Source organism: Bufo gargarizans, chromosome 3 (assembly GCF_014858855.1).
Source record: "Bufo gargarizans isolate SCDJY-AF-19 chromosome 3, ASM1485885v1, whole genome shotgun sequence".
In the NCBI taxonomy this organism is placed as follows: domain Eukaryota; kingdom Metazoa; phylum Chordata; class Amphibia; order Anura; family Bufonidae; genus Bufo; species Bufo gargarizans.
The window spans coordinates 36,951,756-37,018,224 of record NC_058082.1 but is presented as its reverse complement, the minus strand read 5'-3'; the positions used below and the strand labels follow the sequence as shown (position 1 = coordinate 37,018,224).

At 42.0% G+C, this 66,469-nt stretch overlaps 2 protein-coding genes across 9 annotated transcripts in view; one reads left to right on the top strand and one right to left on the bottom strand.

The window, feature by feature from the left end:
• Positions 1-5,746: 5,746 nt before the first annotated feature.
• SYTL2 (synaptotagmin like 2) lies at positions 5,747-54,509 on the bottom strand. Of its 8 annotated transcripts, XM_044288487.1 has the most exons (18): positions 54,438-54,509; positions 51,189-51,303; positions 48,355-49,110; positions 41,329-41,394; positions 37,685-38,942; positions 36,465-37,636; positions 30,113-30,154; positions 24,836-24,931; positions 21,043-21,081; positions 17,515-17,597; positions 15,021-15,140; positions 12,414-12,583; positions 11,958-12,060; positions 11,527-11,688; positions 9,760-9,838; positions 9,571-9,676; positions 7,955-8,160; positions 5,747-6,486 (listed from the first exon to the last, which is right to left on the bottom strand). In XM_044288487.1, the coding sequence occupies exons 2-18, from the start codon at positions 51,241-51,243 to the stop codon at positions 6,341-6,343; spliced, it is 4,659 nt and encodes a 1,552-aa protein (XP_044144422.1). In that variant the 5' UTR covers positions 51,244-51,303; positions 54,438-54,509; the 3' UTR covers positions 5,747-6,340. The 8 variants fall into 8 exon arrangements, with proteins under 8 accessions (XP_044144422.1, XP_044144420.1, XP_044144421.1 ...); XM_044288485.1 differs by having other exon boundaries at positions 36,465-38,942; XM_044288486.1 differs by having other exon boundaries at positions 9,571-9,673; positions 36,465-38,942.
• Positions 54,510-62,313: 7,804 nt separating this feature from the next.
• LOC122933283 (NXPE family member 3-like) overlaps positions 62,314-66,469 on the top strand; it is a 5,632-nt gene continuing 1,476 nt past the window's right edge. The window contains exon 1 of the mRNA XM_044288164.1: positions 62,314-62,337. The gene's annotated coding sequence lies outside the window, so the exon portion shown is untranslated. The remainder of the gene's footprint in view (positions 62,338-66,469) is intronic.

Genomic DNA, 66,469 nt, shown 5'->3' with positions numbered 1-66,469 from the left:
AGAATAGACAGAATACTCCCCCCGGAGTTAGAAGTATTTTCTGAACACCAGGAAACATATCTATTCCAGATTTTGCGGTAAATTTTATTAGTGACTTCTTTTTTGCTGGCTAGCATGGTATTAATTACTCTGTCCGATAAACCCTTAGATTTTAAGACTGCCCTTTCAGGATCCAAGCAGAGAGGTGCAGACTTTGCGTCTTTGGGTGGAAAACTGGCCCTTGACAGAGGAGGTCTTCCGACCAGGGTAGAATCCATGGATCCTCCCTGGACATCTTTGCCAGGAGAGGAAACCAGGATCTCCTCGGCCAGTTGGGAACAATTAGGATTACCTCGGCCCTCTCTCTTTTATTTTCCTGAGAACCCTTGTAATCAGAGGCAGAGGTGGGAAACAGTATGCCAGTTGGAAATTCCAAGGAAGAGCTAGCGCATCTGTTCCTGCACTTCTCGGATCCCATGGATCCAGGGAAAAATAAGTTGGTAATTTTGCATTTATTTTGTTTGCAAAAAGGTCTATTTGGGGAAGACCCCACCTTTGTGTTAAGGTCTGGAAAATTTCCTCTTTTAAACTCCACTCCCCCGGATCTAATTTCCTGCGGCTGAGGAAATCCGCTTGGATGTTTTGCGTCCCTTTTAGAAAGACCGCTGATAGGGAGAGGAGATTCTCCTCCGCCCACAAGAAAATCTTGTTTGCTAGGGCTTGTAGTTGTTTGCTTTTTGTTCCTCCCTGGTGGTTTATATATGCTACCACAGTCTTGTTGTCGGATCTTATTTGTACGTTGGACCTCTTTAACTCCTCTGAGAAGTAACTCAGAGCCTCCCACACCCCCAGAAGTTCCCGGTGATTTGATGAGTACCTCTTCTGGGATTGTGACCACTCCCCTTGGGCTGACACTGTTTGGAGATGTGCTCCCCAGCCCCATAGGCTGGCATCCGTGGTGAGGATCACCTGATCTCTCACTATCCATGGAACTCCCCTCTGTAAATTTAAATTTAATTCCCACCATTTTAGTGAGGACCGAATGTGATCCGGAATTGTTATAGGACTGTCCAGGGAATCTTGTTTCCGGTTCCATATTTTTAACATAAACGTCTGAAGAGGACGGGAATGTATTTGCGCCCACTTCACTGCCGGGATACAAGCTGTAAAGGATCCTATCAGGGCCATCGTTTGTCTTATGGTGTGGGATCTTTGTTGCCTGAACTGTTTTACTTGGGATTGGATTTTCGTGATCTTTTCTGCTGGTAAAAAGCATTTTTGGCTCACCGAGTCTATGAGAATTCCCAGAAAAACTATTTTTTGCGTGGGAACTAAGTGGGACTTCTCCCGATTTAAAATCCAACCCAGTTCCTCCAGTCTGTCTATCGTTTTGGATAGATTGGTCTCTAGGTCTTTCTGGGAGTCCCCCACTATCAAAAGGTCGTCCAGGTATGGAACTATCATTATTTTTCCTTTCTCAGAGGGGTTATTGCCTCTAGCATAATTTTTGTAAAAAGCCTGGGGGCAGTCGTTATCCCAAAGGGTAGAGCTTGAAACTGGAAATGTTTTAGCTGCCCTTGGACCCATACCGCTATTCTCAAGAACGGTTGAGACCCTGGATGAATGGGTACGTGAAAATACGCATCTTTTAAATCTATGGATGCTAGAAACGCCCCTTCTTGTAGAACTTTGACCGTGGTTCTTATAGATTCCATCCTGAATTTTTCGTACTTTATGGACCATGTTCAGGGCTTTCATATTTATAATGAGACGCATTTTCCCGTTTGTTTTTTTTACCAAGAACACCCTGGAATAACAGCCCAGACCGACTTGGTCCGTAGGTAACGGAACTAAGACGTTCATCTGAACTAGAAGTTCGATTTCTTGCTCCATGCAAAGCTGGAGATGTTCCGAGCTCTGAACTGGAGTCTGAATAAATAGAGGGGGGGGGGGGACTCCTGACAAAGGGAATACTGTACCCCTTGTGGAGGGTATTTAGTAACCAGTGGCTGCATGAGTATTTTTCCCAGCAATCCACAAATTTTCCTAGTCTTCCCCCCACTGGGGCTCTGGCGTCATTTTTTGGAAGATTCTTCGGAACGGGGAGAGAACATAAAACCCTTCCCTTTCTGTCTTCCTGATCTCCAGTTTTCCGTTTTACTCCTTTTATTTTGAAAACTACCCTTTTTTTGGGGACGAAAAAAGGGAGCTTTCCTCTTCTTTTTATCCTCTGGGAAGCTCTTTTTGGAATCAGAAGCTTTCTCTAGAATTTTATCTAAGTCCTGACCAAAGAGAAGATTACCATAAAACGGAATGTTACATAGTTTTGCTTTGGAACCTGTGTCTCCGGACCAAGCTTTTAGCCAAAGTGCCCTTCTAAAGTTATTGGCTAGAGCCGTAGCTCTTGCGGCCAGCCTGACAGAATCCGCTGTTGTGTCTGACAAAAAATCTACGGCTTTTAATAAGAGAGGGAAGGAGTCTGCAAAGTTTTCGTATGGGGTATTGGATTTCAATAGTATATCTAGTTGTTCCAACCAACTTTTTAGGGATCTAGCAACGGACGTGGCCGCGATATTAGGTTTAAACAAAGCCGCGACCGCATCCCAGGTTCTTTTAAGGTTAGCATCCACTTTTTTGTCCATAGGATCACGCAATGATCCTGTATCTTCGAATGGTAAAGAAGAACCTTTAGCTAGTTTGGAGAGTGAAACATCAATTTTAGGACAACTCAAGAACGGGGACAATTCTTCTTCGTCAAAAGGAAGCCTTTTCCTAATTGTTCGGGGTAGGAAAACCTTCCTGTCAGGATTTTTCCACTCCCTCAAGATAAGAGACTGCAGATTTTTGTGTACCGGAAATACCCTTTTCTTCTTGGTTTCTAATACCGAAAACATTCTATCCTGGGCGGACTTATGTACTTTTTCTTCCTTAATTTCCATGGTATCCCTGACCGCTTTTAATAGATCCTTTATATCGTCAGATGAAAGTAGATAATTTTTTTAATCTCCATCAGAGTCGAAATTATTACTATCCTCATCGCTATCTGAAGAAACATCAGAGGAAGATGAAGAGGTTTTTAAGGGGGATTTTTTCCTGGGCCCCTGTTTGGAAGTTGATGGAACGTTAGCGGCTGCAGAAAAATCTGAGAAAGCGGTTTTTATTTCCTGCTTAATCAGGCACTGCAATTCCTGTTTCAGGGACGGGGCTTCTTCCCTAACAATGCTATCAATGCATTTCCCACAAAGTTTTTTAGCATAATTATCGGGGAGTTTGGCCGAACATACGCGACATCTCGATATTTTAGGCTTTACAGAACTATCTTTGTCACTCTTCCATACAAAAGAAAAAAAGGGAGGAGACGAGAAAGACTTAGTAACAGTGCAAGCAGCATTCCATACTCACAACCTGGATGTCACTCACAGCTACAGGTTGGTCCATAGCTTCCTCCTGATCCATATGTGCGGATGTCTGAGGCTGCAGGAAGCTTGCAAACTCTCTGGTCAGAGGCCGACATCCGACTTGACCAGGGTGCCAGTTTTTAAAACCTACATATGGCCGGAAGTCTCCCCAGGACCTCCGACGTCATCCGGGCCGGCAACTCTCCGGCTACCATAATTAGGCCCCCAGATGACGTCACCCGCCAGAGCCGAGAATCTGGGGCAGCGGGCAGCCTAGAAACCGGAAGTACTCCTTTGAGTGTCCGGTTGCCGCGGCCTGCCACTACGCGCTGGCACGCGCGTGTTTTGAATAGGGAGAGGACCGCGGCAGGCATCCAAGGAACGGACTTACTTGCCCAAGGTAAGACCGTGGCTGGCGCAATGCACCCGCCATAGCTCCCGACCGGAGCACGAACGTATTCCTATCTTCCGCCTGGCAGGGACAGGAAGACACTGAAGATAAGTGAGGAGGCGGGCCCTTTTGAACCTTCCTGTCCCTGCCTGGCTGGAGGAGGAGGATAATCTCCAAGTAAGGTGCCGTCATGGAGGGGAGGGGAAAAGCTAAGCTTGAACAGGGTTTCTCAACTCCGGTCCTCGGGACCCACCTACCAGTCATGTTTTCAGGATTTCCTTAGTATTGAGCAGGTGATATAATTAGTGTCCATGCATCAGGACTTCCCACAGGTATTTATTCTGTGGGATATTCTTAAATCATGGCCGGTAGGTGGGTCCCGAGGATCGGAGTTGAGAAACCCTGAGTTAGAGAAATAGCTTGTTTAATCCATCTAGCTAAAGTCCCCTTGTTCTGACCTGAAAATAGTACAAACAAGGAAGAGGATTTCCTCCAGTCCTTAGTAGCCTCAAGATACGCTAAAACACATCTCCTGACATTTAGACAGTGAAACTCTACTTCTTTCCAATTTTTGGGGGCTGCACAAAAGGAGGCAACGACTATTTCTTGAGCCTTGTGGAAGTCAGATACCACGTTTGGGAGAAAAGCCAGATCAGGTCTAAAACAAATTCCGTCCTCCTGAATTATAGTATCCAGAGTTAGAAAGGATTTTTGAAGCTCTGAGTCCAACATTATTCCCAGAAAACGCTGTACTCCGCTCATATGTAAACTCCCGTCCAGGTTGTTGTACGATCTTCGAGGTGTGTGTAGCGGGGAACTCTGCCCACTCAGTCTTAGGAACATGGAGAAACTACCACCGTAGCATGTCTTCTAGGAAGATACCTGTAGGTTGTCCTACCCAGGACAGGAAAATGAGGGAGAGGCTCCTCCTTTTTTATATCTGTGGGTTTCAAACAACGCATGGGTCAGGATTTGGTTCAGATGCTGTCCGTTCGCAACGTGCATCGCACACAGGCCTAATAGTTTGTTGTTAACATTCAAGTATGAAACAAACCATAAAACCCAGTGGTTAGCAGCCCTGTGGTCCTAGGTTCGAATTTGACCAATGACATCATCTGCATGGAGTTTGTATGTTCTCCCCGTGTTTGCGTAGGTTTCCTCCAACACTCCAAAGACATACTGATAGGGACAGGGGTATAGCTATAGGAGGTGCAGAGTTATCAGTCACTACTGGGCCCAGGAGACTGAGGGGGCACAAAGACCCTTATGCCACATAAGAAGACACTGGTTTTATAGAAAGTGCATGAAGGTCAAGCTACACCTCTGGCTGGAGGGGTTAGGGCAAGAATATGACGTGTGTGTGGGGGGGCTGCTATTTCAGTTTTTGCCTCTGGCAGCATGAAAGCTATGTGCTTCCCTGCCCCTGGCCACAAAGCAAAGGAAAGTGGGGCCAAAGCTAAACTCTTGCACCAAGGCCCATAGTCTTTAGCTATGCCCCTGGATAGGGAACTTAGATTGTGAGGCCCATTGGGTACAGCTTGATGCTAATGTCTGTAAAGCGCTGCAGAATATGTCAGTGCTATATAAAGTGCATAATAAAATGTGCATTTAGCCGATAGGCAGTCAAAAATCATTTTTTTGAAAATAACAAAATTTAAGAAATATTTGGTTTGGAATTCAATCACTTTATTGAGATAATTACATATATACATTTACATTCTAAGTTTATTTTTCCTCTAACGCTCTATTTTGTATAAAACCCATAGACACAAGTACATGTATCTAGCCATAGTTTACCTTTTACATTTATAAAATACAGAAACAACAACAAAAACTTCATACCACGCTGAAAGTCGGAATATTTAAACTCTTCCTACCCAGTCGCACCAGTATAGACACAAGGCAGTAATAATTAAATATTTATAGAGATCTATATTTACCATATTTTACACCATTTGCCCCCATTTTTTGCAAAAAGCTCATAAGTAGTGGAAGAAACTTACAGATCCAAAAAATAATTCAAAAACAAACAAAAAAAAAACAACTCATGACATAAATCTTGCTGACGGTAGTCACATGAAGCCTGAGCCATAATGGTAGCAGCGTAAGTGTAGGGAGAAACAGAACAGAATGTTGACCATTAAAATGGGTCTTCCCCTTTAGCTACATGGGGATATATCATGAAGACATAGGTAGCATATAATGGGGATTCTTCATCTTGGACCCCAAATGATTTCAGATGAAAAACAGCCATGACCCTAGGTAACAGCCCCGGACCCCTTTAGGTATATTTGTGAAACATGGCATCTCTAATGGTTGCCTTTAGACATCTCATGGACTTTGATGGCCAATCCAGGCTCGAATAAATCATTGGAGCTGCCAAGCCACATATATTTTCTGAATTTGTACCCCTGTTTTGGGGGATTCGGCAGAAAGAGAGCCTAAGACCGGATTACATTTTTGGCTTGTGAAACCATCTACTGGAGGTTGAGACAAAGCAAGTGAGGATCATAGTTATGGAAAGTGATCACAGTGCCGCAAAGTTATGGAAGCATATACAATATTTTCTCATTTATTTAGAGAACTTGGCCATCTTTAACATGCGTAGTGGCAGAATCGCATCAATCCAGATGTTGGGCGAGGTGATCATTTTTTCCCAGATGATTGATTCCTCATGACTAGAGTCCATCCAGTCTACAGGTGTTCCATAGCTCTTTCCTGGGGGAAAAGTAACAGTCGGTTGTAAATGACAAGGTTATTATTTTGCTGTATCCCTAAAAGATGGTCCCAGGAGAGGGAGGTTCTCCTACTAACATGAATGTTTATGTTTGCCTGGACAAAGCAGGATTACAGGGTGGGCAAAAGGAGGATCTACTACAAGTCTGTGCTGCCTGGCTGATAGGAAGGGTTTTTGTTTATGAGGTTACCCCTTATAGGACATGTGGAAGTCATAGCAGGGAGTCCTGATTTGGATGAGCACCTCTTGCTCTGGCAGAACCACCCTCTCCTCTTAATTCATGGTCAACCATTTTTCTGATGACCAACATTTAAAAAGGGATTGACTGGGTAGTAAAAATATTATAAAAAACAAAAAAAACAAGGGCTCAGAATGCTTAAAAACTATAAAAAGTATAAACGTTATGCTCACCGATCCCCATCACTTCCATTTTGACTTCCTGGGTACCCACTGGCAGGGCTGTATAGAGATCTTATGGGACCCCATAACCTTTCACAGCTCCTGACATGCCCGTTTTAATAGCCTCATGCATTCCGCAAGTAATCATAATTCTGGAGCATCTATTCTTATGGCTCTATGTTCTGACATTGCTTAGAAGTTATTAATGAATTGCTAGCAGTCTGCAGTAAGGGTACAGAGGGGAGGTGACTAGTTGGGGGTGTGTACCTGCACAGACTCCCTCTATTAAATCAGTGCTGTCATTTTCAGACTGTGCAGGGACCCCCCAACTTGTTACCACCAGTGTTCATGCTTCAGTTATTAGGTCAGTTATTTATAGCTTGTGTTATGACTTTCCTGTAGACCAGTCAGTAATGAAAATTCCAGTAGTCTCACGATGAAAGGGAAAATGAAATATCCGAATCCCACAGCAAGTAATAGGTGAGGTGGCCTATCTTAAAGGCTACGTCCGAAACATGGCCGACATCTTGAAAGCTGCCATATTGGATCAAGGGCAGATTTTTCCAATGGACAGGGGGTCATGTAGCATGTCAAAGAAGACCAGAATTTTCTCAGAAATAGATTGCTGCAATCAGTGGTTCAAAAGTTATCAACACAAAAAGTGTTGTTGCAACTTTCTGTGTGAGGTATTACAAATTTGATTGTCAGAATTTTCTCAAATCAATTGCTACAATCAAATTTGTAATATCTAACACTTTCTGTGTTGATAACTTTTGAACCACTGATTGCAGAAATCGATTTCTGAGAAAATTCTGGTCTTCTTTGACATGCTACATGAGCCATTTCCCATTGGAAAAGATTGCCCTTTATCCAACATGGCGGCCATTTTCTGGACATCACCTGTGACTTTTGACTTACCCATTCTTATTACCTCTTGATCCGGACTACAGAGGGCTGTACAGCACATTGGGAGCAATACTCTCCCCCCCCCCCCCCCAAAGCCTATAATTATGACATCTACGGTAATAACTCTGCTGCTCCTCATCTTACCTGTTCCAAATCCTATTCTTGTGCCTCCCAAGAAGTGATTGGACAGTTTGTTGTGGTCCCACACTGTCAGCTCCACGCAGGCTTCTCTCAGGTCGTCTTCCCTGAACCCATCGTAAATCATCTTGTGGTTAAAAAGAGGGTTTGGCGTTTTGTCCACAGTTCGTGTTTTCTGGCGACTTTTCCTGCTTGTGTCCGGTAATATAGTGCTGTAAACATGGTTAATAAAAGCGTAAATAATTTAGGGTCAGACATGAGAGAGAATACAACGGTCATTACACATTAGATGTATGATGGCCGAACCCACCAATTTCGACAGGACTAGCCAATAATCTAACGTAGGGATCAGCAACCTCCGCCACTCCAGCCGTCCTGAAACTATAGCCAAGCATGCATGTGTATGTGGGGGGTCAGGAGAGATAGACGTTGGCTAAATGAGCGTTCAGCTGACAGCTATTTAAAGGGGTTATCCTGGAAAAGATAATGACAACTTCTCTTCAGGATAGGTCATTATTATCACATTGGCAGGATCCCGGCACCTCTGCCGATCAGCTGTTTCAAGGAGCTGCTGCGCTCACTGGAGCTCTGGTGAGTGATGCAGGCTCCCAGCTTTCCAAGGACAGCGCTGTACATTGTATAGTGGCAGTGCTTGGTATTGCAGCTCAGCACCATTGACTTGAATGGGGCCGAGTTGCATCTAGGCCATGTGACTGATTTACAGGGATGTCACTGGCCCTGGAAAAGGCTGCAGAGCTAAATAACAGGGGTCCCAGGTGTCGTACCTCCGCAGATCTGATAGTGATGACCTATCCTGAGGATACGGTAAGTCATAAATATATTTTCCTGGATAACCACTTTTAAGGGGTTGTCTCATCTCAGACAATGGGGATAGGATATTGTCCTATAGGTGCAGGTACCTCCTCTGGGCCTCGCACCTGTATCGAGAACGGAGCCCCGAAAGTGGTGGAGAGCGCACTGAGCATACCCAGCTGCCCTCCATTAATTTTCTATGGGGCCACCGAAAATAGCCAAGTGCTAGCTTGTCTATTTCCGTCGGGCCCTGAGAAGTGAATGGGAGCGGTGGCCGGTCATACGCGGTGAGCTCCCATTCACTTCTATAGTGAGAGCGCATAGTGGTGGCCGGATCAGAAGTTCTCCAGCCACCACTTTGCGGGGCTCCATTCCCAATATAGGTGCGGGTCCCACCGCTGGGGACATATCCTAGCTAGCGATATGCCCCCATTGTCTGAGATAAGACAACCCGTTTAAGGTGTATGACCAGCCTGACCGTGACTATTCAGAACCTTTAAAAACATTCCTGTAATAGATGAGGAAATTCTAGGAGCATGCTGGGATCTAAAGTTTGGAAACCACTTCTCTAGGAAACTTACCTATTTTAGGCAGTTACCTTAAGGTGCGTGCCGTCTAACAGAAATTCCACACAAATCGTAAGAGATTTTCACAAGATAGGCATCACTTCAGTCAGCTGGATCAACCCTACCAGACAGGCTGTACGGTTGATGCAATAGGGCCAATCCTGCTGACAGGTGCCCTTTAAATTTGCCTAATATAAAATTCCACCTTGGAGCGAACATGGAATAGCGGTGAAGCAGAATTACCATTTTACGAAGGAGTTGATCTTGTTTTCCCGCAGCATCGGCAGCTGGATACACTCCTTGATCCAGATTTGCACTTCTCCAGATGTGCTTGGCTTTTTACCAGCTTCTAGATTCAGGACAAGATTAGAATATCCTGTTATCTGTCAGAGAAGCCTGGATGGATGGGAAATCGTTAATAGCAGTACTTACCAGCGGAGGACACCGGAATATACTGCAGGGCCAGTCTTATCTCTCCTCTGTTCACTAGCCCAATACCAGACGCTGGTGTCTAGAAACAAAATGGGTGTGTTCAAGCAGAGTTTGGTTACTTAATGATAATTAATTAGTTTTTTCCCCAACTTTTTATCTCCACATTTAATTTATAATTTTTTTTAAATATTTTTATTTTATTTTTTATTATTGACCTATGAGGCTTGCTTTTTGCTGGATGAGTTGTACTTTTTAATGGCACCATGTATTTATCTCTTTTGCTTATATAGCTCACCAGTGGAGCTCACAATCTAAATTTCCTTAGCCTTTGGAGCGTAGGAGGAAGCCAAAGCACCCAGAGGAAACCCACACAAATACATGCAAACTTCATGCAGATGATGCCTTCGGTCTGGTTTAAACCCAGGACTCCAGCGCTGCCAGACACCAGTGCTAACCACTGAGCCACCGTGCTGGCCCAAGTATACCATTATGTTTTTTTTAAATTTCGGGGTCATTTATTAAGACTGGCGTTTTAGACTAAGGTCTTAATATCCCCTATAGCTGGCGGTGTATTTGCCGAAGTTATGAAGAGGCGCCGTCCTATGTATCCACCGCCGATTCTAAATGTAAGACAGCTTCCTTGCGGTCTTACGTTTAGACCAGGGATGCCCAACCTGCGTCCCTCCAGCGGTTGTAAAAGTACAACTCCCATCATGCCCTGCTGTAGGCTGTCCAGGCATGCTGGAAGTTGTAGTTTTGCAACAACTGGAGGGCCGCAGGTTGGGCATCCCCGATGTAGACCATTTTCTACGTCTAAACCAGGCATAGAAAATGGTAAATGAGACAGGCCTGTTCCCTTCCCTGCCCACTTTTTTAGACCTGGCGTGAGCGGGAAAGGGTCACAGATTGTGACGCAAAAGGACCTTGTGCGCCAGAACTATGCCTAATATAGGCGTACTTCTGGTTAGTAAATGACCCCCTTTGGTTTTATTTTGTTTACTTTGCGTTATAGATAACTATCAGTTTGCAGCAGTTCCAAAGTTACAGCTTTTTTCAGGTTTGCTTTTGTACAATAAACCACTAGAAATAATGAAATATTGTTTTTTACGTCCCCATATTCCAAGACCCAAAACATCTTTATTTTTCCATTGTGAGGGCTACTTTTATTGGCACCATTTTAGGGTACAGATGACTTTTCAATCAGTTCTAGCATTTATTTATTTTATTTTTTTACAGTGTTTAGGACAGACATGTTCATTTTATTGTACCGGCGGCCATTATGGACGCAGTGATACCAATTATGTATAATTTCATTTTTTAACATGGTACAGGACTTTGTAAGGGATGACTTATAGGCACCCACACATGGCAGACCTGCCACTGAGCCACCGTGCTGGCCCAAGTATGACATTATGTTTTTCTTTTGGACTTTGGGGGTCATTTATTAAGACTGGCGGTCTTAATATCCCCTATAGCTGGCGGTGAATTCGCTGGAGTTATGTAGAGGCGCCATCCTCTACATAACTTCGGCGTATCCACCGCTGATTCTAAATGTAAGACAGCTTCCCTGCTGGGAGGGGGGGGGGTCTCCAAAATATATTCCATACACTACTCGGAGTTTGTTTTTAAAAAGGAGACCGTTTTTTATTCACACTGGATGAAGCTTTCTGGCTAAATTTTGTATTGTAGACGGAAGATTTATGGACAAACTGTTCCACCTCGTTTGGAAAGAGCCAAGATAAAAGACAAGTGCAGGCCGCTACTTACGCGTGCCTCAAGTGGGTACCAGTTCCTCTCTTTATTCTGCCAGTCACACGTTGACAAATTTACATTGACTTCACCCAGGAAACTGTTTCGGCCGAGGACATCATGATGCCACACAGATACGTTCAGCGTCTGAGCCTCAAGAGATTCTTTCGAGATCTTGTACTGAACAAAAAGAGTAAAAAAAGCAAATCAGATCCCAGGACTATGGCACCATCACACGGGGGAACAGCTAGGGGTAGGAGTCCGAGACCCCAACAGACCTCTCTGTTTTGGCCACAGTATCTGGATTGAAGGCACAGAGTAGCAGGAAGGAAAGTCTAGGTATATATTTCCAAGCCAGACATAATGGTGGGTAATGAACATGTTGGATGGACCTTCATAAGTGAACGACCCAAATATGTTATTTTACAGCCGCCATGATTGTTTCTTACCCTCAGTATTTCGTTATACACAGGGTTAAGTGTCTTTTTCTTCACTGCGCTTTTCCTTTTCCCCATCTTTGCTTTCTCTGGAAGTAAATACGTCTTCACGTACCTGCAACAGAGAGCAAACAGGTTGTACGTCCCCTACGTATAGTACGTCACCTGCCTACAGTAAGGACGAGGGTTCATGGGGTCTTGACAACAAATAAAATTGACAGATGGTTCAGTCATAAAGTTGCCTGCCTCAAAAGCTAAAGATTCAGAAAAGATGTGAATCAATTTTTCAATTTTTTTTCTTGAACTTTTTCTCAATGTGTCCCATGGACCCGTCAGCGCTCCTGCATGGTAAGGTGCATACTCCCGCATGGTGGGCCCTCCTGACACATCTGTTGTAGTATTCTTCATAACATATCAATTCTAGAGCATATTGTCTTAGAACAGAGGAGCAAGACCTATTGCACTTACGGGTCAGAACGCTGCTTCTTGACGTCCACCGCCGCCAGATCTTTGCACTGGTAGATAAAGATTTGGAATTCCTTCAGCTCTTGCGCATAGTCAATGGCAAATTCTATGCTGCCTTTAATGTCCACGTTGCCAAAATCACCGCTGTACACGCTCATGACGCTTCCGCTTACCTGGAAATATGAATGAAGGTAGGGAAAGAAACACGTTACTACTTCATAAGCATCTTATACTGTAGAGTAGTGACCACTCCCCATGCATTATTTTTGCTTAAAGAGGATATCCATGGCCTATCCTATAGACATGGGTGAAGAGAACACTAATGGAGGACTTTAAGATGTATCTTTGGTCATAGAGACGTGTCAGAAGCTTTAATCAGTGGTTGGTGAGCCAGGACCCCCCCCAATCAATGAAGTGACAAGACAAGTCAAAGAGCTTAGAACTAAGGCCGGTATGTAGCGCACATACTCAGACTCCCACTACAGAAAACTTCCCTAGGACATGTCAGGGATACAGACTGGAGGTGCCGAATAACTAAATGCGTTTGGAGCCGTTTTCCTGAAACAGAGCTCCAAATCCCCCTCCAATAGTTCAATGATTAGACTATGATTCCCTGCAGCCCCCACTAAGGGTAGCTTCGGAGTTAATTCATAATGCTTATAAATTGAACTTAAGGTACTTTCACACTAGCGTTCTACTTTTCCGGTATTGAAATCCGGTAAAGGGTCTCAATACCAGAAAAAAAATAAAACGCATCATGTTTGTCCTAATGCATTCTGTTTGGAAAGCAATCCGTTCAGTATGCGTCAGGATGTCTTCCGTTCCATTCACGGTATTTGGCCGGACAAAATACTGCAGCATTTTTTCCAGACAAAACACCGGAACAATACCGCACTTGCCGGATCTGGAATTCATTTCCATAGAGATGTATTAATGCCAGGTCCGGTACCAAGTGTTGTGGAAATTGCCGCATCAACGTATCCGATGTTCCGGTCTGCGCATGCGCCGGCCGCCGGGACATAGGAGGTGCCATTTTTTGCTTTTGATCTTAGGAATTTTTTTTAGACCGGATCAGTTATTCCGGATGATACCAGATAAGACGGATCCGGTATATCACCGGATCAGTCTAATAGATCCGCAAAACAAGGGTATCTGTTTGTACACAGTGTGCCAGATCCGGCAGGTAGTTCCTGCAACGGAACTGCCCGCCGGATTCTAACAACGCTAGTGTGAAAGTACTCCAAGGTGTAATAAAGCAGTAACCTCCCTCTAGTGGCTGCAGGTAGACAACAATTTGTAGAAGGAATGGATTGTAAGCCTTGTCTGCAAAGCTTTGGACACTTTACAGCTGCTTCATTTTGGGAGTCATTGGATATTCAGGCTTGGATGGACCCAAATTAAATTAAAATTAAAATGTGGATATCCTCTTTAAATAAGATGGAGCAAATATATATCTGCAGAAAGAAATAATAAATCTTAAAGGAAACCCATCACCAGAGCCTTTAAAGAGTCACAATTTATTTTCATTTAATAGAGAACAGCAAATTACTAAATCACTTCATTTTAAAAATCTGCCTGCATCCGCCTGAAAAAAGTTCTAAAGTCATGTCCACTAGGGGTCTCACTTTACCTAATTTGCAGTTCACTGCCTGCTGTCAGGCAAGATCCATCTCTAGACTCAAAAGACGGCTCACAAGAAATGAGGGAGTGACAGCTAGTCGAGATCCTGAGCCTGATAAAATAACTGCTTCTACAACTTGAGTATTATTGAAGAGTCCTGCATGTGTGTAAGAGTGCATTCACAAAAAAGTGTATGTAAAAATTCGGATAATGCCCATGTTGCATCCGTTTTTTGCAGACCTGTTGTAACGATACCTATTCTTGTCCGCAAAACAGACAAGGATAGGACATGTTCTATATTTTTTGCAGGGCTGCGGAATGCACATATGGATGGGGACAGCAGGCATTTTTTGATGCCCCTTTGAAATGAATGGGTCTGCATCTGATCTGCAAAAATACGGTCATGTGAATGGGGCCTAAGTGTGATCTCCCCCATTCTGAGACCTCCAGAGCTGAAATCAAACATAGTGGTAACTAAGGGAATGAAAATCACATCAGTACAGTTCTGGCAGACTTAAGAGGAGGGATATGCCCCCTGCTTCTGAGTGAAATGCATCTCGCTGTGCAGTGAAAAAGACTTTCGAGAAGCACCAAAAAAAAAAAAAAAAATGTTCCTTCACAGTTATGATAAAAATTATAATTTTTTTTTAAAAGGGCACGCTTTAAATCAGGACATATTAAAAATATTGTACCAAAGCTAAACTAATAGGGAACTTGCATGCACTAAATGAATCCTAGAGTAGCAGAATAACTCTGCCTTTGCTAAGAAACCTGTTCATGGGTCACATCTGGGACCTCAGGCTCACATAGGGTGAGGAGCATAAAAATGATATGTAATATGATGCAGTCTACAATCAGATCCACTTTCAGACTTACCCACACGTCTGTATTATTATCATTACTATTAATTGATTATTACATACAATGAACGATTCATAACAGAAGCAGAGACATTGATTAGTTGAAGCACAAGAGTTACGCTTTACATACAGAAGACATTGACGCCATGCCAGACGAGCCACTAAGATTGGTTAGAGAGCTTGGGCTCTTCTTGTGTCTGCCAATGTGAAAACTGCTTTCTGATGCGGAATCTGTCTCTCTGCCATCAGTCTAGAAGACATCACATGTGAAGGGTCATTGGACATATTTAACAACAAGACAGGTTACAAGGAGACATGGTGGCTTCATGCAGACTGAAGAGCCTAAAGGACCAGTCGCTGAGGCACAGGCAGCAACGTCCTGTTATACACTTACTACTGGACCAGAGGCTTGCAGATTACCTGGGACCCATGTATGGCAGCATTACGTGTCAGGTTATGGTAAAACGGCCAATAAGAAGTGTAATATATATATTCATTATATAGAATGGTGTAGACTAGTGGCTCCAAATTCTGCTAAATAATTCAAGGGGTTTTCCAGTTTTGTCTAATCAAACCTTAAGAGGGTTTTCCTAGATTTTATGTCAATATCTGATCAGTTGGGGTGCAACTCCCAACACTGCCAAGGCCTGGTCACAACTCTGCAAGCACAGCGCCATACCTCATATAGTGGCTGTGCTTGGTATTGCACCGATTAACAGGACATCACTGGCCTAAGAAAAGGCTACTGCACTTCAAACAGCTGATTGGTGGGGGTGCTGGGGCTACAACCCCCACTGATCAGATATTGGTGGTGAACTATCCTGAGGATAGGCCATCAAAACCCAGGACAACCCCTTTAAAAGGGAGTGGTCCTCTTTGTAAATGATCTTTTGTTTCAATGGTTCCCCAGTAATAAGAGCGCCTATTGAAATTAATGATTTAAAAATAGGCTAGTAAAACCCATTTTCATACACCCAATTAGGGAAGTTTATGTTAATGGTGGTGTCCCTGTTCAGGATCCTTGGTCAGGGAGGTGAGCAAACACTGCCAGGTTCTCCACAGGCCATAGCTGATCGCTGGAGGTCCAGGGGGAGGTCACTGTAATCAGCTTATTGACAAGGGACCCTTTTAGCAAGTAGGGACTGTGCAAAGCAGAGAACCCTTTTTGTTAATGCATGTATGTATATGGACCTCCAGAGTGAGTTTTTCAGGATCTCTGCCTGCTGTCAGTGGATGGAAGCATTCAGAATTTACATTTCAGAATCTGAAAACCCACAAGCGAAGGGCTTGATACGGTGTGTATCAGAACGGACTAGTCAGCCTCTGAATTGGAGCATAAGGCTGGCTTCAGGTGGTTGTAATAAGACCATATTTAACCATTCAGATTATGGATTAGACCTGGACATGCACTGTACCCTATGGAGCGGGGTTGATCCAGGTATTGCTGTAGTAATAGGAAGATTACACGTGCGATATATCGGTCTTAGGTTTACATTCAGTGCACTTTGTCCAACTGTGTGTGCGCATCTCAAATGTACTGTATGTGTATTCTGGGCTATATTTTAGGACATGTAATACATGCACAGACATATGTAAAGCAAATACAAACAATGAAGGATTTCTGATCAGGTGTTAGCCCTTCATTCAGTTAGGAGACAACAAAGACTTATATACCAGGAGGAAAGGGGAGGATTATGCAGTTACATAGTCAATCAGATTGTCTACCGTCATTTTATATAAATCAGCAAATCCATCATTAAATCTGACATTTACAAACCGAAGATAATTTTATAAGGCTAAAGCTACACGACGACAAAAAGTCTCGCAAAACATAAGGCACAACTACACTGCAACGTGTCGCGCGACATTGATGTCGCACCAATGTCTCGCGAAAATTTTTATAATGGTAGTCTATGGTGTCGCACTGCGACATGACAGTCGCAGAAAAATTCACCTTGGATGGATTTTTTGCTACTGTCGCAGTGCGACACCATAGGTCATCATTATAATATTGTCGCGCAACACGTAGTCGTGTAGCCCTAGCCTAAAAGACAAACCACCCAAGGCTCGATATAAGGCGTCATGGCATTGCCTGCAAGGCATAGTGATATTGCTCCTTCAAGCTGGACATACATTGGAGATAATGATTGGCTGCACTGCGGCTGATCAGTGGTCCATGAGATCGTTTGGATGAACGATCCCACCAACTGAACTGCCCGACCAGGGAGTCAGACTCCCCGATGCTAGAGCACAATGGCAAGGGATCAGCCGAATTCAGTCAATCATGTCATCGACATGCAGTTTTGGCCATTAAACGGCCAAAACTTTTTCCTTTCATCTCTATGGGACTTTCCAAAAGAGCTGAGCTCAACTATTTTTGAAACTCCCATAGAAGTAAATAGCGAGCATGCGCTGTACACACTTTGGAGTTCCCATTCTAGAGGTAGGTGCGGGTCTCTGAGGTGGTACGCCGCTCCCATCTGACATTTGTGGCATATCCTAGCAATATGCCACCAATTTCTGAGACGAGACAACCCCTTTAAATTTAAAGTAAGGTTCTATTAACCATATATAAAGAGTACAGAAACGGTGTAAAGATACAGGAGTTAAATATAAAGACTTACATCGTCTTGAAGGAAAGCCGGCACAGACTGACTCATCCGCTTAAATTTTTCAGCATTTTCTGGGAATGAGTTTTCCGTAGGACCTAAAAAAAGAATATAATAAGAAAAGGTTATTCTTTGATTTGTCTGACGTATTACACAGTCTTCATCCTAATGATCACTCCTTCTGCAAGAACAGTCGAGCCATTCAGATTTGAATGGAAGTGGAGGCACGTTAAAGACATAGTCCACATCTATTTTCTTTTGTATATGTGCAATTGTGTCTGTGAGCGGAGACTCGCAGCCTTTCTACGTCATTGGCTACAGCTAAAGAATAGGAACCTTTTGATTCAAGCGTCGTTGCTTTCTGTCGCTGTGTTTAACATATGCCGTAAAGTAGCACCGTACTTGGGGAACAGTTTTGATATGTTATCGCAACATACCAAAGGTAAAGACTAGCTAATGGATTCATACGAGTTCTTCATCTGCAAGGGCCTGTCCCCACTGCTGACGAAGCTCTCCTCTGACATCTCGCCCAACCCTGACAACCTCAAGTACCAGCAAAAACACAGAGGCTCTACTTCCAGAGCAGCGACAGTTCATGTGCCGTCGGCATGATATTCTCACAGTCAGAGATATCCGGCTCTGTCAATCAAGTGGAGGGAAAGCTTTATCAGAAGCAGGAACAACCCCTCGCAGGTGAGGAACTCATTAAGAAAACTAATGGATTCATATGAACAACATTTTATCAGTAATCAAATTTTTTGATTGGTGGGGATTTGAGCGCCGAGATCCTTGCCAGGAGAGGGAAGCACTCACATAGCATGCTTTCCATCCTCACTGTAGGAGACTGAAGCAATACGGACTCAATAGAAAGTCTATGGGCCCATCTCATTTTGGTCTTCTGCAGCAAGGAGGGAGAGCGTGCTACGTGAGCACTTCTCTTTCCTCCCGCTAGAGATCAGCGGGGGTCACAGCACTTGAAACCCCACAAATCAAGTCACTGACATATTAAAAGTTTTCCCAAAGTACACATGTCACTTTAACCCCTGATGTATCTGAGCTCTTGCAGCACCTTAAAAGGTAAATTAATCGCGCTCCTTCGGCTGTGATTGGCTTTGCTCAGCACTTCTTGGAGACGACAGGTGTGCAGAATTAGATCATTTCTAGTGATCTGTAGACCACTCTGCTCACCTTTCCAAGGAGAGCTGATCACAGCTGAAGGAGCAGAGCAGTCAGTCGAGCATGACCCCCCCCCCCCTCGCCCTTTGGTGGGGGTTCTAAAGATCCAGGCCCCCCCCCCCCCCCAATGGTTTAATGAGTTCCATTAAATGCTATCCTTTATGGGGTTCTCTGGGCTTTTAATATTGGTGATAGACATAGCAGCAGGAAGAGAGACTGGAGACGGCACATGCACACTGTTCACATAGTCTCTTCCTACAGCTGATTGGCAGGGGTCCCGGGTGGCAGACCCCCACCGATCTGATATTGACAATCTATGCCGAGGATAGGTCATCAATATTAAAAGCCCAGAAGACTTTTCCGGCTCAGACTTCCACAAACATTATAATAAGACATTTCATAATTCTGCAACTTTACTGATATCGTGATTTTTAGTATGCAATGTTTTTTAATGAATGGAAGGGAAGAAAGGATGCAGGGTGTCTGAAGGTTTTCATTCATTCAAGTCTTGATATATCAGTAGTGATAAGTCAGAGCAACTGGATTTACCGTATATTTTTTTCTTGAGGACATTTTGCTAGTCATCCGACTGGCTTTCTCAATTACACTCACCTAAAGAATTATTAGGAACACCATACTAATACGGTGTTGGACCCCCTTTTGCCTTCAGAACTGCCTTAATTCTACGTGGCATTGATTCAACAAGGTGCTGATAGCATTCTTTAGAAATGTTGGCCCATATTGATAGGATAGCATGTTGCAGTTGATGGAGATTTAAGGGATGCACATCCAGGGCACGAAGCTCCTGATCCACCACATCCCAAAGATGCTCTATTGGGTTGAGATCTGGTGACTGTGGGGGCCATTTTAGGACAGTGAACTCATTGTCATGTTCAAAAAAACAATTTGAAATGATTCGAGCTTTGTGACATGGTGCATTATCCTGCTGGAAGTAGCCATCAGAGGATGGGTACATGGTGGTCATGAAGGGATGGACATGGTCAGAAACAATGCTCAGGTAGCCCGTGGCATTTAAACGATGGCCAATTGGCACTAAGGGGCCTAAAGTGTGCCCAGAAAACATCCCCCGCACCATTACACCACCAGCCTGCACAGTGGTAACAAGGCATGATGGATACATGTTCTCATTCTGTTTAAACCAAATTCGGACTCTACCATTTGAATGTCTCAACAGAAATGGAGACTCATCAGACCAGGCAACATTTTTCCAGTCTTCAACAGTCCAATTTTGGTGAGCTCGTGCAAATTGTAACCTCTTTTTCCTATTTGTAGTGGAGATGAGTGGTACCTGGTGGGGTCTTCTGCTGTTGTAGCCCATCCGCCTCAAGCTTGTGCGTGTTGTGGCTTCACAAATGCTTTGCTGCAGACCTCGGTTGTAACGAGTGGTTATTTCAGTCAACGTTGCTCTTCTATCAGCTTGAATCAGTCGCCCATTCTCCTCTGACCTCTAGCATCAACAAGGCATTTTCGCTCACAGGACTGCCGCATACTGGATGTTTTTCCCTTTTCACACCATTCTTTGTAAACCCTAGAAATGGTTGTGCGTGAAAATCCCAGTAACTGAGCAGATTGTGAAATACTCAGACCGGCCCGTCTGGCACCAACAACCATGCCACGCTCAAAATTGCTTAAATCACCTTTCTTTCCCATTCTGACATTCAGTTTGGAGTTCAGGAGATTGTCTTGACCAGGACCACAACCCTACATGCATTGAAGCAACTGCCATGTGATTGGTTGACTAGATAATCGCATTAATGATAAATAGAACAGGTGTTCCTAATAATTCTTTAGGTGAGTGTAGAATGGTTTGTACGAGAAATGTCTGGCATTTAATACTGGCAACTTGAGCTTCAGTCACCTAGGTAAGATGTTCATTGCATTTGCATGACTGAAACTGTTATGCGTGATTAAACTGCCTTGGGAGAGGTGTTAGAACAGCATTGTAAGTGGAAAAGGACACATTTGCAGAGAAACGTTTGCATTTTAGACACAGTGGAGGACTGGAGGCGTGAAAGAAGATGGTTATGTTAAATTGGAGAAACCAAGCTTGAATAGAGGTGTAGGATTGCAACACCTACTGTATGCCACTTACAATGCTGTTCTAATACCTATCCCGAGGCAGTTTAATCACACCTAAATCGCTTAAGTCATGAAAATACAATCAAGTCACCAGTATTTAATGCTGGACATTTCTCGCACAAGCCATCCTAACTGAGAAAGCTAGTTGGATAACTTGCGAAACGTCTTCAAGAAAAGTCCAGTTGCTCTGACTTTTTACTACTTGCATTTAATAGATGCAGGGGTCAAGCTGCAGATTTCTAATCTTCACAGAGTATGTCTTCTTACCTAGTGTGTCTGCTTTTTGGTTGTTCAGGTTGTTTTGATCTGTCCAGGAAAGAGCAAAAGAATGAGAAAAATGTACAAGCAACTATAGTGACATGCGAGCCATTACCGGAAGGGACAATGTTAGAATTAGTTTATCGTACACAGCAAACGCACAAACCTCGTTGTTAGTGTAACTTTTAGGCCAATGACAGATGTGTTAACCATAACCATCAAGACCAAGATGTCTACTGTAGTCCAGATTTACTGGACCACAGTAGTAATGAGCGAGAACTTACCTTGCCCGGCCAGAATAGAAATAAGTGATTTAGACTGGGTGGGAGAAGTCATTAGTGCTTATCCTTCATTAACTCCAGAATGGAGAATGTGATGTGGAACATGATGCGGGTGAAGTGCAGTGCAATGACAACCCAGTATGGTCTCACAGACCATTATGCAAAGCCTCCCTGTGCTGTATACCCAGTTGGTCTTGCTGCGGTGCTGCCAACCTGACCATTATGCCCAACCACTAGAACCCAAGGAATATATGAGATCTGCACACCCTAGATTGTGGGTGCTCGTAGAGGACAAACGTCAGTAGATTCACTTGAAAAATCCACGGCACTCCAAATGCGTTTTATCAATTAATGATTTTTAATTCATAGTAGTTTTCACATCAATTAAACGTTCCATCCAGAGCAATTATGCAAGCAGTATTTTTTAAAAAAAGTTAAGCAGTACAACCCCAACGTTTCGGTCGGTGTCGACCTTTATCAAGGGATCTGTGGCTTGTTTGTGCAGTGTCTGCTCTGGAGGTGTTTAACGTTTAATTGATGTGAAAACTACTATGAATTAAAAATCATTAATTGATAAAACGCATTTGGAGTGCCGTGGATTTTTCAAGTGAATCAACCACTAGAACCATCAATCCTCTAAAACCATGAAGCCTGATGGTTTTCTCTGCCCAGTATACCCAGTCTGTCAAACTCATACTGTTGCCCGGCAAATACTCTACTCCTTGTCCTATATACTCACCGTCATGTTTGCTGTCTTCACAAAGTTTCCCTTTCTAGCCCACCTACTACCCTGTGCTGTCTGTTAAGTAAACTAACCCAGCCATTTGTTTTCTTTGAAATAATATACCCCAGTTGCTACTCCTGCCCTGCATACCAACTGTACCACCTGCCTAGTCATTTCCCTTAAAGGGGTTGTGCCATGATTAATGCAAAAAATGTAAGTCAGACATCATATAATGAATGACCATTTCTTTCTAACAAAGTTAGAACCAGCCCTGTACCTCACATGGATCCTGAGATCTCCCCATTAATTGCACCAGCAGTTCTGCTAGATTTATTTCAGGCTGGCAGCACAGGGGGCGTGTCCTAATTTCTATGGCTCTTTCCCTAAAACCGACAGTTGACGATTTAAACTGAGCATGTGCGACCACCTCAGTGAGATGGACAAGAAATAAGGAAAAGAACAAACAGCAGGTGGCGCTATACAGATACATTTTATCGAATAGCTCAGTGGCTATACTAAAATTTGAATTACATGGGAATGTTTACAGCAGCAGGAAAAGAGTGTGCTGATCATGTTTGAGACAGTGACCTACGTCCTCTTAGCAGAATTTTTGTGGGGAGAGGGCTGTATGAGAGGAAGAGTGTCATAGGAGTGACCAGTGTTAGAATAAGCTATATGAGATGATAGCAGGAGGGGAAGAGTGTGTTGACCCTATCTTGTGAAGTAATGCAAGTATGCAAAGAGGATGGCTGTGTCAGAATAACCGGGGAGGAATGCATCAAGGTGCATCAAAATCCACTAGTAACACATGTGGATTTTGGTGCAGAAACCCTGAGAAATGTGCAATAAACGCCAGATGGAAAATTCTGTTTGTAAACCTGGTACCCTAATGGGGTCAAATTGATGGCAAGTCTGAAGCTAATTCGGCATGTTCACTACAGATTTGCAGAAATATCCACAGTGGAAAAATCTGCTGCGTGAGGACCTACCCTCAGATGAACACAAATTTAAAGGGGTTGGCCACTTTCTGGTTACTGTTGTCCAATGTGTTTGTGAGATGATTATATTCGCACTTACTAAATATAGTCCTTGTTAAAATTCTGCACCATTGTTTCAGAAGGTATGCCCCTTGCTTACAGGGTCTTATGTGCTGTCCACACAGAGTTCCTGTCCATAAAATGGCTGCTGATGGAGGCTCATGTGACTAGGCAAATCACCTCCACGTGATGCCACCTCCATTCCAACACACTGCACCTGCCATCTTTACTTATACAATTGGGAGTTTAGTGCAGGTGCATGGTGTTTGAATGGAGGAGACATTCCATGGAGGCGATTTGCCCGGTCACATGACCCTTCATCAGCAGCCATTATATGGACAGGACCTCTGTGTGGACAGCACAAAAGACTTTGTAAAAAAAAAGGGAGCATACCTTATAAAATCTAGAAAATGGTGCAGGTTTTCAACAAAGGCTATATTAAGAAGTGCCATATAGTTATCTCACATACACATTGGTCAACAGTAACCAGAAGGTGGACAACCCCTATAAGAAATTACAGAGCACCTTAAAAGACATCCTGACACTATTACAGACCTCTTTAAATGAGAGCATTAGTTTGACCACCTAATAGACTGATACAATTACACTCGAATAGCATCTATTAACGATCCCCCAATGTGATAAACGGGGGAGAGGTGAGGCTGAAAGAAAGCATTTCCTGGTTTTGTGGATTGACATGATCCTTTCAGGTCACAGGGTGCATCACATGATCCTTTTCAGAGCAGCTGACTGGCCAAGATAGATCATGTGACCTTACAGAACCAAGAAGAACTTTCTTATTAGCCCCTATTTGGCCATTTAATGGGTGTAATTGTACCCAGTAGTATAATACTATTAGGGTATTATGCCAATGTCCTGATTTTGATAGATCTGTTAAAATGACATGTTCCCTTTAAATGCAACTCTTAGCTGTATGAAACATATGTTGTTAAAATATATTCCTGTTAATAATTCCTACAAGGTAAGAAAATAAATGAAAGGGGAACAAAAGGTTACTTTTTAAAAGTATTAGCCATGCGGTCCAAAAATAAGTCATTAGACATTTTCTCAATAAATACCGATCCTGGAAAACTTTTTGGTTAATAAATTAACTGTAAACTCAATAAATAAAAGACTCAGATTGAAATTTAATATTCTAGGGTCAATTCATGCGTAGGATGACCATGGCTGTGGCTTAGCATGCCAGCACGATCAATATGGAAAGGAAAATATGATTAATTACAAAATTTGCTCATAAAAAGTAGGTTGTTTAAAGGATGAGATGTGCAAAATTGCAAGAAGGGACATGTGGTGGTGTGAACGAGCCCTCATTTTGACTTTATCTAGAGGACTTGCTCGATGTCCCTATTTTTAAGGCACTCTTACCATATTGGAAGCTTTCAAAACCTTAAATGTTCTATTATCCACTTTGGCCACTCATTGAGAAAATGCTAAATGTTTGTAAGTAAAATTTTGACTTTTGACATGCAAAGTTAGAAAGTTTTCTTTTTTTTAATAGATGTGACCAGAGGCATCGGCCCTAAGGCTTTAACAGAAAATGCATTCTTTTACGATATACTTGTCCTATAAACTTTCATTGCCAACGTCTCTGGTGACATCACAAAGTGTAGAGTCAGGAGACTCAGAAGAACACTTCATGAGAAACCTGGACTTCTACAGAGCGGTTAGTGTAACGGATATAGAGCATGTTAGCTGGTTTAGTATGGCCTTAAGAGACAGCAGACATGCTACATCCTCACTTGTACTTGTGGGGGAAACTTCCAGTACAGCTTTGTTAAGCGTTTTAGCTGTGCTCCTTTTCAGCGCGCTCAAAACGGGGTTTGAGTTATCCATACCTGTTGTAAAACAAAGTGTGTGAGCACTGTACAAAAAGGAAAAAAAAAATATTTGATATACTCAAACATGAGAGAATTGTAAAAAAAAATTATAAATGAAAAAAGCCATTAACTATAAGAACCTTTTTCATTTTTTTGTTCACACTCTCTAGCAACTTTAACCAGATACAGTACATTATATTTATAGTTTCTATTCATTCACCATGTATATTTTTCATGCCCCTTGTTACAGCACAGTTCATATGAGACCAGCCATAGATCTGTGGTTTCCCTGAACGGAAAACCTATAAATCAGTGTAGTTTAACGTGCCATATAGGGAGTTGTTTCTCCCCCCCCCCAAAAGAGTTTAGATCAAATTGTCTTGGCAACATACACTGATCGCAAAAATGGACTCTGTATCGATATTCTTAAGAAAAAGTTACTAGACAGAATGTACAAACCAAAATACAAACAATTAGTCCTGCAAAAGAACTGTAAAAGTTACCGCCAGACAAGCAAAACACAACCTAATTCTACTATAAGGAGGAAGACATAAAACCTACATTTGTTGGCATCTGAAGGAACATATTCAAAAGTGCTGAAATCTATACTTTTTGATATTTCTCTTCGATATGGTGCTTCCAGATAGAGTTCCAATGTACTCCTTCGTAAAGATCCGTTTTTTTCTTTTACAGGTGTACTCTGTCTATCAGACATGAAGGTTACACTTGTTTCTGGAGTTCCTTCTTCATGTTTTTCATATCTGGCAGGTTCGGTTCCCTCTAACGTAGGGTCTTCTTTTTCTCCAGGAATAGTTTCAGAAATGCAGTTTTCTCTCAATACTTGATCATTTAGCTTGGAGATGGACTCATTAAGGGTCATGTGACCAGAAGAGACATTTCCTACCAATTCCCCAGCTTCCTCATTCTTGGCCTCTTTTTGAAGTTCTTCTAAGCTTTTAGCATTCGTTATTCTTTTTGGTGCTACAGTTTTCTCAATTGTTTCATTTACTTCCTGCAGCAAAATATCCGGAGCTTGAGAACCAGAAGGAGCACTTTCATCAGTCAGTGTCTCCCGATCAGCTGATATGCTCTGAGAAGACTCCAAATTTACTGTAGACGACTTAAGGAATGTTTTTTTTGGTTCACTAGAATACAAATAAACATTGGCTTCACTCTTTACCCCAGCATGCTCATTATTCTCAGCCACACTGTCTGCAGTCTCCTCAAGATTAGGCTGAGAATTTTGTGACTCTTCATACAGTTGTTTAAGTTTATCATCAAAATAACTAGAACGAGTTTTGGGTAGGACAACCGGCATCTCAATTCTTTCTATAATTTCTTTTTTGCATAGCTTTTCTGGTGGGGGAGCATTATACTTAGCGTTTGGTTCAGATATCTCATTTACTTCAGGTTCCCTGGATAAAGAACCTTTTAGTTCAGATGCAAGTTCTTCAGAATTTATATTTGTGATGTCACTGGAAGGTAGAGCAACTGTTTGACCAAGTGCAGTGGGGATATCAGAATGTACATGCCTAATTAAACTTGTTTCAGTGAGATTGTCCTGCTGAGGCTGGGTTGTATCCTTATTCCCAATCTCTGTCTTTTTGGATGAAATATTGATTATTATAGGCTGATTGTCCTTATATGGTCCTGATGAAACTGCCAGGACTTTACTAAAAGTTTGGACAGGTTCGTCTATGCCCATATACTCATGTGCGGTCAGATTTCCATTTTTAAAGTCTACTGTATTCAGAGATTCATTGTACAGATTTTGTAATTTTCTATCAAAGTCACTAGGGTCATTTTTGAGCGGAATGACAGTTTTTTCAATATTTTCATTAACCACCTCCCTCAAATCAGATGCTTCATCTTTTCCTGTAGAATACTCATTTTCTGAAAGTTCTTTCTTGTTTTCCTGTAGAGGCTCAGCTACATTAGAAAGTACAGGTGAAACAACATCAAATCCATTTTGTTTTACAAGAAGCATTTTTCGACCCTTCTCATTAATTTCCCCATTTTCTTCATCTCGATACACACTTTGAACATCGGGACAATTTTCAAAAGTTGTGGACTGGGGCTTTTCTTCTGGTGAATTAATATTTTTACCCAATAACTCATCCTGTAATGTTTTCAACCCTAGGCTAGTTTCACTTTCTGCAATCTTTTTTGGATCAACTGAATTTTCCAAGACTTTTGTAAGTGCCCTTTGCTTTTCATCGGATATGCCAGAACCTTCTTCGGCTTCACGCTTATCAGCAACTGTACTGGAAGATTTCTGATAGTTGGAGGGTATCAAACTTTTCTGAAGCACTACATCAACTGATCTTATTGGCTTCTCAGGTTTATTATTTCCACCACTAGTGTGACTAGGATTTATCTCAGTTTTGTTTACTGGCTTCTGTTGGTCTTCCTTTTTACCATTTCCTCTGCTAAATTTCCTAGAAGTAGGTTCTGCATTATATGCCTGAAATTGAGAAACAGCTGATGGGTCCTGTCTAATATCATGCAAACTCGTTGCTGCTAGTCTACTTTTAGCTTTTAATATGAATGGTTCTTTGATTCTTATGTCAGGATTGGAACCAAACTGCTTAGTGGAGTTTTCTGGGAGGGTTTGATTATTCCACTTATTGTCTGATTTATTTGATGTATTCCAGAAATGTTTTAAACTTTGGAAGGATGTGGATTTTATGCGATCTTTTAGACTTTCATTTGCACCTTCACCAAGTGAAACACGTCTTCCAGGAAAAAATTTCTCTGGGTCAGTAGATTTATCAGTTTCAATAAAAGTTTGTATTGTGTGCCTCGTTTTGAATTTTGACTTTGGATCTGCCATAGGTGCCAGTTTGTGCTCAGTCCAGTTTTCATTCTCCATGGACTGTCCATCTGGTTTACCTTTTGTTGTATCTTTGTTCCTATCACTTTCCCAAAATGATTTTAGTTGATTGATAGGGGATATGGGGTCATCTTCATCCTCCACTATCACTTTTTTAAAAGTCACAAGGCTTGCACCATTCTGGTAATCGCCGTCAAAAGAATCGCTTTTTGGGGTAATTGATTCAACTGGACTAAAAGGATGTTTGATATCACTTAAGACTGGCTTTTTGGTTGCATCTTGAGATGGCTTATCCCCTTCCCACAATAGTTTAATATCACTTACTCTCCTTTGTGGAATTATGGATATATCCTCTTCTGTTTTTTGGGAACTTTGGTCTTCTTTTTGTTCTAAAGTAGGAGTCAAAACCTTAGTTTTGTCTTTTACCTTATCCACTGGTGTTTCTCTTGCATCATCCTCATCCAAAGAAGCCACCTTTTCCTTCAATACACTACTCTCTACCTTTTCAGCTTCCAAACGTTTATTGTCATTTTCAAATACAGAAAGTTGTGGATATTTTTTAGGGGAATCATTTATTGACCTACTCTGAAGTTTTCCACCTCCACTTCCACTCTTTCCAAATCCCAATAATTCTGTTAAACTTTCTTTTTCTGTTTCAGATACTTCTCCCACAGCAAGTTGTGGATCTTTTTGAAGGGAATCACTGTCAAAAGAACTGATTTTTGGAGCAGTAGATAATTCAAATGGACTAAAAGGATGCTTGACATTATTTATGGTTACATCTTGAGATGGGCTGTCCCCTTCCCTCAGTGGTTCAACATCACTAGCTCTTGTTTGTGGAATGATTGCTACATCCTCACCTGTGTTTTTTAAACTTGTGTTTTCATTTTGTTCTAAAGTGGGAATCAAAAACTTAGTTTGGTCTTTTACCTTACCCACTGGTGTTTCTCCAGTGTCATCCTCATCCAATAAAGTCACCCTATGCTTCAGTTCACTACCCTCTTCCTTTTCAGCTTCCAAACTTGTTTTGTCTCCCTCAAATACACCCCCCATGGGAAATTGTGGATATTTTTTAAGTGAATCCTCATTAGCTGATGAGCTACTCTGAATTTTTCCACACCCACTTCCACTCTTTCCTAACTCCAATAATTCTGTTAACCTTTCTTTGTCTGTTTCAAATACTCCTCCCACAGGAAGTTGTGTATACTCTTGAGGGGAATCACTGTCAATAGAACCACTTTTTGGAGTAATGGATAATTTGACTGGACTTAAAGGATTCTCAGTATTACTTAAGACTGGCTGTTTGGTTGCATCTTGAGATGATCTATCCCCTTCCCACAATAGTTTAATATCACTAACTCTCCTTTGTGGAATAATTGACATATCCTTCTCTATGTTTTTGGAAGTTTGGTCTTTTTGTTCTAAAGTAGGACTCAAAACCTCCTCGAGTTCTATTAGCTTACTCACTGGAGTTTCTCCTGTATCATCCTCATCCAAAGAAGCCACCTTTTCCTTCAATTCACTACTCTCTTCCTTTTCAGCTTCCAAATTGTCTTTTTCAAATACTCCACCCACAGGAGAGTGTGGATGTTTTTGAATTGAATCATCATTGACTGAACTACTCAGAATTTTTCCACATCCACTTCCACTCTTTCCAAACTCCAATAATTCTGTTAAACTGTCTTTGTCTGTTTCAGATACTCCTTCCACATCAAGTGGTAGATATTCTTGAAGGGGATTGTCATTGATTGAGCTACTCTGAATTTTTCCACATCCACTTCCACTCTTTCCAAACTCCAAGGATTCTGTTAAACTTTCTTTGCCTTTTTCAAATTCTCCTTGCACAGGATGTTGCAGGTCTTTTTGAAGGGAATCTTCATTGATTGAGCTATGCAAAATTTTTCCAGATCCACTTCCGCTCTTTCCAAACTCCAAAGATTCTTTTAAAGGCATCTGATGAGGTGGAACGAATTCATCTTCTACAGGAGATAAAGAGTTTGTATTCATAATCTCTGGCTGGTCACCATCTATAGTCTTCATGTCCTCTTTGGATTCCAAATTCCTAGTCATTTGGGGAGTGGGATTCATCTGTTGTGTGGCTTCACTTCCACTAACTAAATTATCAACATCATGTCTAGAGGCCTTATCTTCCAATTTGTCAGCATTAGTAATTAGCTTTTGGGGTCTAGTTTTTGATTCCTCCAACAAACCCACAGATGGCATTCGGTCATCAACCGAGTCAGAACTGCGACTAAACCAATCTAGAACTTTACTTATGGACTCATCCTGTGCCTTCATGACCTCAATTGTATATTTATCTTTGGATGAACTGGAGTCACTTTGGCTGCCTGCAAGAGCTGGCTTACCTTGCTTAGAGTTTGATACTTCGGAACTGCCTGGCTTCTTATCTGAAACATAAAAGAGAAAACAAATGCCTTTCTATAATTTGGACAAATATGGGTTTCTATTCTACCTGACCTGTAGTTTCATAATGGGGCCTCACAAAATTCAATATTACACGAATACAGTATAAGAAAAAAAAACTAAAAACTTGTTCACTAGCCTATGTTTTAGCTTTTTTTTTTTTCTTCATCTGGAGTTATTTTAAATTACGGAAATTAAAAATAACATACAAACTATTGACTTTGTCAAGAACAGGGCATAATCAAATGCTACAGTAGAGATACAAAAATAAATTTTTTAAGCTACAAAATATATACAAATGAAGGCTAATCTATTATTTAAAAATGAAGGCTAGGTCCTTCATCACAGCAAATTTTTATGTTCATTAAAAATGTACCGTTTTGTATATACAGCTCCTATACAAACCTATGTGTCTCCATTGTTACAGATAAACTGTGTATTCTGACCCCGTAGCCATACTTCCTTTCGTCAGTCTCATAAGTCATGCGAACATACATTTAAAAGGGGTTTTCCAAGATTTTTTTTAGGTCATCTGTATCAGATCAGTGGGGTCCAACTCCCAGGACCCCCACCAATCAGCTTTTTAAGAAGGCACATCGGCACCAGAAGTAGTGGCTGTGCTTGGTATCGCAGTTGAGCTCCATTCACTTCAACAGAACCGAGTTGCCAGGGGTGGGCAACCTGGCTGTTGTGAAACTATAATTCCCAGCATGCTCCATTTATTTCTATGAGATTTCTGAGAAGAGCAGAGCAAGTATGCATGCCGGGAGTTGTAGTTTCACAACAGCTGGAGTGCTGCAGGTTGCCCACCCCTGGTCCAGGCCATGTGACATCACATTGCCCAGGCAGGGGATGGGTCAGACCACCACCTATCAGATACTGATGACCTATAAACAGGGACTGATTAAAAAAGAGTGACTTTAGAATCAGACTAAACAGAGCTTGTTTGTAGTCTGTAGCTATAGCAACACATCTGTTAAGGAGCTTTGGCCCAAAAATGTAGAATATTTATGAATTTGCTTCAATTTTTATTATTTTTTTTAAATTGTTTTATTGGACATGCTTTGGAGCAGTAAATGGGGGGGGGGAATACAGAAGAGATGGACATACTCAAAGGAATGGTGCACAATAATGATGCACCAATATTAAATGATAAATAATGTAAAGGCCGTTCATACACGAAAGACAAGTATTTTCTTACTTGCAACCCTGCATCTGAAATCTGAATTGTTATAGGCAACATTAAATTTAATTTAAAAAATTAAAGTTAATAAAATAATTTTTAGTCATATGTAAATAAAGCTTAAAGGGGTTCTGCAGTTTTTTTAAACTGTTGATCTATCCTATGGATAGATCATCAGCATCTGATCTGCGTTTACTAGTATCAACTGGCCTGGGCGCGGCTAAGCCCCATTCAAGTGAACAGAGCTTAGCCGCGGCCAGGCCAGTTGATACAAGTCGTGACGTCACTGGGCCTGCGGTAAACTGCGAGAAGGCCGCGGCGCTCCTGGAGCGCCGCTGCCTTCTCAAACAGCTGATCGGTGGGGGTCCCGGGTGTCGGACCCCCGCCGATCAGATGCTGATGATCTATCTAGAAGATAGATCATCAGTTTAAACAAACTGCAGAACCCCTTTAATCGTCGTATGAAAAGTTCAGCTGCATTCAAATAAACTAAGACTCAGGTTCTTACCATTGTCAAAATCTCTGTTTGCTATCAGAAAATGGTAACCTCTTTTCACCCCAAAACATATCTTTCCACATATCTGCAGACTGATATAATATAGCAGCCAGGCAAGTCTGCTCTTGCCTACACTGATGCAATGAAACCTTCTGCAGCTAAGTGAATGTAGAAAATTGCATAGAATTGTTGTATTCACTGACAACAAGCATTCATTTTGAAAATGATGAGGATTTTAACATTGCGGAACCTCATTATACAGTGTCTAAAGATAAACTTTGGGATAAGCTGATACACTTTCTTATTCCCAGTGCAGAAATCATTGCAGATCCTGTGAATAAAGCAGGAATTTTTCCAATGCAAATATATATGATTAAGATATACTGTTCAATATGAAGTTGCGATTGCATAGAATTAAAGGGGGGGGGTTCTCACTAACAGCACATGGCCCCCTATCCATTATGGGGATCAGGAGTCCTCTATTCACTCCATTAACTTTTATGGGACCGGAAAGTACAGTTCTAGATGCCCTTTCTGGCAGTCCCACAGAAATAAATGGAGACGTAATCAGTGTTCCCTCTAAGCTGCGCGGGTGGGCGGCCGCGCAGCAATTATTGTGACCCCGCTCACCATTTTATAATGCCCGCTCACTCAGCCTAGTTCGCTAACGCTGCTGGCAAAATGCCAGCTCTTGTCGTCACTCGTCAGACTTATGTGCGTGACGGCGCTGACGTCCTCCTCGTAGTCTTGTGCGGCTCAGCACAGCGGGGCGCCGCCTACATAACGTCAGTCGTCACTGTGTTCTTTAACGTCAGACGTCACACACACACCGCTGTTCGCGCACTTATTGGCGCTGCAGGATTCGTGGGAGAAGGAAGGGAACTCTGAGGAGCGTGGCCACAGAGTTCGCTGAGGTAGTGGCCGTGTCTGGTCTGAAAGAAATTGAAAGACTGTGCTGGGCTGGCGGCGCTGCTGTTGCTGTGGGCTGTGGCAGGGCCGGGGGTGAAAAGGGGAGAAAAATACGTTATAAAAAAGTCTGATAAATACCAGTGTGAATGAAGGACTGTTAAAAGGGGTTAATAACTACTGAAGGCCCTTCACAGTAGTTATTAACCCCTTTAAGCAGTCCCCCAGTCACAGTATTTATTAACCACTTCAGCAGTCCCCCATTCACAGTATTTATTAACCACTTCAGCAGTCCCCCATTCACAGTATTTATTAACCACTTCAGCAGTCCCCCATTCACAGTATTTATTAACCACTTCAGCAGTCCCCCATTCACAGTATTTATTAACCACTTCAGCAGTCCCCCATTCACAGTATTTATTAACCCCTTTCACTAGTCCCCTCTTCAGTGAAGGGGGGACTGCTGAAGGGGTTAATAAATACTGTGAATGGGGGACTGCTGAAGTGGTTAATAAATACTGTGAATGGGGGACTGCTGAAGTGGTTAATAAATACTGTGACTGGGGGACTGCTTAAAGGGGTTAATAACTACTGTGAAGGGCCTTCAGTAGTTATTAACCCCTTTTAACAGTCCTTCATTCACACTGGTATTTATCAGACTTTTTTATAACGTATTTTTCTCCCCTTTTCACCCCCAACCCTGCCACAGCCCACAGCAACAGCAGCGCCGCCAGCCCAGCACAGTCTTTCTTTTTTCCCCCTTTAGGTGTTTAGGTGTTAGAGCAATCTAATTAAAGTTCTATTTTAACACCTAAAGAGAAAGGAAAAAAATAAAACCTACTGTTTCTCTAGATGACCTTATGTTGATAGTAGTGTTAATAGAGTCTCAATGATTAGTAAAAATAGTGTAGCTGCTTTTATAGGCCCTTGAGACTCTATTACCACTACTATCAACATAAGGTCATCTAGAGAAACGGCAGCTTTTTAAATTTTTTTTTTTTTCCTTTAGGTGTTTAGGTATTAGAGCAATAAAATGAAAGTTATGTTTTAACATAAGGGTCAGAAACTGGGTTTTGTTTAGCCTCTTGGTTATTAGTTTTTCTATTTAAGTTCTTTGGATCAAAGATTTTTTTTTCCCTGTATGGTTTTTATATGGAGAGCAATGTCCAGTGATCACAGAGAGGACTATACTGTATATTGTACGGGATGGTGCAGGGGTTATGCTGTATTGTATGGGATGGCGCTAAGGTTTGTATGCTCTTTGAAGTGACAATTATCTTAGGTTTTCCTATCGCCCACCTTTGATGGCGCTGTGCCCAGCTCTGAGCCGACCCCGCTCAGCAGCTGCCAAGGCTTAGAGGGAACACTGGACGTAATCTTGAAAGCGCAACACCACTCCATTCTCATAGAGGACTCAAGGCCCCCCGTTTTTCCCCAGCAGTCAGATCCCCTTACTTGAGGATAGCGTATAAATATTACTAGTGGAAACCACTGGGAGAAGCAAGTGGATAAGTCTGAAATACATTTCCTTTGGCTTTTGCGACTTTCTGATAACTTTGGACACAATCTTGTAAATATGTACTACAATACCATCATCCTTTCAGTAAGGCCTCATGCACACGAATGTATTTTCATTCCGTGTCCGTTCCATTTTTTTCGGGGACCGTATACGGAACCATTCATTTCAATGGGTCCGCAAAAAAAACAACCCCAAAAACAGTAGGTACTTAGTGTGCATTCTGTTTCCGGATGTCCGTTCTGCAAAAAAGATAGAACCTGTCCTATTATTGTCCGCATTACAGACAAGGATAGGACTGTTCTATTAGGGGCCAGCTGTTCCGTTCCACAAAATACGTAATGCACACAGACGTCATCCGTATTTTTTGCGGACCGCAAAATACATACGGTCGTGTGTACGAGGCCTAACTATGAGGAGCACCATCAATGCAGAAGGCAGTTCAAAAATTCTAATTATATACTGTAATATTTATTTTTTAGGATTATCTATCATTAAAAATAATTAAAAAGGCACAATATTAAAAGTAATAAATTGCAATAGAGAACAAAAATACTTAAAAATAGTATGCAACAGCAAAATACTAATCTGACCAGTTGCTCCTAGGTAACTATGGGTACTTTCACACTAAAGTTTTTCTTTTCCGGCATTGAGTTCCGTCCTAGGGGCTCAATTCCGGAAAAGAACTGATCAGTTTCATCCCCATGCATTCTGAATGGAGAGAAATCCGTTCAGGATGCATCAGGATGTCTTCAGTTCAGTCACTGAATGGCGGTTTGGACGGAGGAAATACCGCAGCATGCTGCGGTATTATCTCCATCCAAAATTCCAGATCAGTTGCAGGAATGCCGGATCCGTCCTTCCGGTCGGCACATGCGCAGACCCGTAAAAATGTAAAATATAAATATATATATATATATATATATATATATATTATATATATATATTATATATATATATATTATATATATATTATATATATATATTATATATATATATATATATATATATATATATATATATATATATATAGGATCAGTTTCTCCGGACGACATCTGGAGAGACTGATACGTTCTTGCCATGCATTTGTAGACGGATCTGCATCCGGATCAGTCTACAAATGCTGTCCGTTTGCATGCAGATTGCAGCAACGGAACTGCTTGCCGGATCACTCTGCCGCAAGTGTGAAAGTAGCCTAATCTCGCCTAGTGCCTTCACTTTCCAGGAAATACAGGACCACCGACAGGTAGAGATTTCTCCTTTCCACCGTTAGTGGCTTTTAAATGTAAGCATACTGGCTGTATCATACTTCAGGGGGCGCTAACAGCTTTTGTTCTATCACACATAGTAAGTACAAAACACAGGGGGTCAACTATGTTAGAGTAGCTACGAAGCAGATATATATATACGCAAGATTACCGTGTCACATCCACCCACCAGGCCAAAGAAAAAACGCTGTAATCTACAAGTTACACCTGTTGTCACATAGTTAAAGAAAGCCTCCAGGCATAATAAATAACACAGTGTTATGCCGAGAGCAGATACCAAGGCTGAAATACAAGACACTGGGATTCAAACAGCTTGACAGAATGTTGTCATGTCCCACCCATTCACGCCCTGCACTAGGCATAACAGTGTATATTTTTACCTGGAGCGTTCCTTTAATTCTGTTCAACAGATTTCTTAAAAAAAAAAAAAAAGCATTATAAATTTCTCTAATTACCATTAAACCAGACTGAGTCAAAAGTCATCATTTTCTACTTTTTGTTAAAAATAAATAAAATTGTTCTTGGACATAAGAGGTTCTACACCAAAAACATTTTTAAACCTTCATAAATGTTTTGACAAGTCCTTATTTTAGTTGTGATGTACATAATTTTGCTAAACTTTTTAATTCTTTGACCCTCTGTCAGTGATATAATTTTTTGAGAACAAAAAGGTTCCCGACTAACACGTTTGAGTCCACTGGTGTCATGTTTGGTGTCCCCCATTTGCTATCTGCTATCGACTCAGACAGGGGTCCTGGGCAAGAGCCCCCTCCCAATGACATTTATATGCCCTAATGGGAATATATATATATATATATAGACATAAGTACCTGTCGACACATTTCGTAAGCAAACAAAGGATTTGGTGGAGAACCTCAAGAATAATAAAAGTGATGATCATAAATAATAATAGTAAAAATCTCACATAGCACATTTCCTGCGCTTCCTGTGAAAGAGCCAGACTGATCAGATGGAGATTGAGGATTATTTGCCAGCTCCTTGTAGGCATAGGGTTGCGGTTGACTGAGGTCCTTTGGCATACCTCTTGAAGAAGGTAGCTCAATTGGCATTGATTCACTGTTAAACACTTTCTTTGAAATAAATACTTCCTTTGTCGGAGCCGGTGAAACATTGAGTGGGTCATCAACTGATAGATCTTCCAGTTCTTCTGGTAAAGTTGCTGATTCTTCTTCCAGACGCATTAATCTGTTCTTATAGTCCGCATTGCTCTCTTCGGTATTAATAATGGTCTTTTCTATGGTTTCTTCTTCCACTGGAAGATTTTCTTGTCTATAAAAAGAATATTTAGGTTTTTCTTTTTCAGGAATTGTGTTGGTCACATAAGCATCCTTAGCTTCCACGGATGACTTTCTGCTTCTGTTAGAATACAGAGGATCTTCGAATGCAGATTTCTTTTCCATGAAGTTAGATGAGGGAGCCATGTTTTGTATATCAGACCTTGGAATTTCAAAGCTTTGCACAGCAGAAGTGCTCCTTGCACTTTGCAAAGTTGGAGTTATTTTTGGCTTTTCATAGTTATCCTCTGGTTCACTAGGGTCAACGGCAGCTGCTTCCTGCTCTAGTTTCTTTAGCGCAGCACCAAAATCATTTTCATCTACTCGACTTGGTGCTAATGTTTTCTCGACCACTTCTTCAATCCCATTTGTATCTTCATTATGGTGTGGAGATGACTGAACTGTGTAATTTGCACTGGATTTCTGAGGAGACTCATGTGTATCCTCTTCGGCTGGCATGAGATGTTCAAAACCAATTTTAAATGAAGACTTTACAGGACTCGCCGAGTTCTGCATCAATATTGTTTCAGGTTGCTCATCCTGATCTTCAACGATAGATGGTGTGGAGGCTTCAATTTTCAACCTATTCAGTGCTGCAATAAATTCTTGATGATCATTCCCTTTGGGAACAAAGGATTTATCTATGATCTCTTCCGTTTCAATCAGTTGTTGCTCCTTACCTTTTGAGTTTGGGTCTTCTTGGTGTTCACGGTCAGATTTGGTGGGCACAGATTCATATTCTTCCATCAGCTTCTGAAAACCAATTTTGAACTCATTTGCCGTTTTTGCTGGTGCAACACTTCTCTCTACACTTTCTTCAATTTCTTCTTTTGGAGACTGTTTAGGGGATGTATTTGTTTCTTTAGCAGGGGATGGTGTGTTACTAATTTGTACAACACGTTCATAAAACTTTGTAGGAGGAAGCTTCTTTTCTGCCGAAGATACTGAAAATGTAGTTGTGTTTTTCTTCTGATCCAACAAGTCCGACTCCTTAAAAGGAGAAATCGGTTTGTCTTTACTCTTCACATATTCAGGTTCTGTAACCTTAGGAGTTTCTAAAGCTTCATCTGTTAGTTTCTGAAGGGCACTTGAAAACTCTTCAGCTTGGTTTTTCCTGTTTATCACAGTCTTATCAATGTTTTCCATAACTTCTTCACCAGGTTGGACTTGATCTTCATCAGCATTTAATTGCTCAGCCCCATAAACAGTAGGAGTCTGTGCTAACCAAGAAGCTACTTTCTGAGAAGTTTGTTCCTCCTCAGATAGGCTGTCAAATGAACTCTGGAGACTGAGGTCACTTACAGGGATCTCTTTAGAATTTCTTTGTTTAAAGTCAGCTCGGATGGGCTGGTTTCTCTTGGAGACATCTGTAAGGATTTTTTCTGGTGATGTAGCTACATCTCCCTTAGACCAATTTTTGTCTTCTACATTCCAGAAATGCTTTAAGCTCTGAAACTGGGATGGGTTGGACAGCTGTTCACTTGGCATATCATGAATTCTATCTTTCAACGACATTACTTTGAAGTTGGCAGACTTTGGGAAGTCTCTTCTTTCTGGACTGTCACGTAAAGTTATTTCACGAGTTTGGTAATCTCCACTTAATGGCCTGGAAGACAATGGTAAAGTTTGGGCTACTGGAAAGTTGGATGAAGGTGCTGCTATTTTACCTTCAACTTCAGGTGTATTTTTAAGAAACATGGACTTATATTTAGTATCTGTTTTGTGTTTACCAGGAGAATACTTGGAATTCGTTCTATTTTCAGGATCGGGTTTAACATATCTGTCTGCCAATAAATCTTCATTCTCCGAAGTATATGGACGTCTCCACTTTGGGAAATAGTCACCATCATGAATACTAGGCTTTGGTTCATCTTCATAAACATTATAAGATGACCGCGTATTTGAGGCCTTTTCAGGAGCCAAAATGTCTTCATTGGTGGAAACTTGTCCTGGTTGGATAATGGTATAACTGGATCCATAGTTTATTTTACCACCTCCACCATAACTTTTTCCAAACTCCAGTGATTTTTCTCTTTGGTAAGCATTTTCAGTCTTGCCTCTTTGGTCAAGAAGTCTTGGCTCCATGAGAGCATCTTCCATTGCAAAGTCTGTGGGAAAACCAACATTAACTGTTTTTTTTTTTTTCCAGAGGCTACAAGATAACAAGCATCACACAGAATTCACGCACAATCTAGATTAGATATAAATGAATTCGATTTTTGACCAGCAAAACCAAAAACATCCAAAATAGAAATACGCCCAGAATAAATAGGAATATGGCAAATTCAGATAATCCCAAAATACCATTGGTCCAGCATGTTCCGAAGTATAGGGACTAAAACGCAGTATTAACAGATCGTCAAGGCTGTATAATCCAGGATGAGAGACCATCATAAACTTTCTTAATACGTTTAAAACCATAAAACTGTTGTTATCTACATGTTTTGAATACATAATTTTTGTCATCAAATCATTAAATCAATCATTCCGACAATTTTAACAAATAGGGAGAGCATCAGTTTAAATTGGGGTTGTTTCGGATATCGAATTTTCGATACCCAATCGATACAATACCGGGATTTGTCTTTTATCGATACTAGGATGTGCTAATACACAGCCCAGTAGCAGAGAACATTGATCGCGCTGCGCTCAGCGTGGCCATGTTCCCTCAGCAGCACGGGGAGAAGGAAGCAGTCTCTCCCTCCCCCTGTGCTGCTGCTGCCACCAATGGGAACAAAGAGGAGGGGAGGGCACACTGCGCCACCAATGATAACTAATGTTTAATACATTCCAAATACAGACGGCAGAAACACATTGCCGGCACCTGACTTCTGACAGGGCGCTGCGATCCGCAGCAATTAACCCCTCAGGTGCCGCAATGTGTTTCTGCCGCCGGCTGTATTTGTATTAAACGTTAACTATCGTTGGTGGCGCAGTGCGCCCGCCCCCAAGCCCCCCCCCCCAATATTAAAAACATTGGTGGCTCAGTGTGCCCTCCCCCTTCCCAGTATTAAAATCATTGGTGGCACAGTGCGCCCCCACCCCCCAGTATTAAAATCATTGGTGTCAGTGGCAACAGAGTCCCCTCACCTCCTCATTGGTGGTGGCAGCTTCTGATTAGAGCCCCAGCAGTGTAATACTGGGGCTCCGATCCGTTACCATGGCAGCCAGGACACTAACCTCCCTGCTGCTGTGTGTCCTATGCACAGGACAGCAGGAAGAGTGTGGAGGTCCTATTCACCCTAATAGAGCTCTATCAGGGTGAATAGGACAAGGGATTAAAATATCCCAGGTTCTAGCCCCTAAGGGGGGGAAATGGTTATTTAATAAAAAGTAAAACACTAAAATATTAAGTATAAATCACCCCCTTTCCCAATTTTACATATAAAATATATAAACAATAAACATATTACATATCGCCACATCCGAAAAGTTCAAACTATTAAAATATTTTAAAATTCTCCTATGCGGTGAACGCCGTAAAAGAAAAAGAAAAAAAACGTGCAATTCAGCATTTTTTTTAGTCACCTTGTCCCCCCCAAAAAATTGGATAGGACTCTTCGATTATGGGCCGGACGTTCCATAAAACGCTGAATGCACGTGGCTTTTTTTTGCGTTTTATTTTTTTTGCGTGGTATCGAATGGTATCAAGTATCGCAATACTTTGAGGTATCGAAACCGAATCAAAATTTCGGTATCGAAACAACCCTAGTTTAAATTATTATTAAACTATGTGACTTGATAAAGGTTGGACAGCTATATCACTCCCTGTGTCCCTATACTTCATATTGTCTTTATACTATGATGCAAATATACTTTAGGAACTATGGTGGTCAAAAGGCCAGCCACCTTTACCAGTGTATGGGGACACCCCAGGATTGCCAAAATTATTGTAGACTGCTTATACCGAGCATGAACTACCCACCACCCCTGTTCATGGTAACGTTCTGTGGAATGTCAAAGGAAGGCCATCATATGGAACCTCGTATTATAGGTCTATTCTCATCCCTTTGGACAGATACACCACGGAGGTTATCCCGGTATTGAGAATTATAAACATCTGACCGTTGGGACCTCCACTAGTCAATTGAATAGGAGTCTTTCTTCTCACTGCAAGACCACAGTGAGGAGGCATTTAATGGAGTGGCAGTTACCCATGCATGCCCTCCCTCCACTTAAAGTCTATGGGAACGAGAGAGCTACCGTAGCACAGTGCTGTACTCCATCTTGGTCAGCCCCATGGACAGTGAAAGGAGCGGCAGGCCACATGCCTTGACTGCCACTCCAATAAAACTCATTAATTCTAGTGATCGTTGGGGGGAGGGGGCACATAAGCCCCCCCCCCTTCCTTCCTTTCCTTAGCAGTTAGACATTTATCACCTGTCTACTGGATAGCTGATTCATGCAAATTGTGGAAAACCTTTTTAAAGGGCTGTTTTATGTAAATCAGGTTTATGATGCTTTGGCATTATAACAGACAGAAGATGAGTTTACCTTTTTCTTGATTCGAAGAGGTAGACTTTGAAGGTTTCCTCACTTCAGCGTAAATGTTTTCTGTACCTACAAGATAAAACCAGTGGCTTTAGAGTGGAGGGAGCTTTTATATACGTTTGGTAGACCAAATTTAAAAAAAATAATAATAATTGTATATTTTTTTTCTTCTTCTAAGACAGAAAAGAAGATTGATTTAGAAGATCAAAGCGTCCATTTCCAAATCGCATTGTTTGCTGTGATGGACGGTAACCCCTTCTTTTCCCACTATTTTTCATAAATAAGCCTCTTTATGTTACCATTACAGTAATAAGTCATCGAAAACGGTTCTCTACGTTGGAAATCCCTTATTAGGATCCATTCACACGTCCGCAAAATGGGTCCGCATCAGTTCCGCAATTTTGCAGAACGAGTGCGGACCCATTCATTTTAAAGGGGGAGGCAAAAGATGCGGACAGCACTTCCGTTCCGCGGCAAAAAAAAAATAGAACATGTCCTATTCTTGTCCGCATCCACGGAGAAGAAAATACATTTATATTATAGTGCCGGTGTCCGTGTTTTGAGGATCTGCAATTTGCGAACTGCAAATCAGTTGCGGACATGTGAATGGACCCTTAGAATGATTCCCTAGTGATCGTGTAAAACCCACCAGCACAAGTGTTTAATTTCCCTGCATCTCCACCACACGAGTATGGATGCGTTACACATTTTCCATTAAAATTGATGGAAATACCATGGACGTGCTGAGTCCTCCAGCGCAGGACATGCTCTTTGTAGCTTGTGGGACCCCTCCCCTTCTATTAAATAGTATACCCTAATAATATTTTTGAAAATATTTTTTCTAAACTAGAGAAGCCTTAAAAAGAAGATATTAATATTACAAGAACTCAGAATGGTAATATCTACAAGTAAAAAAAATAAAAATTCATTAAACGGTTTAAGAATTGAGGCATGAAACTTGATTCAGCAAACGTATGCAAACCAAAGTCCATACTGTCCAACCAGCTGTGTGCTCATTTCACCTAAAAGGAGGCATGCTCAACCTGCGGCCCTCCGGCTGTTGTAAAACTACAACTCCCACCATGCCCTTCTGTAGGCTGATAGCTGTAGGCTGTCCGGGAATGATGGGAGTTGTAGTTTTGCAACAGCTGGAGAGCCGCAGGTTGAGCATGCCTGATAAAAGGTTACTAGCAATATGACTTATTAGTTATTACCTATTTAAATGGAACCGGTCACCAAGAAATTCAGCTAAACTAGTCACAATGGCCCAGAGTTACCAATGTGTCTGCGTGTAAAGTCTGTCTGACATACTTGACAATAGGGTGGGGCTCAGCTGGAAGGGGTGTGGCCTAAGTAGCGCTAAAATTGCAGCACAATTGTGCCATAAAAATCTTGCTCAAAGTAAACCAACCATTTAGTTGGTATAGAGTCAGAGAAAAGTGTGCATTTCTGTCTATCATCCAGCCTGAGCCCCTGTGACAAATCTGGTGCAGGTCTAGACAGCCTAACTAAGCATCTTTAGGATTAGTAAATCTGGGCCAATCCATTGCTTCAAAAAAAAATAGGTACGTTTAATTCATATGCAAATGAGCAGGTAAGTGCACCAAGGTCTGTCCTATGACACTGTGCACCCTTGCTCTTCCTGCTTCCCCCGCCTTGATTGACCGGGCCAGGTCCCTTCAAAGTTATCTCTCACCTGGTCCTGTCAATCAAGAAGAGAGAGGAGCTGACAGAGAAAGCAGAAGGCGCAAGGGTGCACTGAGTGGCTTGGGCCAGCTCTTGGTGCACTTAACTACTTATTTGCATATGGATTAAAAGTATTGTTTCTCCAAAAAGAAGCAACAGTTTGCTGAGCAAAAGGTATCATTACATTCAGCCGAGTTAACTCTTTAAAAGACATTGTGCCTGGTTTATCAGTGAATTTCCTGGTGACAGACTCCCTTTACACGTAACAGTTTTTCTAGAGCTCCGATTGGCCTTACAGGGGTACTCCAGGAAATAATAAAATGAAAATACGTAATTATTACTTTATTATAAATACATTTCCCAAATACCTTTCATTAGTTATAATGGCTCGTTTTGTCTGAGGAGCAATCATTAGGAGAAATAAAATGGCCGCCGTCCTATTAGTACACACAGAACCTGTCCTAAATCACACAGCAGGACAAGTTACTTCAGAACACTGAGGTAAAGAGCTGCCTTATCCTCCTCTCTGCTCTACTTGTCAGGGATTATGGTCCTGAATACTATTTAATATGAATCTCTGAAGGAACGGAGTTCATGAGGAGACAAAATACAGAGAGGAGGTGGGGATATGGCTGTGTCCTGTTGTGTGATTAGGACAGGTTTTGTGTGCACTAATAGGACAGCGGCCATTTTATGTCAACTAATGATTGCTCCACTGACAAAACGAGCCAATATAACTAATGAAAGGCATTTGGGAATATATTTATAATAAAGTAATATTTAGATATTTTCATTTTCTTAATGTGATTCTAATCTTATTTTAAATCTTAGATTGTCAGCTTTCAAATAAGACCAGACCCATATCTCTATCCTGAAATATGAAAAATTTAAGTAGCCCCCTTTCAGCTGGCTGTGATCTCAGTCAGCTTGGAGGAGGGGGTGGGGGTACAGTGGTAAGCCGACAGCCTGCAGGAGAAAATATAAAAAAAATATAAAAATTTGACATCATAAATCGTAGTGACCCAGAGAATAAGGTTTTCATGTTCTTTAGGCCTCATGCACACAACAGTTTTTTTTTTTTAAGGTCCGCAGGTCCGTGATCCGTGACCGTTTTTTCGTCCGTGGGTCTTCCTTGATTTTTGAAGGATCCACGGACATGAAAAAAAGTCGTTTGGGTGTCCGCCTGGCCGTGCGGAGCCAAAACGGATCCGTCCTGAATAACAATGCAAGTCAATGGAGACGGATCCGTTTGACGTTGACACAATATGGTGCAATTGCAAACGGATCCGTCCCCATTGACTTTCAATGTAAAGTCAGGAGTCCCTATTATACCATCGGATCGGAGTTTTCGCCAATCCGATGGTATATTTTAACTTGAAGCGTCCCCATCACCATGGGAACGCCTCTATGTTAGAATATACCATCGGATTTGAGTTAGATTGTGAAACTCAGATCCGACAGTATATTCTAACACAGAGGCGTTCCCATGGTGATGGGGACGCTTCAGGTTAGAATATACTAAAAGAACTGTGTACATGACTGCCCCCTGCTGCCTGGCAGGTGCTGCCAGGCAGCAGGGGGCACACCCCCCCGTATATTAAACTCATTGGTGGCCAGTGCGGCCCTCCCTCCCCTGTAGTTACCCATTGGTGGCCAGTGCGGCCGGCCCCCCCTCCCTCCCCTGTCGTACGGTAGATTACTTGGTGGCCAGTGGGCCTCCCCCTCCTAATTAAAATCTCCCCCCCTATCATTGGTGGCAGCGGAGAGTACCGATCGGAGTCCCAGTTTAATCGCTGGGGCTCCGATCGGTAACCATGGCAACCAGGACACTACTGGGAGTCCGATCGGTACTCTCCGCTGCCACCAATGATAGGGGGGGGGGGGATTTAGAATTAGGAGGGGAGGGGGGCCCACTGGCCACCAATGAATCTACAGTACTACAGGGGAGGGAGGGGGGCCGGCCGCACTGGCCACAATGTGTTAAATACAAGGGAGGGAGGGGGCGCACTGGCCACCAATGAATTTAAAACTGGGGAGGGAGGGGGGTCTGCCCCCTCCTGCCTGGCAGCACCCGATCTCTTACAGGGGGGCTATGATACGCATAATTAACCCCTCAGGTGCAGCACCTGAGGGGTTAATTGTGCGGATGACAGCCCCCTGTAAGAGATCGGGTGCTGCCAGGCAGCAGGGGGCAGTCATGTACACAGTTCAAAGTATATTCTAACTAGAAGCGTCCCCATCACTATGGGAACGCCTCTCTGTTAGAATATACTGTCGGATCTGAGTTTTCACAAAGTGCAAACTCAGCTCTGAAAAAGCTTTTATGCAGACGGATCTTTGGATCCGTCTGTGTGAAATTAGCCTACGGCCACGGACGCGGATGCCAATCTTGTGTGCATCCGTGTTTTTTCACGGACCCATTGACTTGAATGGGTCTGTGAACCGTTCTCTGTCCAAAAAATAGGACAGGTCCTATTTTTTGGATGGACAGGAAACACTGATCACGGATGCGGCTGCAAAACTGTGCATTTTCCGATTTTTCCACTGACCCATTGAAAGTCAATAGGTCCGCGAATAAAAACTGAAAACGGCACAACGGCCACGGATGCACACAACGGTCGTGTGCATGAGGCCTTAAAAATAAATCCCACAAAATAATGTTAAAATTGCAGTTTTTTTAATCTGTCCCTCTAATTTTTTTAAACACACTATGTACCTCCAAAAAAACAAATAAAAATGTGTAATATATATATATATATATATATATATATATATATATATATATATACACACACACACACATATACATATACACATACATCTTTCTCAAAATTCAAGATCTCATACAGCTAAATTGAAGAAAAAAAATAATCGTTATTTATTAAATAATAACCGATGGAACACAGAGGGGTAAAAATGTGACTGGTCCTCAAGGCTACAATTAAAATATCTATAATTGGTTAAAAATGCACTTGTGTCTTCCGAGTTGTGCACAAACTATATTTTATAAAAATTCAAAATGTACAATGCAAAAAAAGGTGACTTTTTCAGAAGGGTTTTTCCAATTTCAATTTGACTAAAGAGGTTTTACAAGGCTACAAATGTTGATTCCCCATTCTTAGGATAGGTCATTAATATCAGATCCATGGGGTCCAACACCCGGGCCCCCCCCCCCCCAACAATCAGCTGTTCACCACGGGAAACAATACAGAGAATGGAGCGGAAGCAGACAGCTCCACTCTCTGTGTGGTGGCAGTGCCGGGTTACTGCAGCTCAGCTCCCATTCACCTCTATATAAATTTCTACAGCGAGTTCAGTAACTTTGCTTCCTATATCTTGTACATTTTTAGACAAATTAGGCAAAAGCTTTTAAATTCTACTGATTGGGACTGGAATCAGTTTTCAGTATATCAACAAATATGACCCTAGCAGTTCTGTACTTTGTAGGAGACTGGGTGGAATAAGAATCATTCAGTAATGATCATGGACCCCTTAACACTCAGAATGTAAGAAACACGTGCTGTCCAATATTAGGTGGGGCTTAGCGGAAGGGGGGGGGGGCTCCTAGTTCATCAAATGTAACATAACCTGAAGGATTTTTCCATGAAATGACAACCCCTGTAACTGTATGGCTATTTGGAAGGTTGCAGGAGAGATACATTGTAGCATACAAGAAAATGTGGAGTTCCAGCTCAAGACAATTCAGCAGACCCTGCTTTCTAAAAGGTACCAAAATAGCACGCAATACTGCGAGTTACAAACAGATGTCTAAAAATTGTAAAAGGAGCCCTGGGCTATACCACGTGGTGTAAGAGAAGATCAGTGGAGGATTAGGCAGCCACAATATTTACAAAGTTACCCTACGTCAGCTGCGTTAGAAGGCGACACTACCCTGTTAGAACATCCAATATACTATACAAATATATAAAGTAATTTTATAATTGTAATATGTAGAGGATACGGTCGGCACTGCTGTAGGTGTGGGATTTAATTTGGTGCTGCACTGATCGAATGCGAGTAGTGGTGCTCAGCATGAAAAACAAGTAGTATTTGCAACAAATCAGAGAAAAGAAAAAAAAAAAAAAAGAATGTGGCACTCACCCAAAAAAAATAAAAAATATACTCTTTGCAGCTTTAGTCACATAAAAAGTTCAGCGTCATGTAGGCCAAACACAGCTAGGAGGCAACAGCCGTTTCGCGCTTGTTGCTCTTTATCAAGCCATCAGTGACTGAATCGGCGTGGTTCATAAATACTCCCACACCTTCGTCACTGATTTAACCCCAGAGGGCCCATGGCTTCACTTTTTATAATCCAGGCTGCTTCTTTCTGGAGCAAAATACGACCTCCATCACCACCCTGTGTTAGGGACTGGACAACTTCACATTTTAAAACGTTACCATTACCTCCATGCATTTCCTTTACGTGATCAATCAATCTAGTAGCCCTAATTCTGGTGACTATAGATCTCCTGTGTTCTCTGAATCTGATGTAGAAACATCTAATTGGTTTTATCCATTATACTATACTTCCAGTAGCGTTGAGTCTTCCACAATGCCGATGCGAACGGAGCCTTAGAATGATCTACCACATGAACCAACTTAAAAGAAATTAATTCAGTTTTGCTGGAGAAAACTGGATAACACATGGGGATAAGGCCTAAATAAAAGAAGTGATCATTACTTACCTGGCAGATCCCATGCCTGGCTTCAGCAGTGCATCGAAAAGGCCAGTGATTGGCTGCAGCGGTCATGTGTTGTCGATGTGACATCACCTCTGCAGCCGGGTAAACTAGAGCAGTAGGAAAACTAGAGCAGAGATGCAACATCTGCCAGGTGAGTAATGATCACATTTTTATTGCAGACTGATCCTGTGTGTTCTCCAATTTCCTTCTGAAACTGGACAACCCCATTACCTATTGATCGGTGTGCAATACATGTGATTGCTGAAGATGTATCCAACGGGACCAAAAAGTGCAGTGCGATGGCCCGTGTTTCATACAATAAGTAGCAACAAGGCCAGTGCTCATCTCTATCTGTAGGTGTTGAGACCCACATGTAAGAAGAAATTTGATTTTAAAGCAGAGTGACTCACACTTTACCAAGATGTACAGATGGGGGGGGGGGGGAGCAAAAAAGAATGCCCCCACCCAGGCCAAAAATGTGATAGACAGAAAATATGCTAAACTCTAAATTGGTGTCCCAGTACAGATGTTCCCAGGTTTAGACACAGCAGCAGCAACATGCTTGTTGGAATACATTCAATTCAGTCGAATGTATGCAATTTCATGTACAAGTGTGACATAGCTGATTTGTGATGCATATCATTCCTTAAGAAGCCCTTACCAGCAGAATCAACGTTTATCTCGAGGTGTCTCTCATCGAGAATGTCATATATTCGGTCGTCCTTTATTTCTCGCCTTTGGTCTTCCATTTTCTTCTCATCGTCCAAGATCGGAGCTGAATTTAAAGACATCTGAACAGTTGGCTTCTCCTCAAGAGAACTTTGGTCAACAGCTTCCGTTGAGTTGTAAGAGAATCGGTTTGGTTTGAACTCTTCGTAATGAGGGTAGTCCACCATTTCATAATCCAGTTCATTTTGAGAGGAACTAGGTTCAAGAATTCCAAATTCACCAATTTCGAGCACGTTATAGGATTCTAGGTTTGGAGTAGGTGGCTTCTGAAGAACTTTCTCAGAGAATCTCACTTGCTTTTGCTTGTCTGGTGAGTTTTCTGATGATGAAACTTGGTCATCAAATAAATAAGGCTGCTCAGCTTCCAGAATAGGTGAGGCTGGCAAAGCCAATTTAATTTGTTCGCCATTCGGAGGAATTCTTACGCTTTCAGAGTCCGTTGAGCTCGAACTCGACCTACGTTTCAAAATTCCTCTACGTTTGTTTGTGCCATTAAGAGAGTCCTCTCTCTGGAGTGATGAGTTAGAGCGCTCTGGAGGCCCTCCGTTTATTAACAGCTTTCTAGGTTTTGGCACTGGAGGTTGTTTCATTGAAGAGTCCTCTTCAGCCTCCTGTGCAGTCTGCCTGTCACTGATAGGTGCTGCGTAAGGTAATCTCACACCGTACTTAATTATGGAGGACATGATGTCTGCAAAAAAACATGTAAATAAGGGCAAGGATGAAATAATAGACTGCATGCATAACTTAAAAGCAATGCATTGATGAAGCATAGAAAGCGGAAAAGGGAAAATCACAAATAATTTCAGACGGACAGGATTGTTTCCAGCTTTTATTTTTTTTAAAGAGCGGATTACACAAGAGGATGCGTAAAAGAGCGGATTACACAAGAGGATGCGTAAACTGACGGAAAGCGGAAATGTACAAAATAAAAAGGCAGAAAAAACAGACAGAATTACAATTACACAGCTCATTGGACAATCACCCCATACATCATCATTTGACTGTTGTAAGGCAGGCAGCAGTTCTAAAAAGACCCAATATAAAAAAATAAAAAAAATCTAAAATATATATTTTTTAAAAACTATGTAAAATAGAAGCCGCAATCACCAACTACAAAGAAGAATGGACAGGACCTGTTGTTTCGGAGGTGTCCATTATCGAAATGTTCATGAGAACATACTAGAGCCATAGCTTGGAAAGCTAACGGGACTTATGCCAGAGGTGATGGGTGCCAGGAGAATGGGGCGTCTTGGCCAGGGTAATTTGATAAAGGGCTAGGGCAGGGAACACAATCTTTGCCCCATTTAAAAAAAGCTTAAATATGATTTGTTCCCGATTAAAAAATAAATAAAAAAGGGATTACAAGAGATTAAAAAAAAAAGAGTTAACTTTTTTAAATCTCTTAATGCCTGGTATTGGAGATCAACTTTTTGTGTAACATCAGTGCGGATGCTACAATACCAAGCAAATGCCATGGACAAGAGTGGTGTTTTGGGGAAAAAAAATAAAATTATATATATTATTATATATATATATATATATATATATATATATATATATATATATATATATATATATATATATATATATATATATATATATATATATATATATATATATATATAGGTCCTCACAGGTCCTGCAGCAATGATGTCATGTACATCACTCATGTGACTGGCTGGCAATTGGCTGCAAAAGTCAAAAGAATGATGTATGTGACATCACCGGGAGACTGGCATGGATTGATGCCACTGGGGCAGTAGGGATGTAATGGTAGGATAATCATAACCCTTTATTTTATGCCATTTTCTACTCTTGGGGAAAGGGGCAACCCCTTAAAAGTGCCTCATTTTACTCTATATGTTCAGGTCGCTACATTATTTGGAATTATTCCAGACACCTGAAACACGAGAGCCCTGTGCTTACATAATGATTTTAGATAATTTTCATAACGCAAAAATAAAAAAAAAAATAACAAAATACAATTAAGATTTTCATAATCATTAGAATCATGCCCAGAATTAGAACAGAATCAAGCACATGAAATAATTGAGTCGATCGGTCAGTACTCTGATGTATGTCTAATGATTCCTTTTGAAAAACATTATACACACATACACTTTCTATGTAAAGATCAGGAACCAGTTTCATCAGTCCAAAAAGTCCGATATTTGAAAAAGTTAAAAGGAGATTAAACATTCAAAATATTACAAGAGACAAAAAATAAATAAAATTGTGTAAAAATGCTTAAAAAATAAAACGCACACTTTGCTATATATTTTTATACCCAACACCCAATTTGTATCTGTTTTTACACAATGAAATATCTTTATTTATAGTCAGAAATAAAAATTTCATCTCTTTCTATAGATGAATATACTCCAGGCAAAACAAATGCGCTGTGTAATGCCTAGTGCTGGGGTGGAGCACGACCCAGGGATTTAGAAAACACGAAAGAGTCCCTGTGTCCTGCTGCACCCCCTCAAGACCTACAATCGGCACAACACAGTATCACTGTTGCCTGGACTGGTGCTCCTTTAATTGCATATTTATGTTCGGGGTAAGCCAGTCTTGTAAAAACAGCATAATAAGCCATGAGGGACCATCCATCACATACCATATGCAACACTGCAGTCTCCCTGGTCTAGCTAACAGGGGTGTTCCCCAGCTGATCCCTTTACTTGTTAAAATGATTAAAAGATGACCAAAACTAAACCACAATGGATCCAGATACAGGACAGAATGGCTAAGAAAGAGTTCACTTACTTCTCGGTTTTCCTTGCCCATTCACTTGGCCATCTTGAGGACTTTGGTTTGACATCTCGGCATCATGGTCTGTTGCATCTACTGGAGTTTCAGAGTTGAAAGGATTTTTTCGTTGCTGAAAACATAAATTACAGATGTATCAAAGTGGTGCGGCTTCTCTTCTTTGTCTATCCCTTTAGTATTTACAAAGGAATCTCTAGTTTTCACATTTTAAGAAAGAAATGGTGAAAAATCTTAAGATTTCAGACCGCACCATGAACTGCCAGACATAATCACACTACGCTTTTGTCGTCCCCTTTAGTAAAATGCCTTAGCTACGCCTACTTTTATCGAGCTTCTGTATGCTCTGCAAACATCATGTGAGAGGTCCGTTTTGCTAAGGCAATAACATGATCTGTAAAAATTATTGCTAGAATACATTTCCATCGTGTTTTTGCTTTTAAACCAAAGATTTATTTGCAAGATCTAAAAAATAAAGAATTTCAATACCAACAGAAAGAATTTTGGACAACTGGTCGCCCTTACTGTAATGGGGTCTCACAATACCCCATATGTTTTTACTGCATACTTTTTACTTATACCAGAGATCAGCAACCTCCGGCACTCGAGCTGTTCTGAAACTACAACTCCCAGAATTCTCCTTTCACTTCTATGGGGGTAACAAGAACACAAGTGTGCATGCTAAGAGTTGTAGCTGGAGTGCCGAAGGTTACTGATCCCCGACTTATACTCTCACCATTACAGTAATAGTCTTGCTAAAACCCGTATACATTCTAAGTTAGACCATCCCATGTTAAACACCATACAATTTTTACTTTGTGCACTTTTACTCCAACCACTAGAATAATGAATTAGGTCTAAACCCCACACATTTAACTTTTCTCACATGCACACGATCGTATGAATTTTGCAGCCCACAAAACACGGATCCGCAAATAAACGGATGACATCCCTGTGACGTCCGCGTTGCATCTGTTGTTTTTTGGCAGATCCATTGCAACCATGCCCGTCCTTGTCCACAAAATGGGCAAGAATAGAACATGTTCTATTTTTTTGCAGAATGGACATATGGACACGGAATGTACACAGAGTCATTTCCGTTTTTTATGTGGCCCCATTGAAATGAATGGTTCCGCATATGGGCTGCAAAAAACGGACACAGACAAAATATATATATATATATATATATATATATATATATATATATATATATATATATATATATATATATATATATGTTTGTGGGCATTAGCCCTTACTATGCTAAAATCAATAAATTTTAACTATGTTCACCTGTCCCACCACAAAAAAAAAAAAAAATGAATGTATTGCGTTTAGTAAGACTCCAATATGAACTTTGGTCATTCCTACTCCTGCCTCAAGAACAGTAATGGGGTCTTGTTATACCCCCACACATCATTTTTCACATTTATTCACACAACTGGAAGAGTAATTAAGCCTTGCTTAACCCAGTACACTTTAACTTTGCTCACTTACACTCCCACCACTGAAAATGAACGTATGACATTTTGAAAGTTCCAAATTCTGCCTCAAGAACAGTAATGGGGTCATGTTAAACCCCATATATTCAAACGTTGGTCACCCTATACACCAAGCTTGAGGAATTTGAGGGAGCCCTCCTAGTTAAGATTTCCAGAAAAAATAAATAAAAGCTAAGGAATCTGAGGTTTCCAGGCCTCTCTGGGGTGAAAGGGGTTGTCCTAATTACAAGGCTCACCTGTTCACATTTGCTGATGTTTCATGCTTGCAAAAATATTTTCGTGAACATGAAACTCCTGAGGGCATATGGCTCGTTAATGTTAGCGGTATAAACCATGAAGGGAATTTTTGAAGTCAGTTTTGCTTGAATCTGCATTAACATAATTAGTGTCCAACTCCTGCTTCAAGAATAGTAATGGGGTCTTGGTAAACCTCACACATTTTAACTTCATTCACCTTTAACTCTACCACTAGAACTATGGCGTTTTGTAAGTCTCCATTATGAACGTTCCAACTTCTGCCTCAAGAACAGTAATGGGGTCTTGTTAAACCCCATATATTCACACTTTGGGCGCCCTATACACCAAATTTGAGGGATTTGGTGGAGCCCTCTTAGTTTAGATTTCTGAAAAAAATAAAACAGTTCATGAATTAATCTATAGAACTAGGGCTCCTTGGGATGACGGAGATTGTCCTACTAATTACAAGACTTTTCACATTTCCTGATGTTTTATGCTTTCAAAAACTATTTTTGTGAACAGGACACCTCAAATAAACTGAGAGATTAATCAGTAGGGGAATTTTGGAGATCGGTTCTGCTTGAATCTGCTTTGCCATAATTTGCACAAAAATATATGATAAATTTGGTGCATCTTTAAAAGTGACACTTAGCTGTAGAGAGGTTACTCCAGTAGGCGATTGTCACAGGGAGGGGGAGGAGGTGACCTGAGACAATGACCTCAGCAGATGTCAGAGAGCAGGTCTACAAAATGCTAACATAGGAGTCAATGAATAATGATGTAAAGCATGTCACTGAATGCTGTTAATAGCGGCCCAGGCAAGATGGCTAACCCATAATCATGTACAGAAAATAGAATAAAATAAAAAAATTTACAAATGAGAAAATTAAATTTTTAGGTTTGGGATAGGTCATAGGACAAGAATGGAGCAAGTCGCAAGTTTCTCTGCATGGACCAACTGAAGTGCGATTTGCACCATTTACTTTAATGGGTCCATGTGGATGCAGGATGCATAGCACACAGATGGAAAAGACTGCCTTCAGAATCAAGCTTTAAAGAAAAAAAAAATCACGAGAAGACATAGAAACATAGAATGTGTCGGCAGATAAGAACCATTTGGCCCATCTAGTCTGCCCAATATACTGAATACTATGGATAGCCCCGGCCCTATCTTATATGAAGGATGGCCTTATGCCTATCCCATGCATGCTTAAACTCCTTCACTGTATTTGCAGCTACCACTTCTGCAGGAAGGCTATTCCATGCATCCACTACTCTCTCAGTAAAGTAATACTTCCCGATATCACTTTTAAACCTTTGCCCCTCTAATTTAAAACTATGTCCTCTTGTAGCAGTTTTTCTTCTTTTAAATATTCTCTCCTCTTTTACCTTGTTGATTCCCTTTATGTATTTAGCAGTTTCTATCATCTCCCCTCTGTCTCGTCTTTCTTCCAAGCTATACATGTTAAGGTCCTTTAAGACGAAAGAACCATTAGGACACATTGCTTACCTTTGCAGGGGAAGCAATTCCATTCGGTAGCACTCCTTTGTCAGTATCTGGAGAGCTGAAGCCCACTCTTTTTTCACTAATTAGAAAATAAAAATCCGTTTTTGAAAGCAGATACTAATTAAGAACCCCTTTTGGGCTATAGTTGAAGGGTTTCTGTCACCTGAAAAATGGGTATTAAGCTGGCGGACGTTAGCGATGTGCTAATGTCAGCTGAACATAACTATATTAGCGCCATCTCACTGCCTGCCGCCGTTATTGAGAAAAACAAACTTTTATAATATGCTAATTAGCCTCTAGGTGCAGGGGGGGCGTTGCCCCTGCTCCTGGAGGCTCCGTTCTCCCACCTCAGGCCACGCCCTGCTGCACTAGATGGACAGGGCCAGGCAGCCTTCACCTCCAACTGCCGGCCCTGTGCGCTGGGGAAATCTCGCGCCGTTCAGTATTCAGCGCAGGCGAATAAAAAAGCTGGCAGCCAGCGAGCACCCTTCACTCACTGCGCCGTATACTGAATGGGGCGGCGCAGTCGCAAGATTTACACTGCAGACAGGCCGGAGGTAGGAGACCAACGCTGCCTGGCCCTGTCAATCTAGTGTAGCCGGGGGTGTGGCCAGAGGTGGGAGAACGGAGCCTCTAGGAGCAGGGGCAACGCCCCCCCCTGCACCTAAAGGCTAATTAGCATATTATACAAGTTCGTTTTTCTCAATAACGGTGGCAGGCAGTGAGATGGCGCTAATATAGTTATGTTCATCTGACATTAACACATCGCTTACATCCGCCAGCTGAATACCCATTTTTCAGGTGACAGAAACCCTTTAAGTCCAGATTTATGCCTTTTACTTGGTGCCTCATCAATACAGGCTACTTTTACAGCCACATTCATTGCACTTTAGCCATTACAAGAGACGCCGATCTAGATTTATGAGCCAAATATCCATACTTCAAACAGCAAAGTCAATACAAACTAAAAAAGACCTCATTGTAGACATGAATTATGGCCGTTGCAGGTTCCTGAAGTCCTTTAAACAAACATTGCTTCTTAAGAGTGGTATGATACTGATCTTTGGTTTGCTAGGTGTGTAAAGTTTATTTTTGGGAGGACAATATGAACTATTTGAGTATTTATCAGTGACTCAAAGTGTCAACATGGGAGACCTAGAAAACAACCCAGAACAACCCAGTTTCCTTAAAAGAACGCCTTTTTCCTAGTAGCCAGAATAAAATTTTTACAGACCTGATCCTGAGTTCTATCCTTTATTGTACTCCAGAGCTGCGCTCATTATTCTGCTGGTGGAGTCATTGTGTACATACATTACATAACATATCCTGTACTGATCCGGAGTTACATCCTGTATTATATCCCAGAGCTGCACTCACTATTCTGCTGGTGCAGTCACTGTGTACATACATTGCATTACTGATCCTGAGTTACATCCTGTATTATACTCCAGAGCTGCACTCACTATTCTGCTGGTGCAGTCACTGTGTACATACATTGCATTACTTATCCTGTACTGATCCTGAGCTACATCCTGTATTATACTCCAGAGCTGCACCCACTATTCTGTTAGTGGAGTCACTGTATACACACACACACACACATTACTTATCTTCTACAAATTGTGATATACAGCCCGTATTATACTCCAGAGCTGCATTCACAATTCTGCTGGTAGCCATCGGAAACAGTGGACAAGCTTGTCAATAGACACACCCCTAACAGCTTATCGGTTAGGTTGGCTTTAAGTTAGGTTTTCTTAGGTGACTGGTATAAAGAAAAGAGAAGAGGGTCAGTCAGGAGAAGACAGGAGTGTCTCCCTGATTACTGCTCGGTGAACAAGATCAATAAACTAAGGGGGCAGTAACTATTAAAATATTATTTTTATTAAATCATGGGAGTAAAAAAGATGGCCCCTACAGACAAACAACAAGTAAGACTGATACATACATACATAGACTGGTATATGGATGGAAACCAGTATATTATATATGGTGTGAAAAAGAGGTGGACACGACCATAGGTAGCAGGTCAGGCACAGCAATGTCGGATGACAGTGACTAGCCCTAATCAGTCCCTGCTTGGCCTAGTCCACCCTATAACATAAATCCTCAGGACGGGGTCCAAAAATGCCCCGCAAGGGGTGGCCCAGACAGGAGCTCTTGACCTGCGTAGGTGACCCTGTCAGGCCCTAGTGCATCTGGCAGGAAAAATGTCCAGAGGAGCAAAAAACACTCATATATATATATTTTAAAAAACGTAACCCCACCACAAAGAATGACCACCGAGGTGGTTAAGGAGTGAGAGGAATACTTAAGTGTCCCGACGCGTTTCTTCAAAAAAGGTTTACCCCAGGATTCATCAGGGGACACGGGGCAGTAGCTAGAGTCAGTTCGTAGCTGAGTCTAAGAATAATATCCGAAACAAAGAAAGTAAATATAATGTAACATCATACGTATGCCTACAGCCCACATGGAGCCAAGGAGGGTAGTTACTTACTTATTGTGTGGCAGCGGTCAAGCGTATAGCTTTTTCCCACCGAAAGGCTGAGACCCAGGGTGGTGGTGTCTTCAGTGATGGAGCGACCGGCATCTAATGTGGCGATAAACGCCCCTTTTAAAAGGGCTGTGGGGCCATGTGTGTTCCACAAACGAGTTACCGGCGCCTCCATGTGACGTCATGGAGGACGCGCCTGTAATGCGGTCACGCGACCAAAAAAGTCGCATTTGCGCATGCGCGGCGAACATTCCACGCGCATGCGCCGCGAACATTCCCCGCGCATGCGCAGCGAATATTCAGTTTGCGCATGCGCGGCGAATCTTCCCCGCGTCTCAAATGCCGAGGTGGAACGCACCAATGTGCTTCCGCATCACGTGACCGCGATAGTCCGCCCATGTCTCTGGGATGTCTTGACATTGCGGGGGTCACGTGATGGGAGCACAGTGATACCAAAAAGTCCTAGGTGAATGAGTGTCCAAGTCGGACTACAATACAATAAGACTTTTTAAGATAATATGCATATCCACTCCCATACTATGCATACCTTCTGAATCTGATTAGCCTCCCTGCCTTAGACAATTAATAAAGTCGGAGGGGCTATTTAACCCCATCATTATTAGTAGATGGGGGAAGTGACACTATAAAGGGAACGGGGGGGAGCAAGACCATGCTCTTTGGTCTGGTTGGATCATAACCCCACCGTCCCTCATGTTTGAGAGGACGTGGTAGTGCCTATCCACTGTTCCCCTATTTAGACCGGGTATACAGAGTTTAAATGACCAGGATTGGCCGGTATCAGAAGTACGATAGGAATCTATGATACTTAGAGGAAACAGGTGAAATTGATTTGTTCATTTAGGCCCTGAGGGGTGACTGTATTAAGGGTGAAAGTCCACCAGCACTCTCTCTGTAAGATGAGCCTGTTCCAGTCGCCCCCTCGTGTGGGTTTATGCACCCGTTCAATGGCCATGAATTAAATAGCCGAGGTGCGTCCGTCATGTGCCATCTGCACGTGGCGTGCTATGGGGGTGTCCTTGTTGTTACGAATATCCCCTAGGTGTTCTCCCATGCGCTTGCGTAGTTCTCTGAATGTTTTTCCTATGTATCGGAGTCCGCACACACATGTTACCAGGTATATCACGCCCGCCGTGCGGCAATTCATGAAGTCCTTCACCTGATAAACCGTGTTGTTCGGTTCTCCAGTGAAGGACTTACCTTGTGAGAGGCTGCCACAGAAGCTGCAATGTCCACATCTGTGGCAGCCTATCACGGTTGTATTCAGCCATGTCCGTGGCTTAGCCGTTGGGGCGAAGTGGCTATGTACTAGCCTGTCTCGCAAATTGTTGCCTCTTCGGAACGTGAGTGAGACGCTCGGGCCCAAGACATCTGTGAGGTCAGGGTCCATTAGAAGTGTCTTCCAGTGTCGTGACAGGATCCTCCTGACTTGGGAGGCTGCGGCATCAAACGTTCCTATCATCCGGACAGTACCTTGAGGTTCTCTCTCCTTGCTGGTTACGGGGTGGAGAAGTTCTGTCCGCGTACGTAATTTGGTCTTCTCATACGCCAGGCGAAGAGTCCTATCAGGATACCCCCTCTCCTGAAATCTTGCTCTGAGGTCCCTCGCCTGGCGTCTGAAGTCCCCCGGTTCTGAACAGTTGCGTTTCAACCTAAGGTACTGTCCGGTCGGAATACCTCTCTTGAGGGGCACAGGGTGGCAGCTGTCCCACCTGAGGAGAGAATTGGTGGAAGTGGGTTTGCGGTAGATGGAAGTGCTGAGCCCACCTCTCCCATCCCTGCAAATCACCACATCTAGAAAGGGGAGGCAATCCTCCATGATCACCGAGGTGAACCTCAAGTTGAAATTATTAGTGTTCAACTCGGAGATGAACCTTTCAAAATCGCTCTCTGGTCCGCTCCACAACACGAATATATCGATGTAGCGGGACCAGAGAGCGATCATGTCCGAGAACCATGGTGTCGGTTCGGCAAATACCACCGACTCCTCCCACCAGCCCAGGAGCAAATTAGCATACGATGGGGCACAAGAGCTACCCATCGCGGTGCCCCTGAGCTGGTGGTACACAGATCCATCAAATAGAAAAAAAGTTGCTCACCAATATGAACCTCAATAGTTCCAGAGTGAAGGTATTGTGCTCCACAAATTGTTGACCCCTGGTTTTTAAAAAATGGCCGCTTGCCTCCAAACCAGCACTCATGGGGGATGGAGGAATACAGGGCCTCCACGTCCACAGACGCCAGAAACCAGTGTGGCTCGATACAGATGTCCTCAAGTTACCTAGAAGATCCCCCGTGTCCCTAATGTAGGACGGCAGGGATGACACAAAGGGGCGTAACACCCTGTCCACGTAAATGCCACTGTTTTGGGAAAGACTCCCTACCCCAGAGACAATTGGGCGTCCCCTAATGGGGGTTGTCTCCTTGTGGACTTTCGGCAGACAATAAAATGTAGCCGTGACCGGGTGGAGTGGATATAAAAATTCATATTCCTCTCACATGTAGACCCCCCCAGGAAAGGAAGACCAAGAGTCACCTCTTATCCAAGTCATTCAGAGATTGTTTTCGGGACACATTGTACTTCATGACAGTCATAAATTTGAGTCAATATATTTCACCTTATTTATGAAAAAATCCCAAATTAAAAAAAAAAAATTAAAAAAATTAAAAATTTTTCATTTCTCTGCTTTTAAAACAGTAAGTGATCCATAATAAAAATATGTATTACGTTAAGAAGGCTGAGAAGTTTAAAAGCAATTTTTCACATTTTAAAAAAAATTGCCAAAACCCTTTTGAAGGACAAGTTCATGTCTGAAGTCACTTTATGGGGGCCTACATAGTGGATACCCCCATAAATGACCCTATTGTAGAAACTACACCCTTCAAGTTACTTAAATCGAATTTACAAACTTTGTTAACCCTTTAGACGTTCCACAAGAATTAAAGGAAAATGGAGATCAAATTTTTAAATTTCACTTTTTTAGCAGATTTCCATTTTAATCCAATTTTTTCTTTAACACATCGATGGTTAACAGCCAAACAAAACTCAATATTTATTACCCAGATTTTGCGGTTTACAGAAACACCCCACATGTGATCATAAACTGCTGTATGGGCACACGGCAGGGCGCAGAAGAAAAGGAACTCCACATGGTTTTTAGATGCCATGTCCCATTTGAAGCCCCCTGATGCACCCTTACGGTAGAAACTCCCAAAAAGTGACCCCATTTTGGAAACTAGGGGATAAGGGTGCCAGTTTTATTGGTACTATTTTGGGTACATATGATTTTTTGATCATTCATTATAACACTTTATGGGGCAAGGTGACCAAAAAAATTGGTTGTTTTAGCACAGTTTTTATTTATTTATTTTTCCAGAGTTCACCTGAGGGGTTCGGTCAAGTGACATTTTTATAGAGCAGATTGTTACGGATGTGGCGACACCTAATATGTATACTTTATTTATTTATTTCACTTTAACACAATAATAGCATTTTTGAAACCCCAAAAATATGTTTTAATGTGTAAATGTTCCAAGAGCTATATTTTTTTATTTTTTAAAGATTTTCTTATGTAGGGGCTCATTATTGCTGGATAAGGTGCGGTTTTATTGGTACCATTTGTGGGACATACGCCCTTTTGATCACTTGGTGTTGCACTTTCTGTGATGTAAGGTGACAAAAATGGCTTTTTTTGACAGTTATTTATTTATTTTATGGTGTTTATTGGACTAGGTCGATTATGTTATATATTTATATGGCCGACCGTCACGAACGCGGCAATACCAAATATGTCTATTTTATTAAATTTTTTTCTATTTATTTTTTTAACACTTTATTTTTTTTTTTTTTTTTTTACACTTTTCATCCCCCATAAGGTCATACAAGACCTCCGGGGGACTTTTACTACACTTTTCTTTTTTTCCCTGTTGATTTCTCCTGTAGCCCCAGTTACAGGAGAAATACATCCCCCCAGAGAGGCTGTACAGTGCAATACAGCGCTGCACAGCCTCAGTGCAGGGCTGATCGAGGTCTCTCAAAGACCTCACAGCTACTGCACTCTCCCGACCACGGCGATCACATGACCGCCGGGCCGGAACAGGAAGCGCAATACAGCGCTGTACAGCCTCAGTGCAGGGCTAATAGAGGTCTCTTGAAAGACCTCACAGCTCCTGCACTCTCCCGGCCCCGGCGATCACATGACCGTCGGCCGGAACAGGAAGCGCAATACAGCGCTGTACAGCCTCAGTGCAGGGCTAATAGAGGTCTCTGAAAGACCTCACAGCTCCTGCACTCTCCCGGCCCCGGCGATCACATGTCTGCCAGGCTGGAACAGGAAGCGCATAGCGCTTCCTGCTCTGCATACACAGCACTCGGTGAGCACTGTGTATGCAGTGATCCAGAAGGCAGGGACACCTGGGCACTGTCCCTGCTTTTTCTAAGGGTTGCCCTGCTGTCACTGACAGCAGGCAACCCGATCAGCAGCTGCACGATTAGCATGCAGCTGCAGTTTTCTGAATGGACGTTCTGGAATGTCTATTCAGAAATAGAGAACCACCTCCTGGAAGTTTATAGTCAACGTGCGAATGGGAGGTGGTTAAACGGTGAAGCTAACATATGAGAAAGACTCATTACAGGCAAAGCGAGATATTTCAAGCCTTTATTTGTTATAATTTGGATGATTATGATTTATAGCTTATGAACCCCAAAGTCACAATTTTGAGGTCCCCTTTGCTCAGGGGGTATGGATTAATTAGCTGACTAGAGGGTGACACTTTGAGCTTAGAATATTGAACCTTTTCACAAAATTCGAATTTTAAGCTACATTAATGCAAATCCTTTTAATTTGCATTACTGAAATAAAAGGACTTTTGCACGATATTCTAATTTTTCTAGTTTCACCTGTATATACAGTATACTGTCCTCTTTAGTATATATATACACAGTATACTGTCCTCTGTAGTATATATATATATATATTGTAGGAGAGTACCTGGGGTGGTAATAGACGGCAGGTACGTGCCACCGGGGGTCCTGGCACCGGTGGAGTAAGAGCCAGAAAAGTGCATATTGCAGCGGTTATGCTGTTAACACAGCGGATCCGGGCCGGCTCTTATTGGGAGCAGGCAGATATGCTGGCAGGTGCCTGTCTCCCCACGGTCCAGGCCAGGTTTTGCAGGGAAGGGTTAAAAACCTGACCAGCAACAAGGGTGGGGTGTGCAATGTGAAGCTTCTGTGTTCTCTGGCTGTGAGAGTGAGAAGTGGAGGTGAGCTGGGCTGTGTGCTGAGGCCTGTGGAGGACTGTGCAGGATCCTGCAGCTGAACCCAGGAGGGATCCGTGTCCTGTGGCTAGAAGCAAGGACCCATGGACTTACTTCACCAAGGAGAAAAAGGTGACATTACTCCTGGCTTTAAATAGACTTTGCTTTATGTGACTGAAACAGGCCTCAAGTAGCTGCAGCAGGGACTTGCTGTGTTTGAATTATTATTTTGCTGTTGTGTGTGACCACCCTCCCTATGAACTGCACCGTCTTTCACTTGTATGCACCGTGTGAATAAACAAAGCATCGTGTTTTACACCAAGACCATTCTGTGTTGCCTCTATACTGCACTCGCTACCACTGCCTACCAGAGCGGATCCCCACAATATAATATATATATAGTACACTGTCCTCTTTAGTATATATATACACAGTATACTGTCCTCTGTAGTATATATATATATATATAGTACACTGTCCTCTTAGTATATATATACACAGTATACTGTCCTCTGTAGTATTATATATATATATATATATATATATATATATATAGTACACTGTCCTCTGTAGTATATATACAGTATACTGTCCTCTGTCGTATCTATATACAGTATACTGTCCTCTGTAGTATATATACAGTATACTGTCTCGTAGTATATATACAGTATACTGCTCTCTGTAGTATATATACAGTATACTGTCCTCTGTAGTATATATACAGTATACTGTCCTCTGTAGTATATATACAGTATACTGTCCTCTGTAGTATATATACAGTATACTGCTCTCTGTAGTATATATACAGTATACTGCTCTCTGTAGTATATTACAGTATACTGCTCTCTGTAGTATATACCAGTATACTTGTCCTCTGTAGTATATATACAGTATACTGTCCTCTGTAGTCTTAGTATATACACAGTATACTGTCCTCTGTAGTATATATACAGTATACTGTCCTCTGTAGTATATATATACAGTATACTTTCCTCTATAGTATTTATACAGTATACTTTCCTCTGTAGTATATATACAGTATACTGTCCTCTGTAGTATATATACAGTATACTGTCCTCTTCTGTGTTAATTTACTTTACACAGTTTAGTGACATTTGTAAAAATTGATATCTTACTTTGCAAGCCTTCTACAAGATGTGAGGCAGTGACAGGCCTCATATATGAAGGATGGTATGCATCTCCCAGAATGGTGCAGGAAACCTATTAAGGAGATACCTATTGTGGTTTGCTGTGGTGCACCTGAGACGTGCAACCTTGGTGGAGTGGAAGCAGAATCTAGAGAATCCACTAAGAAAAATAGTATAGCTGGTAACAAGCTAATCCGGGCCTGGATTTTACTGGGACTAAGCAAAGTGCTGGGTAGGTGCTTACTCCCCATGATCCACTCCGGGGTTTATACGTGGCCCATGTCCACGATTGCATTCAAAAGTTAGCAGCATGAGGCAGGGTGTGTCTGTTGTGTGAGAGGCTGCAGATCACACCCTGCAAGGCACATGTTAAGCAAACACTGGCCTGTGGACGATCTAAAGGAGCCTCAAGACTACAGGACTTTATTGTGGATGACATGAACTGACTACTTGTCCCTGCTGCAATCCGGCTGAACTGAACTGTAAGTTGGCTGAAACAAGCAATAAACTGTATTGAAGTGACTTTGTTGTGTCCCTGCCTTTCATCAAAAGTCATAGGAGCCCATTACAAAGATCATAATAAATATATTGAAGAGGATAGGGCCCAATACTGACCCATGTGGTACCCCACTAATGACAGTGGACTCCTCCAATACTGACCCCTGAGGTACCCCACTAATGACAGTGACCCCTACAATACTGACACCCTTAAGGTACTCCACTAGTGACAGTGACCCAATCTGAGTGTGTACCATTAATAACCACCCTCTGTTTTCTATCATTGAGACAGTTACTTACCCACATACAGACATTTTCTCCCAGTCCGAGCATTCTTATTTTATATACTACCTTTTATGTGGTACAGTGTCAAATGCTTTGGAGAAGTCCAGATATACGACATCCATTGATTCGCCGCTGTCAAGTCTAGAACTTACCTCCTCATAGAAACTGATTAAATTAGTCTGACATGACCGATCCCTCATGAACCCATACTGATATGCGTTATTTGCCTATTTTCATTGAGGTACTCCAAGATAGCATCTCTTAGAAAACCTTCAAACCGTTTTCCCCACAACAGATGGTAAACTTACCAGCCTATAGTTTCCGGGCTCTGTTTTTGGACCCTTTTTGAATATTGGCACCACATTTGCTATGCCCCAATCCTGTGTGAAACACTCCCTGTCATATAGAGTCCTTAAATATCATAAATAAGAGTCTGGCTATGACATTACTTAATTATCTTATGATACGGGGGTTTATGCCTTCTGGTCCCGGCGATTTGTCTATTTTAATCTTTTTAAGACGCCGCTGTACTTCTTCCTGGGTCAGACAGGGCAGTTTTAATGGGGAATTAACTTTTACATTCTGCATTTCATCTGACAGTTTATTTTCTTCAGTGAATACAGTGGAGAAAAAAAGATACAATAGCTTTGCTTTCTCCTCATCGCTCTCTACAACGCCCCCCCCTCATCACTCTGTAGAAAGCCAACACCTTCAGATTTATACTGTATACTGTAGATGAATATTGTTCATTATTATATATATAAGACACCTGTAATAACTCCTGCAGGTGCCCCAAAAGCAATACCGTAGTTCATGCTTATTGTGTACAGTATGTGATGAGTGTGCATGTGCGTTTGTATATTACACCTATCAGCCAATATATCCCACCATGGCAGTAGCACCTGATGGGAGATATTAAGCAGTAAGTGAACAGTCAATTTTTAAGCAGATTTTTTTGAAAGCAGGAACAATAGGGAAATGTAAGGATCTGAGAGACTTTTCATAAAGGTCGGATTGTGATGGACAGATATCTGAGTCACAGCATCGCCAAAACAATTGGCCTTGTGGGATGTCCCCAGTGTGCAAGTGGTTAGTACCATCTAAAAGTGGTCCAATGAAGGGCAAATGATTAACCATTGACAGGCTCATGGGTGACCAAGCACCACAATGTGCCTGCAATCCATGGAGGAACCATCTCTTTGTCTATAGTTTATAGTATTCTATAATTACTGTAATAGGATTCATCCCTTCATGCCCTTACCTTTTGCTTACACATGGCAGCTAATCTGGGTAAGCAAAGCTGCAATGTAAAGCACAGGTCATAAAAACAGGCTGAACCTCTGATGAACCAGGAAGTGGATTTCTATAGTAACCCAGAGCGGGCACTACCATTCCTACACCCTGCTACTGTTTCCAATGGTTAACAAAGAATGCCATCTGTGCATTTGATTCCAGGTCCTTTGATGTTGTGCCTTAATAATATTGCTATGCAACGTATGTATTGTATTACATGTAATATGCATGGTTCACCAGCAGGTGTATCTGGAAGAAACAGATCTTTAGATAGAGTGCAACTTACCATTCCATTCTCCCCCCTGTTGGGCATAAGTCGGCTAGTCCTGCTTCCGACCAAGGGAAGAGTTCTAGGAAGCTAAAGTCAGTGTAGAGTGGAGTTGGAAAGATACAAGACATGGCACAGTGAGCGGAATATCCACTTCAGCAGGGGTCTCCAAGGGAAGCAGCTCATAGAGCACCTTTACAGTTTATAGACAGAGTATTAGGAGGGGGTCAATGACCACAGGCACTCCACTTAAAGGTACAAGAACTGTGAGAAAGTCTAGCTACCAGACCAAAGCCAGAGTTTAGCACAGCAGAGAAAGAGATAACAAGGTATCCAAGTTTGCCTGCCAGTTTACCCCAAAACCTGCTGGATCCAAGAGAAAGACCAAGTATTGTCTTGATGCATTTCATTCAAGTAAAGCTGTTGAACTTTATAAAGTCTGGACTCGGATTATTCTACCAAAAACTATAACTCTCCCCTTTATTGCTATAGAGTCTAACCCTGGGGAGTGACAGTATCCAGGTAGGAGCACCGTGACGCACAAAAAACTAATAAGGCTGCATCACCATTCGGCATTCTTAAAAACATGGGACACGATCGTACCTGGGGGGGGAGGGGCACGGTGAATTTCGTAATAACTTAGACTCTTTTAGACAATGCAGCTGGACTGTGTCCTAACATAGCTGAAGAATGTCTGCACCTGCAGCAAAGACAATAACTTGCAGGCATCACCTAGATGGTAGTGGCTGCTTCCAGTGTATAGGACTGATGA

Coding starts and splice junctions, on each gene's coding strand:
- SYTL2 (XM_044288485.1), bottom strand. CDS start 51,243: ATGTCAAACCAAAGTCCTCAAGATGGCCAAGTGAATGGGCAAGGAAAA. Junction 30,155..36,464: donor AAGCGCAGGAAATGTGCTAT/GTGAGATTTTTA, acceptor TTTATGTTTCAG/ATAAGAAGCCAGGCAGTTCC. Junction 6,487..7,954: donor AAGAATAGGATTTGGAACAG/GTAAGATGAGGA, acceptor CTTTTCCCCCAG/GAAAGAGCTATGGAACACCT.